The following is a 72,089-nucleotide window of genomic DNA, read 5'->3' on the forward strand; positions in this document are numbered from 1 at the left end:
TGCTGCAAAGCACAAAAGGTAGCACATTGTATTGTCTGAGTGCTAGTAAAATGTATAATGAAAAAGTCGTGTGTAACAAATTGTATCTTGCAAAGAAATGTTTAAAGCAATACCCTGGGCTTCAATGCCCCCAAAATAACGTATCACAGATTCTCACTCTGTCTTAATTTGGTCTGTTAGGTAAAGAGAAAATACATGAGATTAACATAAGATTTGATTTTGTGAGATGTAATCCATGTAATACAGGGGTTTCTAGGTGTAGGTATAATTATTTTGTTTCCTGCTTTGCAGCAGGATTTAATTCTAAAATGTAAATTATCTACTGAAATACATGTACAGTAGAGAAAACTAGTAAACATAAAATAACAAATGCATACCACTGAGGTTTCACTTCCTCCCTCCCCCCAAGATCTGCACATTGTGGGAAACCTTGGCTAGTTTTTAAGAAATTTATATGAATTTTGATCCTGGTTATTACTGGGAACCACAGTTAATTTCATTGTGACATATGTAATTAATTTCTACACTGATGATAAATAAAAGCAGAGTCTCAAGTATGCATTAAAAAAACCTACATCAGTTGTATAATTCTGCCCTAGAAAAAGTCTCTGAGGTTGAAAACAGACTAGTGTCTAACCTCTGCTCTTCAGGCCTGAAAAGCCTGTGCAATTAGAGATAATCTGATAATCAAGTATTTGATTGTGCATACTTTGAGTCTCATGAACTTTGGTAAATAGTATAGGGCAAAGCAAATATGACCATCTTTGCAGAATTTAGGAGCAAATACACTATCCAACAAATGTGTCAAAATAAAATTAGTATTAGTTCAGCAGAAACTGCTAGAAACCACTTTAAATGCAGGGCTATTTGGTCTTCACTTAGCCTGTTTGAGTAGGATAATTTGAAAGAACTGGCTTTGGTCTAGACTTCTCATAGTTTTGTATTTTGGTCCTTGTAACATGGACTAGGACATTCCAGTCCATTTCTGTGGGATATGTAACAGTTAGCAATCCGTACCATCAATTGGCTGCAAGAGGAGATTTGAAAACTGATAGTGGAAGTGTCTGTGAGGCAGATGTATCTTTCAGGATTTTAAGAACTCTTCAGCAGATAACTGGGAAGCATAGGATGCCACTATACTCACTGAAAAGGCCTTCATAGCTTTTAAAAGTCCTATTTAAATCCTGACCTTCTTGGAAGGTCACTTCATATATTAACAAAGTCTCTTGTCTTTTTTCCCTGCTTACTCAATAAGTGGATGAAACACTGAAAAGCCTGTAGGTGATAAAAGTATTCCATGAAACCTTCTCTAACAGAATGTAGCCACAAGGTAAAATTCTTCCAAGAGCAAAAATTGGTCATGCACGATTACTTTCTGACACAAAAAATAGCTAGCTCAGAGTTTATATTGTCATTAAACAAATGGGAACTAACAAAAAGTCCTTTTTTCTTTCTTTGTCCTTATTACTGTAGAATATGTTTTGAAAATGTTTTCAGAGTCAATTTGAAAGCAACTTAACCTTGCTCTCATTCTGTGTAATAATTTGCGGTAATGCAAAGGGGCTATAGAATGGTGCATTTTGGATTTCGTAGGGTTTTATTCCCACTTCGCTAGGCAGGTACAGGATGCATGAAGGCGATGGGAGGTGAGTTACCAAGAGGAGCTCTGCTGCAGTAACACAGAAGGAATGATGTATTGTAGTTCAGTTTACCTTCACTCCTAGGTCTGTCAGTGATGGACCTGATAAACTTGACACAGAGTCTAGACATGGCTTTCCTCCTCTTATTAATAAGAGTAAACTGTTTTCTAATTTACTGTGGACAACATTCTGCTACGTTGCACAACATTAACCATATTGAATAATATCTTCCTCTCACATTAAGTTAGTGAAGCTCATTGCAGAGGGTTATCTGATATGACTGAGGATTTCTGAATTATCTCCTTTTCAGGAAGCCATTTCTGATGGCAGGCAGCTTGCTCTGTTGCTGACCAGAATATACACAAAGTCTTTGGAAACCAAGGCAGCTAATGACAGCCTGTAGTGCCACTGCTTTTCCTGGCACTGTGAGCCATTACATTGTTGTGTGAATAAGTGTATGTGTATTAAAAAAAAGAAAAATGTTGATAAAGGCATTACTCTTTACACACTTTACTCAGGTAATTAGCACAGATTTACTAAGTGGCTTAGTGAGCATTAGTCCCTCCTTTCTGTTACCAGCAGTCAGTTCAGCTTTCCTGTCTACATCACATGGCCCTGATGCTCTCCCTGACTCCATACCAGCTATGTTCCCCCGCCCCTGGACAGTCAATCACTGCTCTCCAGTCAGTCTCTTTGAAGTTACTTACCCCACTCCTGAAAGAAAATCCTAATGAAAATGGAAATAGATACAAACTTCAAAAAATAAAAAGTGTGGGACTCAGTGGTAAAAGGAAATAGATGTAAATGCCGATTTATAAGCACTTAACAATCAGACAGTTAATCAAATTATTTAATTCTACGACTAATCACAATGAGTAACAAATGCAACATTTTCCATTTGTAAAAATGAAAAAATTAGTAAAATCTAGATTCTGATTTGACTCTCATCCTTTGATCTGAGATTAGTAATCCTACACTTCACTAAGTCTCTGAAAATGCCAGATGAGCTCTAAACGGGAAGCAGAGCACTTTAGAGATGAAACAGTTATCAATCCTGCCCTTCTCTGCATTCAGTATTTGAAAAGAGTATTTCATACCTCCCCCAAATAATAAGAGGCAAACATTAAAATAATAATTATTACATTCACTTGATATTAATTTTGGATTTTGTTGTTATAACTTATTTGGCAGAACAAAGAGGTATTTATGGGAGAGAAATTACCTTGCCTTAGGCTGCTGCTCAGTTATGCTGTCACTGATCCCATTGGACATACACAGGCTCAGATAGGAGGCAGGTCAAAGATACAAAGAGTGGGGTAATTTCTTGTTTGAATCCATGATGGGGAGTAAGCTATTTAACTAGCAGGTGTGAAGTTAATTCTTACGCAAGAAAGAAGCAGGGAAAAAGCACTGGCGGGAGTCTCAATTTATACCCTGGTCTGACTGTACTGACTGTTTCACTGTGCACTCAGGATGAAAGCAGCTGGGTGTCAGCCAGCAGCAAGCTCAACTGCAAAGGCTGTGGCAACACTGAAATGCATCACATTCCCTTTGCCTTCTGACTGTGAGATGAACTGTAATCTTGAGAGTAAGACTAGCTATGACACAGTGGTTCAAAGTCAAGTTATAAACCCAGAAGTTCCATTCCCAGCATGACACTAATGGAATATCTCAGTAGTGAGTGGTTGAGAGCTGGTATATGAAAGAGCATAGATACAAGTGATACTTATGTGCTGAAAACTTCAAGAAAAATGACAAATGCACTGTGGATCCATTATGATGATTAGCCATGAGTGGAATGTGCAGGTCAGTTTGGATATCTTTTGCTTGTTGAAAGTACTCATGACATCACAGGGAGGTGGGGGAGAGGTGGGCATGAAGGTGTCCCATATTTCTTTCTTTGTGTTTTCCTTTAAAGTTGAAGCTGCCATAAAATGAGAAGTCATCTGAGAAAGTAAATTGCTTGGGTTAGATCCCATCGCTGGTGTGTTTGTACAGAACATGGTAGTGCTCTGTGCCTAGGACCATGTCCTCAAAGCCACCACTGAACAAGTTAGTTCTTTCTGGGAGGGTGCAGTGCCAGGCATGGGGTTGCCTGTTCAAAGAACTGGAGAAAAAGTTTCTTTAGAATATGTATACTGATTTATTCTGCTGTATTTTGCTTCTCCTTTGGGTAAACATGGATTTTTTTCCTTAAAGGAGGAACCTGGTCACTTCATGGCCATGACTGTTGTTACCTTGTTGCCTAGAGAACTTAGATCTATTCAACTGTGAAATGGCTTGTCTCTGTATTATGCAACCATGGTTAATTCTTTACTTGGTATTACTCACAGATGCTCAGCGTTGAAGCATCACCTCTAGAAAAAGAAGGTAGGAAGTTGAATGTGCCAGGAGAATGTTAACATGCAAAGGAGGAAGGATGAAAAAAAAGATTCATGTATCTTAGGAAAGTGTAAAATAAGAAAACTGAAAAACTGTCTTTGAAAACTGATAAAGTGTCTTTGAATAGTGTGGGATATTTTTGATGAGCAGATCCCAGCTGTTTGTGGAATTTTCCATTATGCAACTGAGCATTTCATGCCAGTAGAGAATTTTTTCCCACTGTCTAGACTCAGTAAATCTAGTTTGTTTATACCTTTATACACATGCTCACACATTATGGAGACAGCAGAAGTGACTCAACAGTTAAAGATGGTTGGCTTAAATGTACAGTTAAAGCAGCACTAAAATCCATTTTCTTCACACTTCAGTGACTGATTTGGTATCCAACCTTGACAATCTAGCTCTTGAGAAGAAACTTTAATTCTAGTTATGTTTTTGGTAAATAATTTAGTGTGTTGCAGAGGAAATCGCCTTCTCCTGTTTGTTCTGTTCACAGGTTGGATTAAAACTTCTAAAATGGTTCTGTTTAATTTCTATTTATGACATTTGTAGCAAAGTGGTCCTTTCCACAGCCAAAGGCAACTGTAGGGTATCATAAAAATGTCAATATTCTGTGCTTCAGAATTTCTTCTGTGTATTGTACTGTTCTGGGAAGCGGTATGTGAGAATGTGTCTGTACAGATGACAGACTGGAAGACTGAGACAGCTGATGTTTCTGTACAGCCTGAGCAACACCTGGGTTTGACCTTGACAACAGATTGAAGAAATAGGCTCTCGAGGTAATGTGGCAGCTGAACAAAGTTTGGTACTGTAAACGTAAAACCAGCCTCACTTGATTCTCTGTATTCTCAAGAAAGCAGGATTTTCCACATTTTTGTAATAAACAGAAATGTACGAGTTCCACCATTTTTTCCTGCTTAACCAGAATAGTCCTGGAAACATGAAATATTGATTCTGCTACAGCCCATCTCCTTCCAGGCATTCGCTAGCTAAAAGAGTATCTTATCCTCCTGCTCTCCTGTTGATATAATACCCATAGTCAGATAATATCTTGAACATAGTCCAGTTCTGACATTTTAAATGTGAACAGATTTAGGTTCTATTTTTCTGAACACTTTATAGTGAACCACACAGAGATTAATCAGTAAGGCAGCTCAAATCTCCAGCTACTTTTATTTTACTTTATTTTAAACCATTTTTTTGGCCAGGACATAGAGAATGTCTGTTAGTGCTTAGAGTGACTGCAAGATGAAAAGTGGGCATTGTTTTGTACAGGCTGATGAAATTTTGCAGAAAAATAGTTAAGTAGCAGAGATTTAAAGAGGTACATGAAGCAAATATATATTGGTATTTCTGTGGAACCTGCAGCTAAAGTAGATTCCACTTTATTGAGAAGAAATGTCTATGTGATTCCTTCTCCACCTCTCTCCTGGATGTCAGCTGGGCATTCATGAGTGCAAAAATGCCAGCGGATGTAACCAGATCTCCAAGTCTTTTATGATTTTCATTCTGTTCTTTATCAAGAACAATAATTTTTTCTTTCAAATTGTTTAAATGTCAGATTATCTTGTCTCAGGTGGGTCTGTAGAAAATAATTTTATTATCTACAATATTTTTGAGCCTTTAGTTCAACAAATGTCCTGCTGTGGGAAGCCCATCTCCTAAACCATTTGCCTTTCTTGAATCACCCAGTTTCACTGTTCTGATATTCTGCAGAGAGCATGGGCTTAAGTATCTTGCTGAATCATAGGCCATGGGTTGTTTTTTAAAAAAAACATTATTTATGGTATTAATTTCCACTGCTTAATCACCAGAGTAACTAAGTGTTTTATTAGTAGCTCTAGAAAAAATAAACCACAAATGCATATGTTAAATAGCAGTAGTGATATCATACTTGATTAGGTGTTGATCTGGTAAATATTAAACTGGGAGGGGAAAAAAAAGTTTTCTCCTGGGAGACTTCCATCCACTTCAACACATCACTTCAACACAAACATACTCCTCGTAATTTTATTTTAGAGCTGAAGTCCTGAGTGACAAAATAAATGGTGTGGTGGAAAAGGTGCAAGTATTGTGACATCTTTCATTATAAATTAGGTATTGAGGTGTTTCAAAACAGGAAATGGACTTTGTAACTTCTGCAAAGTCACAATCTTACTCTTAATGCCTTGGTAGTCTAATTAATGTAAATACACAAGTATGAAGAATTGCTTTGAGGTCATCTTAATTAGAACTTCCATCTTTTAATTGGCAGAGAGATTAATTAAGATATAGCCTCAACCATCCACTAAATCCTATCCCTTGTATTTTATGAAGAATTATTCCATCTCCACTCAAGTCCAGGCCAATAGTAATCCTACCTCACTCTTCCACTCTGCCAGCAATAATGCTGCAAAGAAAAAACTTCCTTGTACATGTATACTAAATCATATGGAAACTCTGGCATCTGAATCCGTGCACTTCCCATGTATGGATAAGCTGTGGAAGAGAAAGCTGTCACCACTATAACCTCTTCCCTTGAAGCCCAGAGGAAAAGAAAGGGCAGAGCCAAGGGAGCACTGCTCCAAACTGGAAGGACCAACACTGAGACCAGCCCTCTCAGAGGAGCAGTGGTCATGTCCAAGCCTTGTCAGGTGCTTTCAGTTCCTTCTGTACTACCAATCATGCAAAGAGCGGTAAGGGTAGTCTGGTGCCAGAGTGATTAAATTTAGTTGAAGGGCTTGTGGAATCAAGAGACTAGTTAGCAGATTTATTGCCTAATCAGATATTTCTTGATTAAACACTTGAACAAGAAGTCAACATTTCCTCCTTTAAATAGGGATTCTGTCTTGTCCATTCAATGTTAGATGAAAAGTCTGTCTGGGGGTGCCGAGTTACAGTTTAACAAATGGTGTCTGTTGTAATCCCGTTTACACAGGAGATGGACCTGGAGCTGTGATCTCACCAGAACTCCACTGCCTTAGAGAGACCTAGAAAAGCAGATGAGTAGAGATTACTACTAGAAGTTACTTTCAGTGTTTTCCTCAGAGAAGAATCTATAAATAGCTGCCCCATTGTTTGGGTCAGTGTAGAGGGGTTTTAGGAGATGGGGCAGGAGGCAGAGGAGTGACTCCTGTGAGAAGTTGCTGAAAGCTCCCCCAGCTCCTCTCCTGAGGAGGAAAGAACAGCAGAGACGATGTGTGACAAACTGACAGTAAACCCCATTCCCTGTTCCCCTGTGCCGCTGGGGGGGGAGGAGGTAGAGAAATTGGGAGCAAAGTAATTTGGGCCCAAGAAGAAGGGAAGGGTCAGGAGAAGGTATTTAAGATCTGGGTTTCCTGCTCTGATTTGATTTGTGCTAAATTAAAATTGATTTTTTTCCCCAAGTTGTGTCTGTTTTGCCCACGATCATAATCGGTGAGTAAACCTTCCCTGTCCTTGTCTTGACCCATGAGCATTTAGTTGGATTTTCTCCTCCTCACCCCCACAGAGGGGAGAGAGGTGAGTGAGCAGACGTGTGGTTGTTACCGTCTGGGCCTAAACCGTGACATCCATGGACTGGTACAATCTGTTGAAAGGCAGCAGTGATATAAGTATGTTCCTCCTGTTTCTCTTTCACCAGAAAGAACCCATTTCTACCACAGCTACATATAAAAATTTAGGTAAGTTAGAAATTAGGACTGGGGGGTGGGGTTGTGTAGCAGATGCAGACTTCTGTATAACAGCTCAGAAACTGAAAGTGTAAAAAGTATTTATTCTAACAAAACTGCCCGTGCCCTGCCATGACCAGAAACACCTCTTTCTAATGTTTCCTTCAGGCATAGATTTAGGTTTCCTTCAAACCAGATAAAACTGTGGAAAATAGGCTGCTTCAGCGTATCAAACCAGGCACATTATTAATAACATTGTATAGCACAGAAATACTGTACAAACAAAACCTCCTCTGTTAATAAAAATATAATTGCCTTCAAAATTATTTCAGTGATCCAGTGAAGCTTCAAGTAGCAATGTACCTTCATTCCTGTACCAAAGTCAAATCAGAATGTGCAGAACCTTTATTAGTTTTTCCATTAAAAATAAAACAAAAAAATATATTTTCTCACACTCTGCTAATCAGAAGAGATAAGGGGTTTCAGTGTGAGAGATATGACCCAAGTGTCTTTTCCAGATTTTTTGTAATGAAATGCTGCTAAATGTTTAGATGTTAACAAATAAAAATAACTGTGAGAAGAAACTGAATGTCCTTGAAAAAAACTCCTGCCAGTTGCAGGAAATGGTCGGTCTGCAAACCACGCATGCATGTAGTGATCAAAAAGGCTGGACCTCCTCAATTCCGCGATTTTGGGACTTACTTTCAACAGGTTTGCAAGTGGTGGCTCAGGGTAGTTCCTGTAATTACTGTTACAACAGCTTTGAGTTAAAACTGAAGATCCTAAGCACCATCAGTGATTAAAGATGCTAGAATCACCTGTCAGCACGTCTTGCCAAAAACTAAGCCACATGGGAGTCACTCTAGACCCATTAATAACAGGGGCAGAGGATATTGTTATTGTGGAAGCAATGTGCTTGTGTACCTACACGTGCATGGGATAGAGGGAGCACACACCTCTGCTACCTCTATTGTAGGGAAGATTTGAGAAAAGCTAGAGGAAGGCAAAAAAACACGATAGGAATTTTCAGCTTGGCAGACCAGTATATAGAGGCAGAAGCTGTGAGCAGAGATGCTGCTTCCTCTTGTTTGATTCCTCCAACATTCAGGGAAATAGGTCTGTGTTCTCTGAAAAAAAATCCTAAGTCTGCTTCAAAGAGCCACTTGCCTTCATCATGTATTTTTTTTCTAGGTAGAACACCACCAAAATCCTGAATGTGTGGTGGAATACCACCACAAAGGAGAAATTGTTGCTTCCAAGTTTTCGAGTCACCTAAGCGGCATTACAGAGGCCAAGGCCTCTGGATGATTCTGGCATCAGGGAACCTCCCACAAGTCCTGTGAAGAAACCAAAGGAGTTGTCCAATGAGGAATATAATCATATTTCCTTTTCTGAAATGAAGTCCTCCCTCCTGGCTGCTCAGAGTAATCCCAGCATTGTTATAACACATTTATTTGCCCTCTGATGAAAGAAAAGTGCCTCTACCAAATCATTTCCACCCAGGAGCATGAAATACAAGCAGGTTGTGGTTGTGACAGTCATGCATTAGAAACCTTCTTATCTACAAGGTTCCGTCTCCTCTGGGCATAAATATCCCCTCTTTGACAGGGTCCTCAAAGCACTAAATCCTATGGGGCTGCAGCAGAACACTACAGCCATGAGCTACAGCCAAGTGCATGACACACACACCAGGCTGAGCTGGGGCAGGGCTGTGGAATCGCTCTGCCACAACCAGCAGTCCTGGAATGATGTAACACATAATAAAACCAAGACAGGTACTGAAGAAAAGTCACTCTTAGGAAATATGTAGAGGACTATTTGGAACTTCTTTATTTCCTTACCAAATGGAAAACATGTTGAAACTAGATGATAAATACATAGCATTTTCAAAAATAATTTTTCTGACTCAAGACAGTTATTGATATGTCTGCTTTTGTATGGATCTATTCTGTAGGCTTTTGTCTATCTTAGAGAAGAACATGGATAAATAAATGACAGGTATGTGACGATGCAGTATAAAATGGGTACCTTCTTATAGATTACTTTCCTTATTATCACATAAATCATAGACTTAGGGTGGATGTGTCATCTCCAGCCCAGTCTTCAGTTAAAAAAATCCTGGATATTACTCTGGTGTTTTGCCTAAGAGAGAAGCAGAGTAAAGCTGGAACTAGCCCAACACTCACAGACTGAGGCTTGCCTTTGCTACCAGGCGGAGACAACTGAACTGACACTTCTGTAGGTACATGCCTGCTCAGTGATGACTTCTGAGCTGTTTGCCAAAGAATTTGGGAAAACAGAGTCAAAATGTCTCTCAGTCCATACCAACCAGGACTAGAAAGGAATTTAGAATAGCTGCTACCCTGCCCCCAGGGACTATAGCAAATAGGTCCACCTGTTGAGGACCATGAAAGAGCTACTTAGCACCTTGTAAGCATACACAGCTGCGCATCTTGATTAGATCATCTGGTTTAAAAGTTGCAATGAAGCAAGGACAGGAACCTGGTCATACTCAGTTTGGTGGGGGGGGGGGGCGGGGGCGTTTAAGCTCTGAACCCGCTCACCTTTTTTTTTTTTTTTCTTTCTCTCTCTCCTTTCCTCTCTCTCTCTGAGTGTATAATGTTGTTTTGAAGAAGAAATTCAGATTCTCCTTCTACTTGGACTGCTTTTCTGATCACAACTGAAGCAAACTCAAAGGTAATTATTTCCAGCTTTAATCACAATAGAGCGTTTATTGGAATGTTCTCTATAATCCTATCTAAGCGTTATAGGAGCTCAGCAATAAATGAGCTTCCAATTAATTAAGTGCAGCTCTCCATATAGACGGGTCACTCCAGAAACTGTTTCTATTTTTCCTTTTCCTGCATCAGAATCAACTGCTACAAAGCAGGCAGAATCTATTCACTGGAGTTTAATACAAAACACCAGGACTGCAGAGTGTTTCACTCATGATGAAATTAATTCTTAGTGAATTAATGTTAAAAAACTAAATAGGAATATTCTTAGCTCCCCTGTTAAAATGTAATTTATTTGGGTACAGGTTTTTGCATTTGTATATTTTTATTTAAGCATTCTGAAATTGGTAATGTAAAATTGGAACTTCCGTCATTTTTAATAGGATTTTTAATAGCATTTCTCTCTAATTGCATTTAAATTACATTTTGGAGAATTAACATTCATTCTTGAGGACGACAATGTTAAATACAGCAACAGTTATTTGTGTGTCAGGAGGGAAAAGAGGATGAGGATTTTTTGCAAATGTTAGTGGGATGAAAGGGTTAGTTTCAAACTATCTAGGTAATTTGAGCCAGAACACTAACCTCGGGAGGACTGCTCTGGGGAAAAAAATAATAAAAAAATCGAAGTGGACACTTTTCTGCTTTACTTGGCTAAATACTCCATGTATTTACAAGGCACGAAACACGAGGCTGCAAGACAATCCAAAGAAAATTGGTCTAAGTGCAGTAATTCTGCTACAGTGTTAAGGAGCAAGGTTAAAGCTTATCAACTACTTCATGAAGATGCCCCTTTGCTGTGCTGAGGTACACACGCTATGGGGGAAGGCATGAAAGAGAAGTGAACCCCTTGGGACGCGGGCTGCAAAGTAGCAAGTGTGCTTTGTGGCCATACCTCAGCTTGCCCAGATATTAGGAAAGGCACTTTATTATCATATTTGTGTGTGAGCGCTAATAGGTAAAAAGAGTGGACTAGGGCAGACGTTCGTGAATAATCTGTGCATAGTGAACAAAGACAATGTCGTGGTTTGGGCCCAACACGACAACGAACCGGCCACGTGGCCGCTCACTCAACTCCCCACACACACGCTCGGGGACTGGAAGGACAAAGGCCAACTAGGAGCTCATGGGTCGAGACAAAGGACAAGGAGGGTTCCCTAACTATTTATGGTCACGGGCAAAACAGACTCAACTTGCGGAAAAACCGTTTAATTTACCACTAACCGAATGCACACAGGACACAGACAAGACAAAGAGCATTGCTTGAATACCTTACCCCATCCCTCCTTTCTTCCCGGGCACTTCGTTCCCGATTTTTCTCCTTCCTTCCCCACAGCGGCACAGGGGGATGGGGATGGTGTTTAGAGTCACCTCACAGGCTGGTGGTTCCTGCTGCTCCTTCCTCCTCAGGGAGAAGGCTTCCTCACAGTCCTCCCCTGCTCCTGGCGCCTTCAAGGAATGTTCCACCACGTTCCTCCATGAGAGCAGTGGGACAGCCTGTTGTCTTGCCGTGGGTTGTAGGGGAGCTTCTGCTCGGGCACCTCCTTCTCCTTCCTCACCAACCTCGGGCTCTCCAGTTCGGCACTGCTCTGTTTCCCTCCTCTCCTTCTCGGCTCTTCTACCTGTCCCTCTGCTCTCAGGTCTAAACATCAGTTCTTTCACATGTTAATCGCAGAGGCTCGTCTATTGTCTCCTTAATGGCTCTGCCTTGCCTAGCTGGTTTGGAGCCGAGAGACGTTTCAGCTTCTTACAGGAGCCACCTCTGGAGCCCCTCCCTCGCTACCAAAACCCCACCAAACCAGCACAGACAAAAAGGATAGATGAAGGGGCAGGGAAATGTTATACCTGAGCTACAAGACTCAGGATACTGCTGATGCCGATTGGTGCCAAACTGAGTGTTAACAGTAACTTGGGGTGAGACTTTGGATTAACATGGGAGGCAAAAGTCCAAGTGCTCACTGAAAGAGATCATGCTGGAGATAAGAAATAAAATTTATATGTGGGAAGAGTTTCCAGAGACTTGTACATCTCCTCAACAAACTTGACACTAGTGAAACACTTGAAGTCCCACCAGCACAGAGCCAGATAGCAAAGGTGCGTTTCAGAATAACACACGTTCCAAGCACATCAAGGAAACAACACTGAATTACCAGGGAAACAAACATAATTATTTTTTTTTGTCTTGGTGCTACAGGCTTTCCTGAGGCAGACAAGTACTGACAAACTGAAAGCCTGTGATTTTTGAGCTAGGGAAAAGGAGGAGGCTGGACAGACAGGCTGGCGATATAGCAGAAGCATACACTTTCTCAGTCTATTCTGCTCTCCCCAATGGCCTGTGAAGCTGGCGGGCTGCAAGAGCTAGGTACTCTTCATCCCTGCCTGAGGGAAGTGTGATGCTGCACACATCTAGCGTGCTGGATAGAACAGCTAAACCTCATGGTCTGATGCACCAACACCTGTGTTTTATCCTCACAATTATATGGGTGTGCATGTGACTTTGAAGCTGCATGGAAAGTCATTGTTAAAACAATTTCATTCTAGACCTGTGTTGGTGCCTGCTTTGATGTGGAAAGCTACAAAGGCTGAGCAGTTCTGCTTAAAAACTTGTCTGTCTTCAAGTCCATTCACAGCAAACCTACCTTCAGCTTAAGTCTCTGCAGCTGGTAGACTTTTCTTCTTTCCAAAAAGTGTCAGCTTCTTGACCTGAAACACTGGGCAGCCCTTGCTTTGAAGCTTATCCCATAAGAATCACTCTTGTCTCTCAAGAGGGCACCAACTTGCTTCACCAAATGTTCTTTATATTTTATTATTTTCTTCCCCTACTTATACTGGGGAGACATAATTTATACTAGAGAACATACTTCAGAACAGCAGTCCATGAAAACAGTGTGGTCAAACTGATCCAGTTTTTTTTTAATCTTGCATCTGACTTAACCGTGGCATCTGATTGCCCTCCTGTCATTTATGTGTAGTCTCTGCTGCTTGTACAGCTGGCTAATACCACTTTTTTAGAGTGGCAGAGTTTGAAGAACAAGCTCTTGGTCAAATTCACAGAGAACAAAACATAGTAGCAAAATTAAGAACTGGATTTAAAATTTAATTCAGGGTTTTATGTATGTTTTCTGTCCGGAGTTTGGTATAAGTGAGTTGTTGACTGCCTGAACTTTTACTAATGTTGGAATAACATAGGAAAAATTACTAGATTGCTTTCTGAGATGAAAACTGAGTTGTTTGTGAGCATGTTCATATTCTTACTACATTGGCTCTCCACAACCATGCCATGTAAAAACAGGAAGGCGTGAATATTTATGTAGAATAGCACTTAGGGAGGCACAGCCAGAGTATTACACAGGCATTTGTATCTACACGAGTTTGGGACATATTTATTCCATAAAAGGCTGATGCTCGAGAGCCACAAGAGGAAATTTAGCCTCAGCAGTTCTTCACTTTCTCATTATCCAGGTGTTTATTCAGTTCAAAACCCACAGTTAGTAGGAATTATTATATTGGTTCCAGAGAAGTTATTAGTCATACACAGCTATTAGTCATACACATAAAATAGAGAGTCTTTTATTAAAACTTGTTAGTGGGCAATTAAGTTTTGGAGAAGTCATTGATTTTTTTATTATTATTTTTTTTTTAATTAAAGGGGCAATTGAAATGGATGGTATTTTTAGAGCTTATGGCTCGGTTGCAATACAGTCATATCAGCCAGGCCATAATGTAGAATGACATTTGGGTTAGAGAAGAGCTGGTACTGTAGTAATTGTTCATCCATATAGATTTTAATTGAATAAGTTCCATTTTAGTGTCTATATTTGCCACAACTATTTCAATTTTAAATGTCTTGTCCAGAAGATTGCAAATGCTGATGATAATAAGGTGTTTAAAGACTAAAGGCACCCAGGGTAGAGAGAAGTGATGGGCTAAGAGAATGACACCAAAGTGACACCAATTAGTCAAAGATTATGAAATAAGAGCTACTTTGTACTGGACATGTGCAAAATAACAAGGATACTTGTTACCTTCTGAGTAACCGGGTTTATAGATTATACAGCTAGATTGCAAGGTCTGATCCGAGCCATAAATCGGAGGGTTTCGCTGAATTGTTTTTTGTTTGAATTACAGCATGTCCTTTAGGGAAAAAAATAAAAATTTATTCTTACATTGTCCTGAAACCCTTAAGACATTCAGGAAAGGCTACTAATAATATGAAATGTGAAAGATATCTCTTTCATCTTTCTCCCCACACTCCTCTTCCACCCCTTAGATACATGGAATAGACATCCTGAGTGTCTGCAATTCTCTCACATGTATCACAGTCAAGCTACCCTAGCTGATAACTTGTATACTAGGGGTAAGCAACATTCAGCTGGAAAGGAAATGTCCTCTGTAACATGATGAAATGATGAAAGCTGTCGATTCTGGATTTTACTAGTCTTGAGTCTCCTGCTTTTAATCCTTTAGAGGGAAAGGCTTCATATATTTGTGAACCCACAGGCCTGTGCTTTTGAAATATAAAGACTGTAGAAGACTTTTCCGCTGCATGAGTTTGGTGTGACTGAAATTCAGTACCATGAATGTCTGGGGAGAGCATGGTTGGGACTAGAGATAAAACTGATGGAAAGGGACCAGCTAGATTAAAACTGTGTGCACAGTTGAGTACTGAAGGTCAGTATACCAACTGCTAGGTGATCTTTCTATTTGGATATTTTATAGACCTGATGCAGTATTGAGGGTGAAAAAGCTGAAATATGTAAGAACAAACAGCATACAGTTTAAGGCCATGCAATAAGTGGCTCTTTCCTAGGTCTTCTTGGTTGTTAGCTCTAGCACTGCCTTGCTTGCTTCTAAACCATTTCAGTGACACTGTGAAGACCAAGAGGAAGGTTTGAATTGTACTGAGATAAAGCTACAGTAATCAAAGTTGTGTTTCATGCTAGAAGCTAACCCTGGGAATGACTAGAAATAACCTTGTATTTAATTCTGCTGTGTGAAATTCACTGTATGTATTTGACAATTATTGTGTTTTGTATTGGCCAAAATGAGAAGGGGGGGAAGTAAAATAAGAGTAAATGGGACTGAAAACAACTGGGCACTGAAAGTAAGTGACAGGCAAAGGTGAGGGTGTCCATGACCCAGATTAAGATGTATGTGCATGTCAGTTTGGCCCATACTATTTCTCTACAATTGTCTTTGCAATTGTCACAGTTCTGTATGTTTCACTGATTAGAATAAAAGGACAAAGCCCCTAAGGTTTGTGATAATGAGTTTTAAAATGTTTCAGGCCTGAAACACTTTTATTTGCAGGGGCACACATCTGCAACACTTTCTTTTTTATTATATTTCACCCAGTGCTATTTGGACATCATAAAATCATTTTATATTTTCAAAATATTTTTTCAGTGATCCAGCTTGAAACTGCAGGATGATGGTCAGATATTTTTTTCCTGTAGCATGTGGCAATTATGATGAATCCAAGTTTATTCTGTGTTCTGTTGATCACCATAGCAACCTGTACTCTCTGTATTTAATAGGAAACAAAAAGTTATTTACTTGACAGGGATGGAGTTCTGGGAAGCATTGGTTTATGAATGCTGGCAAAATATTTTAATGGGACTGTTTTCTTCTCAAGTTGTTGTGTGTACCAGTAATTTGATCTTCACTCGTCATGCAGGCTTCACAAGAAGGAATTGATTGTAGTCAAAATGTATTAATTAGGATTACAGTGATTTTGTACTGTTATCAGTTGTTACATAAAGCTAGAATGTGCCCTATGCAGTCCTGATTGTTTACGGATATGTAAAGGTACCTTGGTAGCTATTGGGCTTGTTTTGTATTCTCAGAAACCAAAGGGATTCCTGAACTGCAAACAAGAGATAGCAATTGCTTATGGTTATTTAATGAAATCTTTGTTGTTTAGTATCAGACCTCTTAATGTCTGTTTTTTTTTTTTTAAAGGCTAAACTATGAGATTTTCCATCAGATTTAATAGTTTCTTTGGTGGTGCAAATTGGTTTATTTTATTTTATGAAATTATTACTTTCAGTGTGGTAATCGTTCTTTCTGACTGGTTACTCTTAACACTGATCACTCTGTTGATCCACCTCATAAAAGTGGCCCCACAAAACAGAGACAGCACAGGGGCAGTAAGTGGTAATCAGATGAATCAGGGACAGATGAAGCTGTGGGAAGCTGAAGAGCTCTTTCTGCACAGCCCCATGCTCCATTAGACTCAGACACCAGATGTGCCCTCTTTACTGACCTTTTCCTTAAGTAAAATTTAGTCTTAGAGGACAAGCTGTAGGGAAACGCCAGCTGGAGTACTGTGTTCAGCTTTAGAGTCCTCAGCACAGGAAGGACATGGTGAGACACTGGCAAAGGATTCCCAGAGGAGTTGTGGATTCCCCATCCCTGGAAGTGTTCAAGGGCAGGTTGGATAGGGCTTGGAGCAACCTGGTCTAGTGGGAGGTGTTCCTGCCCATGCAGGTGGGTTGGACCTAGAGATGATGATGAACTAGGTCCCTTCTAGCCTAAACCATCCTATGATTCTATTATTACTGAATTTCATTATTCTTTATCTATAAAATAGCACCTATTTATGTAATTATCAATTTTTTTATATACCTTTACTACTTAACTAGACCATGATTACAAACACACATTATTGAGGTAGTCTCCAGTCCCTCAAGAATTCATGTATTTTACCTGTCTTTTCTAAACTTTTTATCATGCTGCAGTGAACCATGTTTTACAATAGATACACATTTAAAGCCTGAATTTAACCAGTTCTGTAGGGAATGTTTTATTCAGATGGGTGAATTTCTTCCTAACTCAGGAAAAATTTTTATGTTAACTCTGAAACAATAAAATGTACCAGTAAAATAATGGAAAACACAATTATTAATTCATTTATTGTAAACACTGACTAGTATAATATCCTTACTTTATACACTTAAATACATTAAACATGTAAAGTGTATAATACTCATACACTTAAACATTATCTCCTGTAGAAGCAGATGCAATCAATACCAAACATCAAGCAGTATACTAATTGTACAAAAAAAACCCTTTCATGCTCATGTTATCAGATAGGTTTTTCTAATCTCTATTCTTAGGAATGCAATTTGGAAAATGTGCGTATGTATGTGTAAAACAAATTATTATTATAACTTTAGTTCTGTGTGTGTTGGCACTGCAGGGTTCCAGTTTTGCTGAGGTAACAATTTGGTCATATCAAGAAATGGAAAATCAGATCATCAAAGCACTATTCAGAAGGAATTGCTGAGCAAGTGCATTGTGTTCTTCCTGCTAAGAAATTAAACATAATACCTGGATATTATCTCATAAATACCACACACACAATAATTCTGAGACAGATAAGGAAAGACTGGTAGTGCAAGCAAAAATTAGTTATTAGGAGTTAGGAAATGTTGCCTGTGATAGTTGCATTTTTCTAGCATTGTGAGGTTACTGGGAATGCAGTGGTTTTGCTCTACAAAACAGTTGATCAAAATATTAGTAATGCTTTTTCATTCTCAAACCTGCAGAAGACAGGGGGGTGAGGACAGGGTGCTCAATGGCTTAACTTTGGAGACTGGGTTCAAAACTTTAATTAGCTTTATAGCAAATGGATTCTGCGTCATATCCTCTCTAAATGGTCAAAGATACAGAGATAATAATTTTCAAATTCATGTAAGGTAAGTCTATATAGGCAGGTGCAGAAAGAGACAGGCTTTCACTGGGCACACTGACATGGGCAGCACAAACTAGTTCTGAACAGGAGCCATGTAACATACCTAACCTATTAAGCCCCACTGAGCTGTATGGGTAGTCAGGATCAGCCCAAGTGCTTTAGCCAAGTGCAGGATCACAAGATCCATGCCTAACTCAGAGCACAGACAGGCAAAATTTGCATTTGCCCCTGCAGAGATAGCTGCAAAATAGGTATACAAACATGTACCTATCACACATGTATGGTACATTTAAATAATGTAATATTGGATATACTGGACACAATGGGAAGGTGGGAAACTGCATAAATGCAGAGTATTAGATCATTAATGCCCACAGTTCATGCTTTCACATTCTGGTGATTAATGTATGCTTGTATCCTATTTCCAGAAAAGAAAATAATTATTTCTGAGGTAATAGTGAACAGCTTGTGCAGAATTTACACATATGAATTGTACTTAATTTATGCATTGAAGAATTTGCATAGATATTTCATTTCCTTCATAAAAGTCATTAGTGGGGAAGACTGTGAGAGATACTGCATACAATCCTCCTTTTGTTAATTTATGTAAAGCCACAGAACACAGGTCACACATACCAAAAAGAAGACTTTAGCTCAAGAAAATAAATATAATTGTAGCATGGATTTGCTTGCACAAATACATGCAAGATTTCAAATAAAGCAAGAAGGCAATATTGATTTTGATATAGCCACCCCTAAATACGCAGGCTTTAGAGAGTCAATAGTGTCTTGCTTCAGGTTCTAATCCAACCCAAAAGTCTCAGATGAAGCTACATCCACTTATTATTGATTTGTCTGACATGCTGGGTTGTGGGTTGTTTTTTTTTCCAGAAATGCTTTTCTGCTCTGAAATTTTCACTAGCTCTCCCAAAAGAATGTCTAATACAGTCACAAAGAGCAATTATGTTCCTTACAAGTGAGCTATTGACTATAGTAATAAAAAGGAAAGACAGAAGTCATGTCAGCTTAGCTTCTGACAGGACCTTAAAGTGCTCCTTCATTCAAAAACACTTATCTAATCAACAAGCAATGAGAAATGAGTTGCAAAATATCAGCAACCTTTAATTTTCTATCAGGTATGATAAAAACTTTATAAAGCTGTGCTATTTTTACAGAAAAAAAGACCTCATAACTATCAACAAGACAGTTCTTTGCTATTTTACTGTTATATCTATTCTTTTTGGTTCTGTGGTTGTTTTTTTCTCCCTCCTGCTACCTGACATCCAAACGCCTATAAGTTCAGACATCAGGACCACATAACAGCCAAAAAAATTCACATATGGAGAGCTGAAAGATACTCTTTTTGCCATTTGTAGACAGTAGTTTCACCTGATGTGAATCCTCAGCACCCTCTTCATCTTTTCATGGGGAGGGAGGCAAGATGAAGGAGAACAAAGAGACAGCACAGCTTCTTTAAGAAGTCTTAGAAATTTTGCTTTGATTAAAATTGTAAAGTGAAATTGAAATTCTTTAGGTTTGGTTAAAATAAAACCAAACTACCAAACTGCTAATGAATCATAGAGGAAATAAAAAAAAGAAATAAAGTCATGCATAGAAGAGATTAAACAAACCATAACATTTTCAATAAAAGTAGATTGCAGGAAATAGAGACATAAGTGATTAGTTGAGGTGCAAATTTATGTGTGGGTAGGAGGAAAGGGAAGGGTAACTTTTTCCAGGGAGTAAATCCATGTAGGTCGTTACAGCTCAATACAGCCGTGACCCAGACAAACACTGGAGCGTATGTTTGGTTTTAACCTGTGAGTTGCTCTTGCAAAACCTGAGCTCTGCCCACTTGCTCAGGCTCAGGTTTAAGTGATTTTTATCGTAGCCAGGATCCTCTCTTAAATTACACTGCCCTTCTCCAAAGCCCATAAGCCAGCTAACAGAACATACAACTGGCTTTGGATTGAGCAACTACTCAAAGAATCCTTTTTCTGGACACAGAAAAGTGCACACTCTGCTTTCCATTGTGGCATGTGCTCAGGAATGGAAACGTATTTTTGTGCCTGCAGAGGCTGAAGGAAGCAGAATGATGATGGCAGCCAGAGAGGATGTTATATCAGGACTGACTCTGCAAGCTTTTAATTTCTGGAAAACTGTGTTAATATTTTGTGAGAGGTGGCACAAGATAATCAGATTTAACTTGGCCAAAATTACTATGCATTTAATACCTATTTGTGTGCTTTGGGTGGTGGTGCCTATGCTCTCAGGCTGAGGGGCCACAGTGGAGCAGGCCTGGCTCAGGGCACAGCTGTGCCCCAAGTATGCCTGAGGATGAGGCAGGGCAGCTCCTCCTCTCATGCCAGGAGCACAAGGGAGGATTTTGAAAGCATATCTGTGAAGACATTTTAAGTTGCAATCATTAACTGCTGATAACAAGAAATGGATTCTTTGATTGTTGCCTCTACCCTAAGTTTTGGTGGGATTTCTGGCAAGGGCAGACGAGTGATGCTGGGAGAAGTCTGAGTAAGTGTGTGGTTCTAAACAACTAGTTTGGGCTGATTAGCTTGTGAAAAGACCACAAGCTTAAATTTTATATATTTTTTCCCCATATTCTAATTCCTAGGACTCCATTCTGCTTCCTCTAAGTTCCAAGTTTTCTAGGGCAGAAAGAAATATTACTTTGCCTTTTCAGAAATCAACTAGGTAGAATAGATACACAATACATGTCAGTGTCACCATAATTTTTTTTTTCTTTATTACCATAATATTTATTTTTCTTAACACTGTTTCCTGAGAAATGGGAATAGAAGAATCACAGGTTTCATTGAACAATTAAGTTAATTTCTAGTTCTCAAGGTTTCACAGAAGAGCATTAAAACATCTTGTCACCACAGATATCACTTGGACTTCTTGAATTGTCTTTGCTTCTGTGCTTGCTCTCATAGGATGCAACAATTCACTTATACAAGCAATTTCCAGAGCAGAGGCACCTGTTTATCTAATATACCACGCACTTCTTTTTCTCCTAGGAAGCCATGCACAAGAGCAAAAATCTGTAAGTTTATAAAACCAAAAAGTTCACAAGGTATTTTTTAATTTCTGCATGTTATTAATAAACTACTAGTTAAAAGTTTTCTTTTAAACAATTCCAAAGATGAAATTAAGAACGAGGTATCTTTTTCAGCATCTTTATGTTTCGTTTATTGGCAGACTCTCAGCAAGATGATGTAGCTGAATATTCAGGTTTGCCAATTAACCTACTTAGCAGGTCAGATAGGTAACTAGCATAGATTGTGTCAAATTTCATTATTGCAATAATAATTTCATCAGTCAATGCACTGACTGACGGCCAGAGAACCTGGGGAATTGATTAAACAGGAAAATAAAACTAGTACCTAGACAGACATTATATTTAAGTAGATGAAAGCAGTTTGTCACACAAAATTATAAAGCATGCTACTCACTAGTAGAAACCTGTTAAAAGTCTGGGGTCAGGGTTGGTGTTATTGAGGGTGTGGGTTTTCAATCATAATATCTAGCATGAGTATAAAAAAAAAAGTTGTGTTGCCTTGCTTTTATAAATGAAAAATAGTTTTACATATGAAGAAGTCATGAGTATGTGTGTTATTCTTTAGCATTTAGACAGAGGTGCAATGTAACTGTCTGTAAACAGACCAGAAATTCCCAGACATGTCTGCTTTGTAATCTATGTAGGACAATCCTGGCCTCTGCTTTTCCATATATCCCAGCTTTGTTCAGCTCTTCATGCCTGGCTTTAGAGCAAAGACAAAGGAATGCCAAGTAAGGTCACATAATGGATAAAATTAAATTGCTGAATCTTTCAAGATGGGCAAGAGAGAAGAAAAATTACAATAAATGCAATTGTCACAGTCAGTGGAAAAGCTGTGCTTTCTCTGCACAGTACTGCTCTATATTTACAAGGTGACTGAGTAAATAGGAGGTAGGAAGAGTAGAGTCTGTCTGGCAGAAGAAAAAAATTTTCTGGGCACTAAGAGAAAGAAATATTAGGAGGAACAATGGCATCTTTAAAAATGGGTTTGAGCATGAAATACATGCTTTAAAGAGGCACAAACTTTACTAGAAATTTGATCAGAGTTTTCTCCAGTCTATATTCTGAATATTAAAAAATACCACTAGTAACGAAGGCCAAGTTGGTCCTGAGTGTGTGAGGTGTGAGGAGTCCTGCAGCACAGACAAAAGTATTAGCAAGACTCAGGAAAAAAACCTGCTCTTGTCTTCATGTTCTATATCAATAGTTTACTCTCTACAAGAACAAGAGGGCTATAAAAGAAGCCATCACTCCTCTGAGTAGTGGATCATTCAGTTTAAATATATCTCATAGGTCTTATGGCCAAGACTTACAGCGTACTGAGCACTGCTCCAGGACTTGTAATTTATTCACTCAATAGGAAAACAAGTGAGGATTATACCAGCCCAAGATAGGCCTGTAAAGTGAAACAGCCAGCATGTAAAAATAACCAGCATGTCAGGAATTAATGCTGATCTCTTAACTAGCTTTGTTTTTTTTTTAATAGCGGTGAGTAAGAATACATGCTGAAGTTACTAGATGTGACCTAGACCACTCAGTCATGTTGTCAAATATATTATTTTGAACCATAAATTGTCTTGCTGCTGAAACAGCATATGTTAAGGTAGAAAGGCTGAGCATATCTATTCCAATTCTGGAATTACAGAAACAACAAGCAGCTCTGAAGTGTCTGTTCTAATTGCCTACAGAATATAAATCCTATAGTAGTCACTAACTTCTTAGATTTAAAAAACAAAACAAACTAAAGCAGGATAGCACTGTTCATGGATGCTACCTAGTATTTCAGGAGTGCAGATAACAGAAGTGCTTGCAGAGGAAAAATACTTTCTCCTAATTAGTAGAAAAGCTTAAAATTGATGAGTTAAACTTTCTCATTAGAACTCTCCCTGAAAAAAAAAAAAGGCAAAAAGCTTAAAGATAATGCGCTTTTTTTTTTTTTTTTAACATGAAGCAAGGGCTGAAACCTACTGGATAAAGCCAGTGTAAGAGCCTCTCAGGAGGTGGCAGCTCATGTAGATGAAGTTACTCTTTGCTGGAAGCTTGGAGGTTAGACTCCAGCTGCCAGCAGTTACTAATTTCTGTGGACAGTCAGCCTACAGCTCCCAGTCTGCTTTTCTTGTACCTGTGAACATTTCCAGTGTTTTCAGGAGCAAGCAACAAGATCGATCTCAGATGTATTCTCTGCTGCAACTGTGAGGGACTGTTGTGGAGAATGAACATACACTAACTGCATCTTCATGAGAAGATGAGACCTGCTCTGAGTGATCTTTGAGTGAGGGAAGAAAGCAGGCTCTGACCCTCCCCAGGGTTAGATCAACTCCTCCACAGGGAAGGTACTGCAATGCTTTCCAGGGTGTGCCCACCCTAACTCCAAAATGGAGCTAAACATGCTGCAGCCTGGCCCATTTGCCATGATCCTCCTCAGAGTGCAGGGAGGCGGGGGGGGGGGGGGCGGGAGCAGGGAGTTGCAACCTATTTGGACCTGTATCTGAGCATCCACCTAAATGCCAGGGCTGGGAGAGCAAAGGATGGACTGCATTATTTTTCCTCCATCACAACTGTCTCTTTTTCTGGACAGCAGAAATGGTTTTAAATCGCTGCAAGCTGCAAAGAGCTCAGACTGCTCTATCCCACTCCCTAGGCAAGCATTTTATCCCTAGGTTGTATTTTTTGCAAATAAATACTATATATTATACTCAACACAGAATATAATAATCCCACTTCAAGCCCTGGTGAGAAGAGCAGTGCTGGAAACTTGGTATAGGACACAAATTAGTCTCAAATAACTTTTCATGCAGAAGGTTTCACTGGCTGCCTACATCTGCACTGGGCAATTCTGGCTCAGGAAACGACAAGTCCTTTGGTTTAGGACTGCAGAATATGGATGATTTTTGTTTGCCTCTGTGGCTTTCCCACTGCTCACAGAAGAAGGGCTTTATCTTTCAATAAATGCACAGTTGAACAAAGAGATTGTCAGGGATTCATTGCAAAAGGACAGTTTGCTATTCAAAATAATGCTCAAGGTTTGCAAGTGTAAGAGTCTGCAATAAAATGTAAAACATTTTAAATGTAATGCAACAATTAACCATGGGCTTTCCATAATAATCATAATGTAGTGAATGTATAAATAGAATAAAAGCAACATTGAAGCAAAAAGGTGACCTCTGACACAAAAAATGGCTTGCATTTCATGTTACTTTACTTAACTGCCTGCTCTTTCCCCCACCAAACAGAAGCTTTATTGACAAAATCTGCTCTGGTAATTTAGTCTGTAGACTTAAAGAATGTGCAGCTCTGGGAAAAACTGAATTATGGGTTCTATTTGTGAGATGAGGAATGGCATGTAATAACTTAATGAACTGGAAGTTTATTAGTTGTAAAAGAGAGAACTAATGGAATCCGTTGTCTATCAATCTATTTTTTTTTTAACTTGAAAATGTTCAGGTGGTAAAGTGTCACATCCATTTTGCATTTATTATCTTATTAACGCAAATATGTGCTGGAATCTCAACAAGCTACAAAAAGCCATCTCAAGTTCTAATTTAATGCATATTTTATTAGTCAGTTTTGGAGGCTCTATTCCAAACCCAAGTCATTAGAATTTTTACTCAGATATTTGGCCAGCAAAAAATTCACCTGAACACAGGAGCTACCAACTTATATCATCTAAGGTTACAGCCCTCTGCTCCCTGGACAGCCTGTTTTCATCAACATTGTGGAGTGAAATAAATGAACACACTGTCACAATGACAGCCTCATTTCAATAGTTATTTATTGCTCTGTCAACACATAAATACAAAAGGATAGTAAAATACCTATTTTTAACAAGAAACATACAGAGAAACAAGTCTAATATAAAAGGTAAGAATCAAATGCTTGGCTGTTAAAGAAGTTTTCTCCACTGTGTAAAGCATAGGGATTTACCTCAGCTACGCTTTCTCAGGGGCCTATTTATTTTGTACCATTGGATGCAGTGCCATAAAATATTTTGGATCATGATATGCATGTGTGAATATGCAGAGTAATTATAACAATTAAGTAGTCTAAAATCTGTTAGGGTGCTTCTCCCAGTCTTAGCTCATACTATGTCTTAAGAACACAATGCTACAAATAGAATTTAGCCCTAAATAAATACAGAAAACACATCCACAAGTAACAAAAAAAAATGCCAAAGAGTAGGAAATTCAAAGTTCAAGTCAACGCATATATGGACATGTAAATAGAACAAAGCAGTCAGGTTCTACTCTGTCAGCCTCAGCATTTCATGTGCAGCATAGAACCTTGGGTAATTGTAATTGTAACCCTGAAACAGATTGATCTGTTTGCCTTGATTTTCTATCCCAGAGATAAAAATAAGCAGGGAAAGAAAACCTGCATTAATTTATGCCTCTAGAAGGCTCCTTTGGGTGAGCCTTTATTATTTTATTGTTTGGGTTTTTTTATGTGGCCAGTCTAGCAGCAAATGTCTTATGTATACTAGCTGCTTGGAAGATCAGTAATAGCCATTCCACTTAATCAGGTAATAACATACCATTGACATCAGACCAATTCAGTACTTTTTTTTTTCTTTATCAATTTACATTTCATCTCAGAAGTCCAATACAAGGGGATTTTGAACCATTTGTGCTGAACACAATCGAAGGGCCAGTAATCCAATTATTTGATTTTCTTAGTGAGGAGAAGAGAAGAGAGGGAAAGCCATCTTTCCCTAGCTCTGGTGAGTGAGCTGCAGGCCTGCATTAGGCTTTCAGCTTCCTGTGTAAAACATACCCCAAGGGCAGCAGAAAGCCACTTAAATACAGCTTGGAGGGCATAAGTGGAACATGGCCACAGCACGTTGGCTTTATGCCCAGGAATAAATTCTAACCATTAGCATCAAACGCTCATCCCGAAGATCTCATACTGAAATTAAATGCCATCTATCACATGAATAAACAATAATAAATTAAAGAGGCACAAGTAAATTATAAAAAAAAATTAATAAATTGCAGTATTTTATACTGCAGATAATCTGTTCTGGATTGCTTTTCTGGACTGCATACTTCAGATTATCTTTCAGACCTTTTTTTTTAAGTATTGTATTTTTGCACATGCAAAATGACCCTTGATGCACAAACTGCATTTATTCATGGCCTACTCCACATGTTAATAATATAGTTTTAAATACTGCTTGCTTTTCCCATGCAACTAATTTTGTTCACTCCTGCTAATCAGCAGAATCTGACTTATTTGGTACACAGGTTGAGTCTACGTGAATTATATCTAAAAAAAGAATTCAGACAACAACAATTAAGCATGCAAAAATGTACCTTTAGATACCTCAGGTGGAACTGCTTGTTCTGGTTCAGGCAGAGAAGGATAATTTCAGCAGGCTTCAGAATTTGGATAGCTGTGAAGTTAAAATGAATCAGTCTTTTTAAAGTGCTCACAGGAAAGGCAGACTCTATTCTGCTTTAAAAGGGTTTTTAAAGAGGTATTTTCAGTAAGCAGAATTTAATTGCCCAACTGGAATTTTGCCATGATGCCCTAGGTAACCCTTCACTTTTTGTGAAGAAGAAAAAAAAATATTTAGGGAAACTATTATCTTCTATCTGAACCATACCTATTGCATCCATAAATTCAGCCTTGTGCTAGCATGGGACAGTATTAAGAAGGAGAGCAACAAGAAACATCTCACCTACTGAATATTTGTCTCATTTCCTGAAACCAGTCGACTCTTCCCAGGAAATTCTTTCCCAAAACTTCCTTAGGGTATGAAATAATTAGCTATTAACCGGTGCGATCTTGACCCAAAGAATACAGCACAAAACATGCAAGACTTCTCTGGATTATGAGAAGAGATAAAAGAGAAATTAGTGCTGGTACATACCGAGGCAGCCTGTGGCTCTCTTGATTTTGCTAGTTGACTTGGAGGGTTCTACCTACATTTGTACTAGGGCAAAAGACCTGAGAAAAAAAGCAGGCAGAAAATGGGGGAAAGGGAAAACAGAATGGTGCAGCTTCCTCCCTTTTCAGAACTTTTTTTGCCTGCCTGTTTTTCCTGCATTTAGTGTTGAGCTGTGAAAAAGAAAGGCTGCCAGTTCCATAGCATCATATTGCCTGTGTAGTGGGCAGCCTGTCTCACCTCAGCTTGAAAGAGAAGTTATGAAAAAGGTGTCTGCATGCTAAGAAAAAAAAAAAAGCAAAATCAAGTGATAATTTCCTTTTTTTTCCCCTTGTAAATGTGATCACCTGTAACCTACCAAAACCTCTGCAGGCCCCTGTGGGCTGCGCAGAGCCCTGCGCACTGGCAGCCAGCATGGCAGGCAAAGCTGATGTCGTGCAGGCTCCAAACGCCGGGCAAGGAATGGCTGAGGATGTGTGGAGGCAGTTCCCAGGCCCTGGAAAGATGAAAACAAGTTGTTGGTATGCACCACACTGTGCTGGAGACTGAGCCCACTGCTAATGAGGGCTCAGGTCATGGTTCTGCTGAACACTGTGCTCTTAGTACACCTGTGAAACACACCACCAAAGAGCAACGTGGCTGCAGAGCCATGCGAGTGCTGCACGTTGTTGTACCTGATCTCTGAGCCACCAGTGAGACACCTGCCCCTCCATGTCAAGTGCTTTGCTAGGACTGGAAAGTGCTGTGCAAGTAAAGAAGTCTTTCTGGGGCTGGTAGGCTTCCGTCTTACAGCTCCCCAGAATGTTCTCCTGCAGAAAGCAAGTTTCTGGTTTCTGCAGCCGTACCCTGGTGATCACAGTTTGATGCCCTGAATGTGTAACACATGCAAACAAGATGCACTGGCTGCACATTTTGGGAAAGCATTTCTTTTCATACGGGCAAAAAAGAGGTTGTATGCGTAGGTGTGTGTGTACACACCTGCTTTAAATAAAGCTCCCAAACGTTTCCAAGTTAGATTGCACTCTATTTCAAAAGCCTTTAACTGCTGTACATCCCAAAATATAGGAATTTCTCTGAATACAAAGAAAGGGGTATTTGGAATTTTTTTTCTGACTACTGTAAAAGGAAAAAATATTGTCATAACGGTGGTTCAGAAGGTTACATGATTCGTCAGTTCTCTTACTGAGTGAAGGATGCCTTTGGGATAGAGATAAGTGGTACTCAGCTGTAAGACAATAAATTTTCACTAGTGACAAAAGCCAAGACTGAAGCTTAATGGGGAAAAGTAGTATCCCTAATAATACACTTCCCCATTCCTACCTCTGTTGCAGAAATTTCTCTGCTTTTGTTCCAGCCAGAGAACCTGGCAGGCAGAGCCAGTTTTGCCTCAGTATAGGAACAGCCTTTGCAGGCTTTTAAGGTGACATGCTAATTCCCTCAGGATCTCTGAAAGGATCACGCAGCAATCAGAAAGTCTTGTGGTATGTTTTAGGGACGTGAGAGAATTCTAGAGAATTTCTGGGAGGAATATTTAATATAATGGGAACAGCTAGCAAGGATGCAATTTAGCTGCAGGAGTCTTCTCTCTTCTGCTCTTTATTGCCTATCACTTCAAACAGAAAGGAGGACCCTTATTTTTCTTTAAACTGTATGGCAAACTGTTCAGATTCAGCGAGCGCCTCAGGATCTTGCCTGGCTACACTTTTACACACACCTACACAATAGCAATGCTTTGCTTATTCCATCTTTCAGTAACTTAATTACTTGAATTCTCTCATGCTGCAAATTTATCTTCATTGAGCTAACTTTTGATCTCAGGCATTAACTCTGATCAGTGCTAAAGCAGAGACAGTCTATCCAATTAGCAGGTGGCAGCCTCAGGAGCTCAGGACACAGCACCTCTGTTACTCTGCCTTCCAGGAGCTTCGACCTCAGCAAACACTATTGATGAACCTAGCCATGGTATTTTGGCTGCCTACCTCAGCTCGTCTGCTTGGATGGCATTTTGCCTGTTAGCAAGGTAATATTCTACTTCCAGGAGATGCCAGAAAAGAATTAGTTTAGATCCATAACTTGCTAAGCTCTGTTAAAAAAGCCTTCTTCTGACACTGAGCAGTTACATAAACCGTCTTGACTTTCTCTGTATAAAAGTGACTGATTATCAGAAACTCCCTTGTATGGAATCCAAACAACTTGTTTCCCACATCAGCAAAAACAAGTATATATTTCAAAGGAGATTGTTTCTGTGCTCTTTGGAAGTTGTTCTGATATTGATGACATCAAGGAATCTCTGTTTCACTTGATAGTTAACTTGGGACAATGACCATCTTATTCTGTGTTTTCCCATGTCTAAAGCAAGAGGCATCTGAGCCATAGTCAAGATTCCTGGGCATTACGCTGGTATCAACTGCAGCTGCATTAAATGTCGAATAAGCCCAGCACTTTGTTTTGTTGGCAGTTTCAAAGCCACAGGGGGAATCCATGACTCAGCTCCCTCAAAAGCCACCAGCTAATTGTGAATACACCTACCTCATGCTTTGTACCTCTGGTAATCTGTGTCCACTGATGCCTGTTTGCATTGACATGGCAGAACCCCACAGCTACATGCAAACAAGAATGACAAGATTTGAAAGTGCTGTGTAAGATGGCCGAGACTTTCCACATATTCCTGGATGCCTAAGGATCCAGGCTGTGCTGAAGAACTCTTAGGTGACATCAGGCGTGAAATGCCTAAGTGTGAAGGAAACACTGCAGCAGAACCACACATTGACCCTATCTGCAAGCTCTTTGTAGCTACTTCGTGTTTGATGCTAAGGATCCAAAGCAAAGCTGATGACAACACAGAATGGGGGACAGAAGTCTTACATGCTCAGAAGAGCGTTGCAGTCTGCCTTTTTGGCACACCAAACCTGTGCTTACAAAACATAGGCTAGAATGGAAAAGTGAAATCTCCAGCTTTAGTAGTGGTCAAGATAATTTCTGAAGCCAAGCCTGATTAATTGTACGACTGCATTCATTCAGCATCTCAAGTAGGTCTTTAGCTTTGAAACCTGTGACCTGTGTTCTTAAAATGGCTTCTGCTCACTTGCTTTGGCCCAGTTGGGAATGACCACGTTGTGGCTCTGAAAGCACAGGGGGCTTAGTCATGGCACAAGGCTGGATCACACTGCCACTATGGCCAGAGGAGTAAACCAAAAGTAGCATTTGTATCTCCTGGTTTTCAACAGACCAATAAATATGAAAGAAAGAACAATCCTGTGACTGCCCTTCTGCCATCTGCTGAGATCCTCAGTCTATTCCAAGAAAGTAAGCCAAGTGCAGGACGTGCTAGTTCATAAACACCATGGAGGTATCAGCTCACCTCAGCATCACACCAGGAAATTAGTTTCTGCACTTTTTTTACACTGACATGCCTTCCAGTTCCAGCATTTGATTATTTCTGATAACCTCAGGATCTCCAAACTGGGCACTTAAAATAGAGTTCACCTCAATTTTTTTTCGCACTCCCACAGCAGTCCCTCCTCTGTTCCTCTTCTAGTTTGGCTACTTTTTTTTTTCTTTTTTTTGTAACATGATTGATTAGAAGTCTAACTTGTCAGTCTCTGTTCAGTCCTGATCTTGCCATGCGTTTCACATTCAGTACAACAGATGTAAAACCTAGAGCTGAGATGAGAAGAAAATTATCATAGGAGCAGAAAAAAGATGGATCAAGAAGAAAATCCTGCAATCCATTAAGAACATTGCTCTTTCATGACTGAAGTGTCTTGTACAGCAACACTGAAGGAGCCACAGAGCACTGCTTTAATCTAACATAGAGCAAGGAACTTCATTAGAAAGAGAAGAGCCATATGACTGCTGAAATTACAGTTCCTTTCTCGAACTTGCTCGAGCCACCTCATGCCTGAGCCTTAAATGCTAAGGGTTTAGAGAACTGAATTCACTAAAGAGATGTGGGGGAAAGGGCTGGAAATGAAAGTAACATAAGGAAACTTGGAATGGGGATGACTACAAATGTAACATTCCTCATCTGCAAAATCAATTCAACTACAACTGAGTAAAAGAACAAGAGGGTGTCTCCCATCTCCATTACATTCCAGTATCCGTGCATACTGACATAAGAAGGCTAAGCATGAAAAATAGCTCTGTTTTAAGCCACTTAAAGATGAAAGAAGTTTGGGGATATATGAAAAGAAGTTCTAAGACTGACTGCAGCCAACAGTTTTCCTCAGACCTTGCATGGTCGCCTACAAAGGGACTGGCTCTGCTGGCAGTGATAGACATGCTTTGAGAGCCTTCTCTGGGGGCATAGAAGTGATTTTTTGACTGGCACATAGGCAGGCAACTTAACTGTTGTTCTTATATCAATGCAAGTATACTTTCATGCAGCCAAAGGCAACCTTCCATACAGAGTGGAAAATAAGATTATTTACCTTTCTGAATCTCCAGTAGGATCCACAGCAGGTACGTAATGGAAGCCTGGGAAAAAAAACTTAGTGGCTGAAACTACCACCCCCACCAAAGAATTTCTTAATGGTCATAGTCTAAACTATTCCTTCCTTTGTTTTCTGATCACAATGTAGCAAATGAAAACCAAATCCTCATTTAGTGCCTAAGCAGTGAATAATGTTAGCACTCTGTTAAACACAAATAAAGATTAACTGCATGGCTCATGTTAATATATAGGAAGATCTGATGCGTAAATTTTAACACAATGTACCAGCACTGTTTCCATTTTTCTTTAAAATAAGAACTAGAAGAATCTATCATGAATTTTTTTAATAAACACAAAAGTACATGGCATTTTTCCTATAAAGGAAAAAGTGTGTATGAACACACCAACAGAGATAAAGGTAATTAAAAAGGCTCTTAAAAATAGGAAAAAAGGCAGGGAGAAAACTTCAGTTAATTCTCCTTTTCAGGATCTAATCACCCTTAAAAACTGAGTCTCCAGCCTTTCCCATGCATTTCAATGCAATGGAGAATGTCTCTTGCTACAAACTACAGGTCTGATTTAATTGAGTTTTGATTGAGGATAAAGACAGAAGAGTCAGTCTGTGGTACCCTCTCTTCACACTGAAAAGTGTCCAATTTCACAGGCAAATGCATTCAGCTCAGTCATCCCAATTAAAGTGTCGGCTGTTACTCACATAAGCAAAGACAGCACAAAGAATGCAAAAGAACCAGCCATTACGGGATGTTTACAAAGGCAGCACGGAAATGGATGTTGGCTGGGGACAGCAAAAGACAACACATCATTTAAAAAACAGATGTGCATACATATATGTATGTTTTTACACATACAGAGCTTCCACATAGATGTATCACATAGTAAAATTATATTAAAAGGAGAAAAAAACCCAAACCTTTGGTCTCTTTTTGTCCTTCTCTTGAATCTGTGGTTCAATGAAAGCAAACAGAACTGCAGCTGAGCCTGCAGTATCGGCCTGTTGAAACAGCATCTTCTTACTGCAAGTAAAATGTGTTAAAAATAAATACATTGTCAAAGACAATTTTTTTTCACTGGTGTCTATAACAATTCATCTTGTATGCACAGCACACAGAAACCCTGATCTTAGGCTGATGTCAGCCTGCCATAACCCCTCATGCCTCCAGAGGAATTTCTGTGCTGAAATCAGGATCCAGCCTGATGCTGACCAGGTCATCCCTGCACTGGTGCCAGGCACAGATCTCCTGCTGACATCTCTGGAGGTTCTGCATCAGTGCTAGTGGCACAGTCCATTAAATTCAGGTCAGGTCACCTGAAACTCTCCAGTTTCCTTGTTTCCCAAATGCCTACTGGTTACTATATTTTTATCAGAAAGAATGAGAGAGTGAGAGTTCCCTGCCAAAGGTTATCTCCAAGTTCACACTGTGTGTCCTTATGCTGCCACATCCAATAAATTGCTAATGTCATCTGATCCAAGCAGGATTCCCTAGGCCCAGTTTTGTGGGGCCAGCATGAATTTGTGCAGGCTGCTGCAATATAGAGGACAAGTTGGGCTGGCACCAGAGCTCTTTGAGGCTATGGCCAGCCTTCAAATGTTTGCAGAATCATTTTCTCCAAGTTCAGCTTTCAACTGCTACTGTTGTTTTCAAGAACAAAATGGACACAGGCAATTAGAGTCCGCTCAGCAAGAATAAAGCTCGTCAGAGCAGCGGGCACCTACCCAAAGTCGTCTGTGCTGGCTTGAAATGTCCCAGGAAAGAGAGAGGGATGCTCTGCTTCTCCCAGCCTCCCTTGAAGAGCAGAAATACTGGTGCTGGGGTCCACTGAAGGAACCATCCCAGGGGTTCTGGACTAGGTGGATGTTCAGGCTCACACAGAAGGAGCTTCAAACACCTCTGCCTACCCATGTGGATCGAAGTTACTGGGTGGGCTGCAGTGTAATGCCATAGCCTCCCAGTACTGGAGGAGGAGGAAATTTGTCTCCTTTTAATTGAGAGGAAAATGATTCCCAAAAAGCTAACACAAGACACTGATAAAAGCCTTCTTAAACCCTCAAAGATCCACCTCAATTTCCTATGCAACAGCTGGCATTGCTTTCAAATACAGGAGAATAAACTATTTTATAGCCCATGCTCTTGTACTCCGTGCAGTGATGGACTTTGCACCCTTTTAACCCTTTGCAAAGCCAGGTGACCCGGAGTAGCAGCAGCAGGATACCACCTTGAAGTGTAACTATTTTATAGCTTCTATTTATTTTTCAATATATCAAAATTTATTACAATCAGTAAAGCAGATTGATTAAACCCTGAGCGTAAACACACTGCGATAAAGTTGTTTTGCTGTCATCCAAAGAAAGCATCTATTTGCAAAGTACATGGCAATATCAAAGAGCTCTCTATTGATTAAACTTTGAAACCAAAATTGCACCACTTATCATATGCTGTTTGCAAAAATGCCAATCATTATAATACTCACATAAGCATACTCTGTCTTCCTCCTAAAACTGTTAAATTTATTACTGAGACTCTACCCTGAGCTGCCTACATGTGGATAACACATAACATTTAAAGCCAGAAGGTGCATCGCGCCATCTCAGAAAATAAGGGTCTTGTCAGCATTCCCAGTATAAGCCTCATTTCACCGGAAGGAGAGAGGAAGTGGCAACACTGTTCAACTTTTTAAAATGACACCAGCAAGAAGCTTGACACACAAGCTGTCAATCAGATTGCACCTCTCTTTCACCTCCACTTTCAGTTAAAAAAATAGTGGAATTGTCAGGACATCATTGTAACCTACCAGGCAAGTACTGTCATGCTGCTGGTGCACACAGCATCCCACACAATTATCATTCTAGATCTAAGCCTTCCTATTACAAAAACTTTTAAGGTACGGAACAAAAATGTTATGACCACTTTCTCACAGGTATACTTGAACTCTACAGAAGAAAGAGATAAACAAAACAATAGCTAACAATACAACACTGAGGACTTGGTCCATGACTCATGTTATCAGATGTTCCTGCAGTATCGAAATACTAATAATACCGAGTATAAAAGTTAATGACAAAAAGGGTAAAAAAACAACTGCAAATGTTCTGTGGAGTAGAGGGGGAGAAATCTGTAGGTGCAATTCATCTGCCTTTGAGCTCAATTCTGCTACAGACACAGGGCAAGCTTTGATTTGCAAAATGAGACTTGTTAGCTGTTGAAGCAGTCTGTAAAAGATATTTGTATTAGGAAAAAAAAAGAAATATTATCAAAAGTAAACAAGCAGTTGTCATAAGGAAAGAGAGGCTTCAGAAAGACACAACAGCTCAAAAAAAGAAAGCATTGCAATGTTTATACTTGAGATGATCAGGACCACCCACCAGTTCATAGCCAAATACCTATGAAGAAATTATCTCATCCCTATATAATTTCAAGTGCACCAGCTAGAAATAATAAACGCAAACATTTCTATCTGCAAAAGCAACAACAAGATTTCTAGTCAAAAAGCTCAAATGCTAACCAGTATAGTTAGTTGTTGCAAAGCAAAAATATCCTGAAGCAAATACACGCACAAATAACTGGTTTTGCCAACAGTTTCCAAGGTTCCAAGCCAGAGCTGATTACCAAAATTGACTGAGCTGTCCTTCTCTCCTACCAGCTTCCCTTGCTGCTCAGTCATGAAATGGACATGAAAATCTTCGGCTGGGCAAAGGATTTTATTGCATTAAAGGAAAAAGACTAAGAGATGGTAAACAAAGATGCCTTATAAAGAATGGGCACTTATTAATAAATTATGCACTTTGCAATGGAAAGAAATGGCCAAATGCTCACTTCCTCTTGCCAAAGCTGTTCCACTCCACATGGAAACTAATGGTCTAGAAAGACACCACAGAAGGACCATCATCTCCCACATGAGGTGATTAGGACACATCCACTGACATGCAACAGATTCAGGTGTTCACTGGCATCCCCTGGCATTTAGGCTAGCAGGGAGATGACTAAATATTTTCAACATCCTGGACGAAAATGACTACCAATTTAAACCAGAAGAATTATCATAACTTCTTCCCTTCCTATTGTCCTTTCAGTTACTGTGCCATGTTTGGTGCATCGCTGTTTTGCTTTAAAATGAGTCTATCAAGAGATGGCTCTGAGCATGCCCAGGAAAATTACTTCAAGCCCAAACTGTAATTCTAAAAACTGAGATATCAAGCAATCCTAAGCAGCATCACAATTTGATCGCTGTCAACAGGGGATAAGACTCTGACTATGCCTATTTTCATCCTGAGTGCCTAAATCTCACCATAAAATGTCCTATTAGATACTGGAAATTTGTGTGTGTTTGTGTGTAACTCCCCAGAGTAGAAGTCAGCTGCAATCCTGTCCCCATGAAGTCAAAGAGAGATTTGTCAGTGGCTGAAGTCTAGGTTAGGATTTTATGTAGGTTTGTATGTGCTTTGTGCAATAACAACTCAGTGAGCTACTTCAGATGCCAAATAAATTTTAAGGTTTCCCTGGAGTTTGGAATTCTTTATTCTAAGTGATTCTCCCCAAGATATTAATGCAATCACCATTCTCATAAGTTCTTATTGTCTCATCAATTTCTTTTCATGCCACTTTGAGTTATACATCACGCTTCAAAGCCATTATTTGTAACCAACCATCCTCCAGAAAGAGAATTATTATAGGGTATTTTTCAGGTAAATTATTACTGCTCAGAGATAGCAAAGTTTCTGGCTACAGTGATGTGGCAAAGACTACAGGAAAGCAGGGAATATTTTTCTTTCGTCAAAAAAAATAGGTACTTAATTCTCACAGACCAAACTTTTCTATCCTTGGAAAACCAGAACAAAAACTATTTCTTCCTGAAAGCCACTTTTACTGGGAGGGGGTTGTTCTGACTAATTATATTCCCTTTCCAGAGATAGACTGCTTGCATTTTCAGTGTGATTTCTGCACTGTGTTGCGTGACTAGCCATGAACTAGCTTCACCTCTGACATCAGAAACGACCATCTCAGTCCTGCAACCTCTTATGCACCTACATAACTTTACACATTGAGTCCATGTGGAAACAACACCTTGAAACAGCCCTGCAAATGATGGTGTTTAACTGAAGTGAAAATATTTCCAAACCATGGGGCTATTCCAAGCCATTACTGCTTGATATTGCAGGAGCCTGAAAACAACAAGGCAAATGCTTAAAAAAACATTCCTCTCCCCGCTCCTGACAGGTAGCTGGGTGAGCAGCAAACCCATAAATTTTCACTTTTGAGCCAAACTCTGATGTGGATTTTTCTGATAGATAACAGTGGATGAGTGTGGTGGGTTGACCTTGGCTGGATGTCCACCAAGCTGTTCTATCAGTCCCCTCCTCAGCAGGATGGGCGTGTGGAGAAAATAAGATGGAAAAAAACCCCTGGGTCAAGATAAAGGCATTTTCATAAGGCAAAAGCAAAGGCTTTTAGAAGTAAAGCTAAACCAAAAGATTTATTCTCTACTTCCCATAAGCAGGTGATGTCCAGCCACTTCCCAGGAAGCTGGGCTTCAGTAGGCCTAGTTGTTCCAGAAGACAAACGTCATAACAATGAATGCCCCCTTCCTCCTCTTTTCTCTCACGTTTTATTGCTGAGCAGAAGTCATATGGCATGGAACCTCCCTTTGGTCAGTTTGGGTCAGCTGCCCTGGCTGTGCCCCCTCCCAAGCTCTTGCCCACCCACAGCCTGCTGGTAAGGGCAGGGGAACGTTGGAGAGACAGCCTTGATGCTGCCTGTGATGTGGGAGCCCTGCTCAGCAGTGGCCACAACACTGGGGTGTCATCAGCACCTTTCCAGCTACCAAAGCACAGCACTGTGAGGGCTGCTAAGGGGAAAATTAAATCCATCTCAGCCAGATCCAACCTTTCTTCTGGTTGGAGCAATTTCCAGTCACTTCCTTTTGCTGAAGTAGTGGGAAACCAAAATCTCTAATGGCCACTGCCTTTCATCAAATCTCATTCAAAGTATTTGTGAAGAGAGGGGACCTTGACTGACAGCCAGACATACACACATACTGTGCACATACAGAACGCACAACTACATTTCTTTTAGAAACCAGGTGAAAAACACAAAAGCCAATGACTGCCCGAATTCTTCTTAAATTGGCAGCTATTCACAAACATGTCATGAAATTAACTTAATGGAAGGAACTTTTAAGGACAAATGGAGGCTGAAAATATAGTGAGGGGTTTTTTTTCTACTCATCTCATTTTGTTTTGGAGCAAAACCAGAAATATGGGACCTCTGTGCATTCTGACAACTCAATGACACGGCTCTCATTCTGAATGTGGAATATGAAATGCTCACCGTGAACTGCTCAAAAATAATCCTCAAGCCATGATTATTTATAGAAATTATTTGGTGAGTAATTTCAATTAAACAAATTCAAGGAATCAAGAAAAAGAGGCTAAACTAATAGAATGCATTATTGATGAAGAATAATTCACTTGGAGGAACTTTCTCCCCCACACCACTGCAGAAAGCCAGCTCAAGGTGTAGGGCACTGGAGTCCCAGTTAAGCCCTGTTTTGAGGTTTTAATTGCAGGCTTTCATGATGAATCACTCAGTCCTGGCCCTCTGCCCAGGACTGAATTTCAACCATTGCTGCTGCTCCTCACATATCGCATTAGCACAGTGGGATCTGGATTCTTTCAACTTTACTGCCATAAAAATAATGATATGGAGAGATTTCATTATGTCTCTTTTACTACTAATAAGTAAAGGGAAGAAACCTCTCACATCAACCCACCAGACTTTAAACAGTGAACATCCATGACACCCACAGATCAACTGCATTACGAAAATACGAGCCCCGTTACTAAGGCAAGTCCATTCAGTAAAGCAAGAAAACCCGACAATTTCAAAAGACTCTCTGAATGATAAAAAGCACCCGCATGCACTTGTGCTTGCATCGTGGGACATTTCCAGTCACAAGCATTCACAGGATGTAACCTGTAGATTATGGCTCAGGAAATATGAAAAGCAGCACTTATAAATGGTAGTGGTAAATATTACTATTGACATTCACCCATTTGAAATGGAAGCAATGATAAATTCATTTTTTTAAGGATGGAAGAAAAACGTTTTGTTTTTTTTTTTGTTCTTGATGCTCAGCAACGTCATCTCAGAATATCTATCAACAGGAAGATTCATCTTGCTGTTCCTATCAGAGGAAAAGACCCACTGACATGATGAAACAAAGCACTTCCAAAAACACTTAACCCACTCAATAAGACCTAAGTGCATGCTTTTAAATTGAACATTTGTTCAAAGATCTGATCCAAATCCCACTAAAATGAGTAGGAGTCCTTCCACTGACACCAAAGGGCTCTGGATCAGACATTACTACTTTGCTGAATAGAATGAACAAATCCATAAATATCAACTGTCTTACACCACTTTGTTGAGTCCTACGCTAAAAGGTGTGTGTGTGTACAAAGGGAGGGGAGATTTGTTTTTCTGTGCAAGAAAGAAAAAATTTGGACTAAAGCTAAAATAAAATGCAATCTTAATTCCATAGTGGTAAGTCTGCTAGTATCCCCAGTGCACAGGCTACCTGGGGTGATTTCTGACAGACAGGTTCTCTATCACATTTCCTACTGAAATGAATATTTGTGGTATTATAACTCACAAAATTAGCTTCATATTTTTAAGAAAGTTAGGATTTCACATTAATGACACAAAACATCAGAAATTTAGTTTTACTGCTGTGTTCTGCACCACCAGAGTAAAAATCATGCTGTGTTTTTACAAAGCAGATTACCTAAGATATAGTTAAACAAATCATGGCAAAGTCTCTTTGCAAAAAATTATCTTGTAATTAGATAAATGGTCTCAAAAATGTGTATCCTTGGCCAGGGTCTGAGTCCTTGCAGGAAGCAGCAACTGAGAGAAGAATTAGAGAACATGTCGCTTTTAAGTTGTAGCTCATTAAATTCTTGTATTTATACTGTAGGCAGTCATGAAGTGTCAGTAAACAATATTCTGAAGCAGCCCATGGCTCTCCATATGCTTGACTGTTTGGGGGAAATGGAGCTAAAAATACATCAGGAAACCAATGAAATTCATTAAATGTAACAGTAAAGGGTATTACGGATGGCCAGCAAAAAGCAACTCAGTAGCCACCACAGACTCAAGCCACAGTCACTCGGTGCACCCACAGACTGGTGCATCTACCATCTGTCCTTCCAAAGAGATTCCATCTTAAACACCTCTCTCCTCTGCCTCTCTTGGGCAAGAACTGCACCAGCTCTCAGTTTCTGGGCAGCAGAGATGAGTGGGGATGGACATCAGGGCTATGGAGGGCAGAGCCTGCCAGCTCCTTCCTCCCTGTCTTTCAGGCTCACCTTCCTTCAACTCATCCTTTTCCCATCCCTTGCCAAAGCAAGCAAGTAAAAGCCAGAGCCTCCCTTTCACCCTCTCCTTTACAGCATACTTTCCAGTGCTGCTGGAGGAGATAAAACCTTGGATTACAAGCAGTAATTATTTTGCATAGTGCTCACTGCTAAATCTGGAAACTGTTTATTTCCTTAATAATTACTTTTAAGTGAGGTACAAATATATCCCACTTCTAATACAGGAAAGATACCAAAAATGTATGTACTCATGGAGAGAAAAATGTATTCAGCTACAAACAGGCACACGTACACACACAGGCATACAGAGAAATATCCCCCTTGGAAAGCAAGAATATAGGGTACTTGATGAATAGTAATGGTCATTACCTCAGAACTCTAAAAGCTGACATGGAGTTGGCATTTCATAATATGCAGTTCAGGATCACAGGATGGGGAACACATGAGATCACTAAATACCTAAATTTACAAATTTCCATTGTTCCACCACATCAGGCATCATGTGTTGTTCACAAAAATTAGTATTTGCATCTGTTTTATTCTACATAAATAAATTCCTTCTTACCCACCACCAGCATCTAGGCAACCTTGATAGTTTCTAATGATCAGTAAAACTTAATTCCTTAAATCCAGTTCACATAGATTTTTGCTTAGTTACTTGCTGCATTATTTTTGTTATTTCATGAGACTTAGTGGTTATGTTTGTGCCTTCTTCATGGATATACAGAGAAACAGAAATGGATAAACTGATAGGGAAAGATTCTTCAGTAGTGTTTAGCGTTCATCTGCAGATACAATGACGAGTAAGAAAACGATCTCCACAATTCCAGACTTATTCTGCTCCCTGTTATTTACTCTCACAGAAGGACAACAGCATTATGTGCACTAAGCAGGAAGGGTAACGGTCTGTGCCAGATTTTATGTGCTTATGCTTCATGCCCTGCTCTGGCTTTTTTTTTCACCTGCCAGCAGATGAAGTGGCAGCTTTAGGACCATGCAGAAGCCAAGAGCTGCTCTGGTGTATGCACCAGCATTGGACTAACAGACTATTTGAAGTTGGTTAAGGCTGGTATCAGGCAGGTATTTAGTTCATACTTGCTCTGCAGCAGCCTGGGAGCGCCCCCATGGGAAAAAGGGTATGGGATAATTGAGGGCTCTTAAGGCAGCTGACAAGGATATTACAAGGATAGAAATTACAAACCAAAGGTAGCCAGACGCAGCATTGTAGAGAAAGCACATTTTTTTATCTGTGAGAGATGAAAGCTATTGGAACAATTTACCAAGCATTATGGCAGATTTTCACCATAGCAAATGCTAAAATACACCTGGATATGCTATTGGTTTTTCAGAGTTTGTTTTTCCTTTCCTAGGAAGTATAATATAGTTTAAACAGGAATTAATTCCAATTTAGCAGGTGGCCTAGGTTATACAAGATGGAAAAGCCACAGTGGTTCCATTAAGCCTTATAAACCAGGAATCTGTAAGTTTGTGGATCTTTACTCAGTCTTCATGACTTTGCTTCAAAAAGGACGATGAGGGAAGACAGCAAAGTATTTGGTAAAAAAAAGAAACCTCATGCTGTATCAACCTGCCTCCTGACCTTCCATTCCTGGAGGCTCCCACATAGTCACAGCCTGAGAATGTTCCCGCATTCAATGTGAAAAAAAGGGCAGTAAAACAGGTGGGGGAAAAAAAGCTGTTATTTTATACTCTGTGTTTTTAATTGAAGGGATTATGAAACACTTTGGGCATGCTGAGAAATCATTACTTTGTTCCTAAATAAAAAGCTGTAGCTATATGTTTTTAATCCTTGTTCCTCCTCCTACATCAGTAGTTATTATATGCATGCATTTGCAGTGTAATAGAATCAGTATCATCTCTGTGTCTTATTACTGTTGCAATCCCCTAACAAGCTGTTCCTTCCATCCCACATGAATCTGGTAATTACTGCTGAGGCATGCCATGCCTACACTTCCCCTTCCAAGGCAGCATCAGCAGTTCCCACAAACACATTTCCTACATGCTAGTAAACACAGGCAAGCGGGACTGTGTATGTTGCCCCATGAGCCAATTCCTGGACATGATCCTTGCTCACCAGAAAGCTGCACGTCACTGAAACTAAAGGACACGAAGCAAATGTATGCTGTGAGATGAGAGAAAAATACTTGGGACTTACTTCTGCCTTCAGCTTCTGCTGCAAGTGCTGACAGTGCTGCTCAGGTGAGATGTGCTGCAGGTAGGTTACAGGTGTGTGTGCCCCTGTGCGTGTGTCAGCATGGGCAGGTGTAGGTATTAATATGCTCCCTGCAGAAAACAAACAAACAAACAAAAATTAACCTGAGTCTCCTTTTACCTTCTCTTTTTTTTAGTCCCTAGACTGTGTTAGGAAGATCAGAAAATAAGATTTGCTGTGTTCTGTAACTAGCCCCGTTTTGCTCCGCAAACACCACATTCTAACGTTTAAAGGAGAAAACAAGCAAAAAAAATGTCAGAAAAATAGTCTGGCTGCTGGTGGATTAGTGTTGTAAAACTCTAGATCTGCTACATGCATCTTTCTGGATCGTAGCAATTTTTGCTCCCAAATTCATCTGGATAAAGAAAGTTAAGAAATGGAGCAGCTCTGAGGGCATTTCAGAATTACAACTTTGTTGAAATTCAAGCTCCACCACTCCAAAACCACGCTCCACTGTGGGATACTTCTGCTTCTTCCACAACCGAAGGAAGTTGCAGCTGCTCCATCCTGAGTGCAAACTCCAGCACAATTTCTGCTCAGCAGCACTGCAAAGGCAGCTGTGCTGGTTGATGCAGGGTGCTTGCTACCTTTTCTCCAATCTGAAGCTCCTCCTAAGAATAGACAATAAATTTCTGCTGCTTCTACATGTTGGGCTCTGAAACCTCATGGCTAAAGAGTAACACAAGATGACAGTACCACTTTTGCCAAGTCCAGCACTATTTTGGCAGCAAATCTCTATGTTCTTAAGTGAAGTGTGTCTAGATCCCTTTAAAAATCTGGTAATAATGCACACTGCTACATTAGCACTTTAAACATTCACTGTGGAGTGGGAACCCAAAGTTTTACCTTCCAGACAGAGATCAAGAGCAGCCATCCTTTCCTGTCAAACAGGTCTGTGCCCAGTGCATGGTGCTTAACTAAAGTCACAATATCCCGCATCCAACATCCTGTTTTTTTTAAAGGCAGACAAATGCTGTAACCGTAACATCGCATTTTGGCAGTGGGACTAGTCTAGCCAGTGTGAACGATCCCGTTAGATGTGGTCTTTGCTGCCCAGAGCTCGGGAGAGCCTTCCAGAGCGTGTAGGGATTCGGGCACACGACTGCTGTGACCTGCCAGCCCCGTTTGGCGGAAGGTGTTGAACTTCACTGAACGTGTAGAAAACGCCAACGCGCCGGACAGAGCTGGGCACGGGGAGGAAAGGACAGATGCTGATGCCAGATCCGGGTTTTGCAGCACCCTGCTCCGACAGTCAGACTGTGCGTGTGATGTGCGTGTGATGCGCGTGTGTGTGCGTGGTGTGTGCCCGCGCCCTTGCCGGCTGGCTCGTGCCGAGGAACCTGCTTGACTTGCTCTCGATTTTGAGGGTACGAATTTAGGGACTCGGGGCCAAAAATTCTCCTGACCCAGGTAAATCCGCTTGTTACCTTATTCCATTTCCCGGCTCCGAGTCCCCGCGCAGTCCTGGGCGCGGCTGCAGGTGCTGGCTGAGCGCTCCCGCGATGAGCAGCCGAGCTGGGAGCGAAGCCGCTGCGAGAGCCACCGCGGGAGGGGGGACTGGGAAGTGTGGGGGGGGGGGGGGCTGGGAAAACGTGTCCCCCCCGCCCCCGGCGTGACGTCAGCGCGGCTCCGTGCGGGGCAGCGGCAAAAGCCCCGCGCAGCGCCGCGCCCCGCGCACTGCCGCCCGCGCTCCCGCAGCGGCGCCGCCGTCGCGGCTCCTCGCCCCCGCCCGGCCCAACTTCCCGCCGAGCCGCGGCCGGGACGGGACGGCGGCGCCTCGCCGGGCTCCTCCTGAGGCTTGAGGCGGGCGATGCCTCTCGCCGCCCGGCGCTTGGCTCCCGGGGCGCGGCGGCAGCGCTCGGCGGAGGCTCCTGCCCCTGCTGCCCCCTCGGGCGCCCCGAGAGCAGGTACGAGCCGAGGGGCGCGGGGGAAGGCACGGGGAGCGCGGTTCGGAGGCGCCCTGATGCCGGGAGGCGGGCACGGAGGGTGGGCGATCGTTTGTTCTCCCGCCACCCCAGTTGAAATTCTGCCGGTGAACGGGAGCGGGGCAGCCGCGGGGGCACGGAGCCGCTCTGCTGGCGGGCGCTGCGGCGGGCGGGGGGGGCAGCGCTGGTGGCACCGGTTTTCGGGGAACTTCCCGACGGGGCTTCCCGCGCCGCGGCTCCGCGGGCGCTTTCCGAGAGAAAAAGGAGGAAAGAAGGAGGGAGGATTTCGGAGGAGTTTTGCCAGACTCTACCTTGCCGCCCCTCCCCAGCCTTGCAACCTGCTTTGCCCTCGCAACCTCTGCTCCTGGCCGCTTTCACTGGGGGTTTCTTCTTTCTCTCCTTACCTGTCTCAAAAGGTTTGACTGTAGGTACTGAAGCGGGGATCGACGGCGCATAAAGATGCTGAAGGGTGTTTGGTTGCTCAGTTTGTTAACAGTGGCTGGGATCTCGCGGACAGAGAGTCGCAAACCTGCTAAAGACATTTGCAGCAAGAGCCGCTGCCCTTGTGAGGAGAAGGAGAACGTGTTGAACATTAATTGTGAAAACAAAGGATTTACAACTGTCAGCCTCCTCCTGCCACCACCGTCCAAGATCTACCAGCTGTTTCTCAACGGGAACGCTCTGACCCGCCTGTTCCCCAATGAGTTTGTCAACTATTCCAATGCTGTGACCCTCCACTTGGGCAACAACGACATGCAGGAGATCCGCACAGGGGCCTTTAGCGGCCTCCGCACCCTCAAGAGACTGCACCTTAATAATAACAAGCTGGAAGTGTTGAAGGAGGACATGTTCCTGGGCTTGGAGAGTCTGGAGTACCTGCAGGCTGATTACAATTACATCAGTGCCATTGAGGCAGGGGCCTTCAGCAAGCTAAACAAGCTCAAGGTGCTGATCCTTAATGACAACCTCCTGCTGTCCCTGCCCAGCAACGTCTTCCGCTTCGTGCTCCTCACTCACCTGGACCTGCGGGGGAACCGGCTGAAGATGATGCCTTTTGCTGGTGTGCTGGAGCACATTGGAGGCATCATGGAAATCCAGCTGGAGGAAAACCCTTGGAACTGCACCTGTGACTTGCTGCCACTCAAGGCCTGGCTAGACACCATTACCGTGTTCGTGGGTGAGATAGTCTGTGAAACCCCCTTCAGGCTTCATGGGAAAGATGTGACCCAGCTCACCAGGCAAGATCTCTGCCCTAGGAAAAGCTCCAGTGATTCAAACCAGAGGGAAAAACACCCTGTCCTCTCAGACCCACACACCTCAAGGCTATCGCCCACAGCCAGCTCTGCCATCAATCCCACCCGAGCCCCAAAAGCCAGCCGGCCACCCAAAACCAGGAACCGCCCCACACCCCGCGTCACTGTGTCGAAAGACAGACAAATATTTGGACCTATCATGGTTTACCAGACTAAGTCTCCTGTGCCCATCACCTGCCCAGCTGGCTGCATCTGTACTTTGCAAAGCTCAGACAACGGCTTAAATGTGAACTGCCAAGAGAAAAAGATAAGTAACATCTCTGATCTCCACCCTAGGCCAACCAGTCCAAAGAAACTTTACCTTACTAGTAACTATTTGCAAGTCATTTATAGAACCGATCTTGTAGAATACAGCTCTCTGGATTTGTTACATCTAGGAAATAACAGAATTGCAGTGATACAAGAAGGTGCCTTTACAAACCTCACAAGTTTACGTAGACTTTATCTTAATGGCAACTACCTTGAGATTCTGTACCCATCTATGTTCGACGGGCTGCACAGCCTGCAGTATCTCTACCTAGAGTACAACGTCATTAAGGAGATCCTGCCACACACCTTTGATGATCTGAGTAACCTTCATCTGTTATTCCTCAATAACAACCTGCTCAGATCCTTGCCTGACAGCATCTTTGGTGGCACTTCCCTCACCAGACTCAACCTTAGAAACAACCATTTCTCACATCTGCCTGTGAGAGGAGTCTTGGACCAGCTCTCAGCTCTAATTCAGATAGACCTACAGGAGAACCCTTGGGACTGCACATGTGACATCCTGGGGCTGAGGAACTGGATAGAGCAAGTCACTGACCAGCACAACCAGCAGTCAAACCCCCCTGTAGTTATTAATGAGGTCATATGCGAGTCTCCAACCAAGCACTCTGGAGAGCATCTGAAATTCCTGAGCAAAGAAGCCATCTGCCCAGAGAACCCCAACTTGTCAGATTCTTCTCTCTTCTCCATGAACCAGAACACAGATACACCCCATCTCCTCGGTGTCTCGCCAAGCTCCTACCCAGAGATACACACTGAAGTTCCACTGTCTGTCTTAATTTTAGGCCTGCTGGTGGTGTTTATCTTGTCAGTCTGTTTTGGGGCAGGCCTGTTTGTCTTTGTCCTTAAGCGCCGGAAGGGGGTGCAGAGCATGCCCAGCAGCGCAAACAACTTAGATATAAGTTCATTTCAGCTCCAATACGGGTCTTACAACTCTGAGACCCACGATAAAACTGAAGGACATGTTTATAACTACATTCCCCCTCCCGTTGGACAAATGTGCCAAAACCCAATCTACATGCAAAAGGAAGGGGATCCAGTTGCCTATTACAGGAATCTCCATGAGTTCAGCTATAGCAATCTTGACCACAAAAAGGAAGACCCCACTGGTCTTGCTTTTACGATCAGTGCAGCTGATTTACTGGAAAAGCAATCCTCACCAAGGGAACCAGAGCTTCTGTATCAAAATATTGCAGAAAGGGTCAAGGAACTCCCCACCGGAGGATTAGTTCATTATAACTTTTGCACCTTACCCAAGAGGCAGTTTGCCCCTTCATATGAATCAAGACGCCAAAACCAGGACAGGATAAATAAAACTGTTTTATATGGAACTCCCAGGAAATATTTTGCAGAACAGTCTAAACCCGAGCATCCTTTACTCCAAGGAAAGCTACAAACAGAACCAGACTACCTCGAAGTTCTGGAAAAACAAACTGCAATCAGTCAGCTGTGAGGGGGGTGGTGGGCGACAAAGGAAAATTTTTAAACGAGCTCAGCATCATATTTGATTGAGTCTGAACTCGGTGCTGATGTCATCTGTCGCGTTCCCAACATTTCCAGTTTTTAAAATAAAAAATGAGAGTGAGAGAGAAATGGAACCCTTACAGCATAGCAGGGATATGGTGTTGCTTTTGCAACATTCCCTTTAAGTTATTTCTATATCTCTCTCCTTTTGACCCTTCTGTAGGAACTGTCACTGCAAATGTATGTTTCTGTAATAGATCTTGCATAATTCTTTTTGATTTGGAAGGAAATGAGGAAGGGGTTCTTTGGGTTTTCTGTTGGGGTTTGTTTTTTTTTTTCATTTCAAAGCAGAAACTTAATGTATTATGTAGAAGATCTCCAAAGATCTTTTTTCCTGGACTATGACTTTCTTTTGTAAATAATAATATACAGTTCTGCTGTTTCAATTACCAAGTATAGCCACTGGGCGTCACTTTTTTGTGTTAAAGTGCCTTTGCACTTTAAGTACATTATTACTTAATTGTTGCTCTTAGCTTTGATAAATTGAACCTATTTTAATGTGTTGTATTTTTGAAATTAAAAAAAATACTGTAAAATAGATCTATATGTCAGCTGCATTAAATCAGAAGGCTTGATTTATAGGAAAGCTGCCCTTCTTCAAATGAATCTAGTTCTAGGACTTTACAAACTCAAATGTAAATTATTGGGGTATTTTTCCCTCTAGGTTTGTTTAGAGCTATTCACTGAAATCAACTGATTTAGCTATGGACTAGAGGTTATCAAATGCCTCAGGTGGGAGTAACAGCTCATTAATAAAAGATGTTTAACACAGTGTCACAGTGAACTGAACAATTAATGTCCTTCTTAATACATTGCATTGCAGCTCTAACACAGTAATGTTCAGTGGTTTAAGATTATTTTCATACTTAAGAGAACATTACTCATAATATTTATGCATTAAGTATTTTTATACATTTTATGACAGAGTTTATATTTGTAACTTTTTTGGACTGAAACTAACATGGCCTTTTCTGTCAGACACATATTTCTTTTTATAAGCAGGGACACCAGCAGGGGTCATCCCACACCTCATTACATTTATTAACGTACAGGCAAATGAACCAATGCCAAAGGTAAAATTTGAACCTGTGTCTCTGGAGTCCTCCAAATCAAGGTAGCAGAAATCAGTATGTGCATTACACTAACTTGCAGCAGTCTGAACTATTTTAAGTTTTCAGTCTCTAAAGCAAAAGTAACCTTACAATAATTCTAATCTACTAGAGAAAACTACTAGTAAATTAATTATCTTAAATTTTATAAAATGTTTTCAGTGAAATGAATTCTCAACATTGGTTTTCTTAAGCCCATCAGTGGAGGAAGTGGAACAGGATGCCTAGGGAGGTGGTGGGGGTCCCATCCCTGGAGACATTCAAGATCAGGCCTGATGGGGCTCTCAGCAATCTGTTCTGGTGTGAGATGTCCCTGCTTATTGTAGGGGGGTTGGACTGGATGACCTTTAGAGGTCCCTCCCAACCCAATCCACTCTATGATTCTATGAAACACAGTAAGTAATCTGCTTTCCCATTAACTCGGGCCTGTTTTACTTCAAGCTTTATGTTACCACCTTCACTCTACATTTCCTTCCTGGAGAATACTGAAACCATTTTTTTTAACAAGTACACAGTCAAACCTCATTAAGCCTTATTAGCTTCTAAATAATTTTTAGATGCAAACATTATTGTGTGATTCAAACAAACAGCCCTTATTTACAACAAAAACAGTTTTGTTTTGTCTATTGTAAATCCTTATGCAACTGGGATGGTGATCTGCATATAAAGTAGGCCAGTCTTTTCAATTCCTTATTAAAGCAATTGATGGAGTCTGAAAGAAGCACACTGTTTCCTTTTCATAAATAGGTTACTGCACATAATAATCCTTTATTATCATGTGGAGATTGAAGTGGCCTCTACTGACTGATTTTTAGAGCTTTACTATAGTTAATAATACAGTATCTACAACTTTGAGAAATTTTCAGCAACAGCATTTGATCTATAAATAACTACAATCAATGTTGTTCTAATCAGGACTTTGCCAAAAGGAATTTGCTTTATATTTAAGAGCTAAAGAGGCTTTGCGTTCATATTGCCAGATACCTGAGACATTCAGTAAAGTGTATTCTAATGATTTGTGTGACATCTGAGTACATTAATATGCTAGCATGTCAATTCTTTATGTTTAGAGTCCATAGCATCTCTTGCTGTGCATTAGATCAGGTTTAAAAGTGAAGTACTACAATGAACTACTGAAGAATCAGTCTTCAAAATGGTCTCACTTCAAGAAGGAGGTGAAATGGTATCACATTAGTTCAACTTGGAACATTTGACTGGAATAGCATCCATCTTTGAGTGAGGTACTTATTTGAAAGCTTCCAGTAGTGACTGTCTTAGTACAACTCCTTTCCCTGAGTAATTAAAAGCATTTATTACTGAAACCCTTAGACAAGTATAAGCATTATTTTCAAGTAAAGTTATTAACTCTTTCCAGATATGATTTTAGTATTGCCTGCAAAACAAGTGCTGTATTATATCTGGCACTCTTAACAGCTAGGAAATTGTTATTTATTATTCTCTAGTGAAGCAGGACCAGAACCTTTTTTTTGCTCAGAAAAATGCTCATTTTTCCTACAAAAATGTTTTCTATTCTCTAGTGTTTGCAATCAACAGAAATAGAGAACTGATTATTTTAGTAACTTGATCTTGTTTGTTTTTACTGTTTCAGACTGCTTTGGTAGCACAGCCGCATTTTAAAGACATTGCTATTGCTTTACATTTCCTTAGCTTTCCTAGGGGAATTTAATTAGTGATTGGATTTTATTTTGCATCATCAGTACTAACTTAAAAAACATTGCTGTAGATCTTTTAGGTTTGCTTTTATACCCTTCAGCAGGTATCTATTAAGCAATTCTCACAGTGTGTCTGGGTGAGAGAGAAGGAGACTTTTTTATGTTACACTTAAAGAGATTTGTTTAACAGGCAAAGTGTGTTGGCAGCTGCTGGGTAGAAAGGTCTCTACACTTCTTTAGCTGTGCAGCCCTGGAAGCTGCTGCTTGTTAGGGGAGAGCTGCTTGCCTGAGTAGAGGCTTGATAATGAGTCTTAAAAATTTTTCCTTCATAGTTTGAAAAGCTGAACTGTGAAACAAGGTTAGCAAAGCATTTTTTTTTCCTCAGGAAAATGGGATGCAAATAGTTTTCTTTGTTCATAAGTTTTCTTTTGTGAAAGTGGACATAATGACCTTTACAGAAACAGTGATAGTGCAGACTGAAGCACTGTTAAAACCGTGCAGTTATCTCCAGTGAAAATGAGAGGCAGTACACTTGCAGTGCATGAATACATTTTTGAAGAGATCTTTCTGTGTAAGCATGAAGTAAAGTTTATCCATTATCTTAGAAACTAGATTTCAATAAGTAACTTTGATAGCAAAATGGAGAGAGATGCTAACCTTACACTGCTGGGCCCAGATTGCCCTGTGGTTCTGAGGCAGACCTCTATCTCCTGGGACAAAGCTTTGGCTTTGCTAGCAGCAGAACAAACCCAGAGGGTGACAAGTTAATTGCCTTCCACTTTTCACCCCACAAAACCGATGCTATTTTTTGCAAAGGAGTTTCTACTATCCGTCTGGGTTCTCACGTTTGCTGCAGAGCCACTCCAGTAGCCCACTGGTAGTTCTCCTTTCTGTACTCTTTCTTCCATCAGATTTCATCCTTTCAGTTTCCAGCATTTGTTCAGTTCCTACCTCCTCTCCATTATCTACTTCCCAAACCCTGACCATGTAACCCCCCAACTATTCCCCTCATATCTGTCCCCCTGGGCTTTCCTTTCCTTCCCTAGCTAGCTCTGAAGGACCTATTTCAGCCTTGAAGGGAACTGATGTCCCTGCTCTACTGAGAGCTCAGCCCTTACCTCCTCCCACGACATTGCTGAGTAGCCCTATGTCAAATCAGACACCTGATCCCAGTGGTATTCCTGGGGTCTGCTCTGGAGGAAGGTCTGCAGAGCTGATCCCTCTTCTACTTGTTGAGCAGAGGAGGGAAGTGTTAAAATCAAATTGTCTTAGCTTCCACCTGGCTATTCAAGCAGCATTTTTGAGTAAGAACAAATGCTTGAGCTATCTGAAACTACTGGCATCACATCACACCTTGCTGTCATCTCAATGAGTTGTCTTCAGCATGGGTTAATCTTGTCAAAATTAGCGACTACAATTTAAGACTCAAACTGGTTGTGAAGGGTACCTAACAGCATAAAGCAGGCCATTCAAAGGTGATTTATTCCATCCCAAAATATATTACATGAATTGGGCTACAGATACACAAGCTTTTTTTTTTTTTTTTTCCCTAGTGATTTTGGAGAGAATAGATGATGAGCACTGATTAGATAGCTAAACCCACATAGGTGCAGTCAGCCCAGCCTGATAATTTTCTAGTACACCCACAGCCAAGATGTATGCTCTGGTGAGTGTCTGCCAGTCTCTGCCCCAAGTCATTTCCAATCTGTCCAGGAGAGAAATGTTCTGTGTGGAGTTTATAGCCTGCTTTGGCCAAAGGCACTGGCTTTCTGTAACACCTTTTTGTGCTGACAGAGAACTATACAGTAAGGTTCTTTTTCTTCCCTTCAACTCCTGAGTTTTTAAAATAAAACCCAAACTTTTTAAAGGTAGAATCTGTATTTAGTAGTGTCAAAATAAGGATACCAACAAGTTAAATTGCCTAAACAAATAATATCAATCTTGTATAGGAATACAAATGCCATAATTTTAAACTGCTCATGAGTGAAATGAGATACTGGAAATGTTAATGAATCTTCCTAGGCTGTTACAGGCTAATTGCTGATATAGTTTGTGATTTTTTGTGTTATTGTTTTTGCAGACAATTAATGTCATTTAACAGAGAGAGAAGAAAAAAATAAACCCCCCTATTTCCTGAAGTCCCTCCCCCAACTGTACAACTCCAAACCAACAGATAAATTAACTTACACAGATGCTGTGACATTTCTTGTATTTTTCCCTTTGTTTTTTCAAAGCGTTCTGTAGGGGAAGTACAAAAGTTATTCTTTAGTGAGAGGATCATTAAGTCTGTTTGGATTATTGATCTCATAGCTTTTCTGGGCACTAGGCCAATCATTTTGACTAAGGTTTTTAATCCTAACTAATGAGGGAGGTGGATTAATGAGAAGCTTTTTGTTGTTTTTTGTTATTGGAGGGTTGGTTGTTTTTTGTTGGTTTTTTTTGAAGCAGTAGATTGACATGTTTATGAATACAGATGAATAGATCATTTTGAATGAAATAAATGTTGGAGCTGCAATCGGAGATGCAGTCATTCTAAAGACAGACTCAAGAGTATGAGTGAAGTTTGAAAAACAAGATATCATAAAACTGAATTTCTTCCTGAGATCATAAATGCAGAGGGGCCCCCATCTGAGTACAGCAGCAGTTTTTGTTACATTCTGTTAAATGAAATTAGAGGCCAGAGGCAGCTCCATTATCTTTTGGGATGTTAAGGTATCTGAAGTGTTCAGAATTTGCTTCTCGTCTCTGATTGTTACCCTATTTGTGCATCTGGTAATGCACTGTGATTGAAACAGTAGTCAAGGCAAAGTCTGAAAGAAGAGAGCTAGTTGCAGTATTTCTGAATATTTTTAATCTCTATTTTTAAAAATACAATGAATTAACCATTTGTGTAATTAATGCCATACTTTTTAAATTTCTAAGGTCCTTTGTAAAAAGTAACTTTTCAGCAAACTGTTCACATCAATATATGTGGCTAGAGACAAAACATCATTGCTGATCATAGCAAGGAAGGTAGCACTAGCATTTAGAAACTGAGATAGTGTAAATCCATATTTACAGCATAACAGAAATTACACCAATATTACAAAGTGTCTGCTTTACAATGTCAGGATTCTTTATATGACAGAACAAGTATAGATTTGTGTCTTAGCAACACAGACTCCTATCTTCTTTTCTCCCCCTGTACAGGCATTGCTCCCCAGAGCCAAAAGTGTTTGGCACCAATTATCTCTGAGTGGGAGGCAGTACAGCCATTTTAAGAACGCTGTATGCACTGGAAAAGGCACAGCTAATGTATATAGACCTGTTGCAGTTACATCCTCTTGAGATAAGACCTATTTCCATACAAAAGCCTGGAAAAAAAATCCCTTGAGATCACTGATAATATGACAGATTCTATTTTAAGATATCTTGATTTTTTGTTCTGAGAGCCAGAGGAACTGGAGGTGAGGCAGTTTTTTCCCATGCTATAAATTTTTTCCTTCTCCCCAGGGATTTGTTACCAAGTTGGTACATGCCAGTATCTTAGCTGGACAGCTACAATGAACAGAAATTTTTGAGAGAACTGTGAAAATGTAATGACTACATAAATCCTTTTCTAATTGCAAAAGAACAACCTAATACCGAAGCAAAGCTGCCACAGAGGCTTTTAAAGGTTTCAGGGTACAGTCAAATCTGAGTGATTCAGGTGCAGATCAGAGTACCTTTGTTAGCCTGATCCTTGCCAGGCTCCAGTGGAGTCCCCTGGGGTTGGCACCGATGACAAGAATCTCATGAAATCAAAGAATCATAGAATGAATCATAGAATGTTTTGGGTTGGAAAGGACCTTAAAAGATGAGCTAGATCAAACCTTCCTGCCACGGGCAGTCAAATAGGGACAGCCACTGGACACACCAAAGTGTGAGTGGCAGAGGAGAGGGGAAAATAGTTATGTCCTCTTACCATCACTTAAATGCCATTTGGGGGTTTTCCAGACTGAATACTCATTCACATAAATCTGAAGTCAACATACTCCAAGTTCATACCTGAGTCACTTAAGTATCAGATTTTCAGTGATTGAGTACTCCATGATGTGACCTCTTGGCCTAAAGTATGGCCAAAATCCTAACTGCTGTCACATATCCTGCTCCCCAGAGGGTGACTTTTGCTTAGAATATCAAGTTATGTATCTCTTAATATCTCTGCTGAATTTTAATTCTTTATTATTCCTGACTGCATTCTTGCTACGGAGGGCAAAAGGAATACATTCAGCTAAGTCTTTGTTTTTCCTTTATCTTCTTTTACAAGTAGCCAAGTTCCCTAAGTACCAGGGCAGCTGAAACTTGAAGAGCTCAGAAGAGTTTCACAAATTCAGTGATCCAGTCAAGTGAGCAAAGCTTTACCAAAGCTTTACTGCTCCCATCTCATCTGCCATGTTCTGCCAATCTGTTGCTTCTATTTAGATGTATTCCAACTTGAAACACATGCACACTAGTAAAGATCTGTGGAAAAACTTAAAATATTCAGCTTACATGCTTACTTAAAACAGAAAAAAGAGGAAGGGTTAGAAGGTGGGACAAGCCTTTCCAATTTTCTGGACTTTTTTAAGGAGGTTTCAGAGGGGCTTATACTGACTATTAGAGAATCAAAAGGAGATCGAACAACACTGTTGCAGGAGGGGGGGTTTGCCTTTTTATGCAAGATAGTGGGGAAAAAAAAGGAGGGGGGGAGGCAGCACATTATAATTGTTTTAACTGCCAAGATGCTAAAAGGAGCCTACCAGAATGTTAAGGACTGCAGCACTCATCATTCAGAGAGCTTATACTAATGCCTATTTTTTGTGGAACTTCTAAAGGGAGATGGTACACAGACTGCCACACAGACAGGGAATTGTCTTGGACAGTTGGGAAATCCCAGCCTTAAAGTTAGATGAGATTTACTGCAATTGAGACATAAGCATGGCTCACGTGAAAAGACAATGATAGTGTGGAAAATGCTTAATGCTACAGTTCACACCTCAATTAGTGGTGTCGTTTTTAGCTTGCGTTTTTTAAAACCATATTTACCATCTCATCTAACTCATAAGCTCCTTACCAGAACTGTGTGGATCATTCTAATTTATTAATGTGGCCTTCTTTTCCTTAATGCAGTATTTACTAATTTGTTTGCTGGTGGCTTATGTTCTCCATGGCTTCTCATTGTTCTCCAGATAATGTGTGGGAATAATTCCTAGCTGTAGACTGCTAATGAAGAATTCATAGTGAAGTCCTGAAATTGAACTACCAAGGACTTTGCTCATACTATTACATTTATTTATTCGCTTTAGATAGGGTAGCAGTGGGCCTAGTTAAGAGCTCATTTGCTGGGAATTGAGAAATTAGTGTTCTCTTTTTAGTTCTGCCAGTGACCTTGCACAAAGCATACCTATGTCCCCATGCTTTAATTTCTGCATCATTAAATGGGGAGGATAATACTTTCTGCCTTAGTCTAGTGAGATTTACTGATAAGAAATGTTAAGTATAATTGTTTTTCAAAGCCAGTGCTTATGGCTTCATAGCTTCATCCAAATACAGCAATAGTCTATGGGCTCTTTCCCTGGCACATGTTGTCTTGATCTAAGAATGTTGTGTGTATATTTCAGATTTAGTTTGGTTTTCTGTTTTTATAGATACAATTAAGACCACGAAGATTACCTAGTACAGGTAAAAAATACTATCTCCTTGTAAAAAGAGATGACGTATGTGGAATGAAATGGAAGGAAAAAACCTACAGTTTGGCTTTAAACTGTTGAAAATGCACAGCATCCCATCTCCTACAATTTCCCTCTCTGGCTGAGGCGAATTACCTTGTCTGTTTCTGCCCTGTAGAATCCTTTCAGAAATAGTTCTTACCAGTTGTTTTTTATTCACCTTTTTTCTGCATGAAGTCAGTTTGGCTATTGCAGACAGCTTTTATGCTAGCAAGTGAACCTAAACAGGCTCTGAGTGGCAGACAGATACTGAAATAAGAACCTGGCACTCTGGAGAGAGAGAAAAAAAATCATTCAACTGCTATTTTCTAGCTCTTTGCACTCTGTAACCTCTCCTTTTTTCTACTCCATAGTTACTGTAATAAATCTCTTGCCTACTGAATGCAGAGTGTGGGCATGTTTTTCCATAATAAAGTCCAACTACATACTGTAAAATCCAACTATTTGTGTTGGAAAGTGCACCATTTTCCTTAGTCTTTCAGAATGTCTGTAGGCAAGTCATGCCTAGGAATCTGAGGATGCTTCCATGCAACACAGAGATGATTTGTAGATGTAGGACCACATGCTGCAATAATCTATGGCATCACATCCAGTCAATGGTGGCCAAATTTCACCTCCACTTTTAAAATGGCTTTCGATTAACTGACTAAAATTAATTGTCTGGCTAGGCATGTTATTCTGGTTTAGGTTTAGATTTTGTGCCCACCTAAATTTCGAGACTTCCAAGACTGATGCTCTCTGTTTCCTTGCTGATTCATAAAATGGGACATGTGAACAACTCCTAGTTTCTAGACTGTAAATGACATGGGGGGATTTTGGCTGGATGTGGTAAGTGCTCTGATCCCATGCACAATTTATACTTCTGGATAATTGCCAGTTTATAGGCTATTCAAACAGATCATATAAACATTCTAGCAGTGCAGTGCAAACCATCTGTCCTGCACCAGGAGAAGTACATCAAAAGCAGTAGTTCAAATACTCCTTCAAAAGACTTGTTCTCTTTAAGGTCTGGGAAAAAATCTAGATCAAGAAATATAAACATTCAATGATTCAATGATGTGTTCAGGTTAGACTTTAAATGTTAGCTTTTCTATCCTAAGAATAACAGGTTATTATTTAGGAAAGGGTATCCAGATCCTCAGCTGCTGTAAATAGTGTTTAGCTCCATAAACAGCCATTTGATGGTTTATATTAGCTGAGGATGCAGCCGCTTTGTTTTGTAGACCTCTTAACCTAAGCAATCAACTTTTATACCAATAATGGATCATGTTTAAAAAGAGATCTTTGAAAGCTCACGGCCTAGCTCATTTTGGGATGCAAATGAGTAGTTTGTGCAAAAAAACTCGATGGTTGATATTTGGTACTTTACAAAACGTTTTAATCCTCAAGTCTTTCAGTTAGTAATACAAAGTAGTGAGAGACGAAGGCATATTTTTATGTTCTCCATGTGGGACTACTTACTTATTCTGAAAGATCAAAGCTACATAACAACTCTTGCATACCCATTCTGCCACCCTTAGAGTTGGGCTGCTAGTCTGTAATCAATGGCAACTGCACTATAGCAGTAAATGTACTTTCAAAGAAAACTAGCTGTAGAGTCTTGGGACGTACACAAAGTCACATTTAGAAAGTCATATTTTCCCAAGGATGGCCACAGCTGTTTCTTCTTCTTTGTGGGCAATACATTGTCTTCGTCTAAAACACATAACCTTATTGTCATGCAAATATTTATGCCACATTAGAATCAGGTTTGCTCTTTTCACAATAGATAAGCTTCCTGTATTATTACAGATAATGAAAATCCAATTTCTGAAAATGCTCTGTTATTGTTTCTTTTTTCCTTTGCTTTTTACTAGTGAAGAACTTGTAATTATGTGGTCTTATTCAGACTTTCCAGAGGAAGAACTGAAGTCATATTTCCCACACATTGGGATTCTGATCATGGAAATTCACTTCTTTCTCTTCTTTCTATTGCCTTTAAATAAAGGAATGTACTAGGGAAAAAGACTCAGCTCAGTCTGGAACGATACAAGTGCAAGTCAGGAATAATTGAAAACAGTTTTGATCACCCTTTAAAATCCTAGATTAAGCGGTTTTGCTACCACTCAAAGAAATTCACTGGAACCTTTTGATTTATTGCACAATAGATAGAAAGCTTCTTTTCTTCTTCTTCAGGCTCTTACCCTGCCAATGGATATTTGTTCTGTAAGTAGCACTGACATGAAAAGTCTGAAGTTGTCCACTTTCCCTCCCTTTGACCAACATTCCCTTGGTAAACAGAGTACCATGAGGAGAGCGACGTTAATCCTTTAAGTTTAACTTTGTGAAAAAGCCACACTGAAAGCTGTGAAAGCTTTGAGAAAAAATAACAAAACTTTGCAAACCTTGCCAGCATTTTTCCAGAACACCTACCATTGTATGACATTCCAATTTAATAATACCTATAACAGTTTCCTCCAAATTAATAAAATACAAATGTGGAAATAACAAGGGCTACAGCCTCTGCTGAAGTAACTCCTCTTAGCAACATGGATTGCAATGTTGATTGCAATGCTAGTTCTCTGATCTGTTGGATTTTGCTTATTTATTATTTGAATTGATAAATTGATTTTTGCTGCCTCTGGGCTCAGCAGTAAGGCTGTGTAAGAGCCAGACTGCTTCTGCAAAGGGAAAGTAAGGGACAGAAGTGGAACTGCAACAGAGACGCAAAAGCACAGCCCCAAAAGAGAACACTAAGGCCACCAAGGAGAGCACTGCCCTCCTAGGAGGGAACCCCTCACTCACATGTAGAGACAGGCTCCTCCAGCACAACATGCCATCCCACATTCTGCTGTCAGGCTTTGGTGGGCTATGGCATCACCAAGCCACTGGGCACCTGGCTTTTTTCTTCCTCAGGGTCCATCTGTAGAGCATACACCTTCAGCCAGTTGCACCGGGTTGATGTCTACCTGTCCAAAGCCATCTAAGTTCTCTTAAACTTGGCTAATATGGTAAGAAATCCAATGGGCTGGTAGAAATCCCAGGGCTAAGGAATTCAGTCTGGAGCACTCTGTCTTTCAGCTAACTGGAGAAGTATGAACAGCTGTCCCACATCAGCAAACACGGTTCTTGAGAGAGTCCTGGGAGTCTGACCCAACCCTCCTAATCTCATTGCACTGAATAAGCTGCCACTATTCTTAAAGAAAACATAAAATAAGTAAGATGTCTCAGCAAGGGCACAGGAGAAGATACATATTAAAATGTTTGTATAAGAGGAAGCACTTGGTGCTCAAGATCAAACAGGAATCCAGTGGTGCAGCCGTTAGGATTCAAACTGGCATCCAAGAGTACAGTCCCTTGCAAGTACTGTTGCTGCTTTGTGACAACTGGTACTGCTGCCACCACAAAAGCACAAATCAGAGATCTCCCACAGTTTCAGAAGGGTTTTTTCTTTCATCATTTCTCATGCTGAGTTCTTCTCCCAAATTTCCCCCCTGAAAAGAGTCACTGTGCATAGGGTACAGATAAAAATGGGAGGCAAAAATCTGGCATTGCCTTCCTTTTCAGGGACCTGCCTAGCCAACCAATAAGGCTCCCACTTTGCCACTGAAATTGCAGATACTGGGAGGAAGAAAGGGGTGAAGTTCCACTGGATGATCAGAATTCTGAATGCAGTCCACAACCTCTTTGAAGGAAAACATAGTGCCAATAACATGTTAGTAGTTAAGTATTGTTTCCCATGGGACAGCAAACACTGGGGACAACTACTTCAAATAATTTAGCTCTCCTCCTCTGTTAATACTCCATCAAATGACACTGTATTCCACTGGGTTTTATATCCTCTATGATGAACAATATCATGTTCATAAATCAACATGTGTTTAAAGGGGGGAGCGGGCAGTAGAAAAGATGGGAAACGCCACCAAATCAGCACTGCATTTCTCAACTGAGATAAATAATCACCTGTCCCACATATATGAACAGGACCATCCTAAACAGTAGACTTAGGGAAATGGGACTCCTTGATGAGCTCAAAACTGAAAGAACAGATGATCCCTGTTTTCTTTGTTAACTGACCCTGGCTCCGAGTGCTTTCAGATGACAGAAAGAACACTGGACCCTCTGCCCTTGGAATAAAGTAGGTCAAACAGCACCACCAATTTTTAAGCAAAGCTGCTCCCTTGGAATCAGTGCTTGACTTGTTCTTAAAAATCATGCACTGATCTACTCTTTTAATGTAGAGAAATTAGGATCTCTACACCAAACTGCACACTGCTGTACTCTCTAGTCCAGCACAGCAAGAGAGAGAGTATCTCGAGTGATAACAGAACAGGGTCCTTTGACAGATGAACTGTAAGCATTATGGCCTCCACAGATGGTTCTCTATAATAAATGTTGCTAATTTTGCTGTTTGATTTTGTCATTCATGTGGGATTCATGTCATTTAACAATAGCTACCTAAGCATGAAGTGCCTTGTCTACTTTAATCATCAGTGTTCTTTTTATAGCTAACAGAAGAAATCAGCCCCACTACAAGTTGATTCATCTCACCCACTTCAGCAAATTGTCATTGTCTGCACTCTATTTTTGCCTTTGTGAGTTAGTAAGACTAGTCTTCTCCCCAAGTTAAATTAAGAGCTAAAGTCTTACTGAACAGAAAATGAATGAGACCTCCAAAGCAGTTTTTACTTTCAAGTCACATCCATAGGGATCTTCAAGCTTCTTGTAGAAACAAATGATTGTCCATGCTTTAAAGGCAAGGTGAAACTCTTGCCAACAGAAAAAAAGAATCAAGGGAAAGAAGAAAGAAATGTACTCTTCTATAAATTCATGTTTATGAGAAGGGCATACAGTTAGGAGTATGCAGCCCCCTACACCTCTGTCCTTCATGCCCACAGGCACAAATTCTCAGTGCTCCCTGAGCCTTAAATCTCTTCCACCCACCTCCCTTCTTGAAGATACTCATATCTGATAATGCTGTACCAAATTTTCTGTGCCTATGCCCAGATTCCTCCTGTGAAAACCATCTTTTCACCAACACTTAGCTATTTCTGGAATCCCACACAGATACCTAAAAAAAGGGTCCTCATCTTGCTCCTTACCTACTTCCACACAATAGGTCTTTTTCAGCCATGTGACTTGAGATCTGTAGTCCTTTTAAAACACAGTTGCCCTAACCACAATTGAGGTTTTGTAGCAAGATAAATCCTTCAGTGGCACCACATGTCACAACAGAAGAAACATTACATCATCTCCAGCTTCTAAAGGCTACATTTGGATATATTTACACAAAGAGAAAGATCCAGCAATCTTAAAAGTAGCAAAGCTATTCAACTACATTTAAGAAAAGTACAGGAGAGAGAGAAAGTAATTTGAAAGATGCCTCAGAGCTACTACCATGAGGGGACTGGAAGTGGTTTTGTACTGTACAGTGAACAAGCAAGAGATTCCACCAAGTGCTGTGAATCTTCACATTGGTCACTCTGAGACAGTGCCAGTCATACACAGTTGCTAGCAAAGATTTAAAATTATTCTGCTTTGCCAACCATGGCTTTATGGTCTGCTGTCTACCATAACAGTTGCTGCTTATAGAGAGTGACCTCACTTTGCTATTACTCACTGAGAAAAATCTCTCCATCTTTTTGACATGTGCTTTTGCAAATGAAAAAGCTTGGGAGGAAAAGGTAGCATTTTTGAAGGCTTTCTGGCGTCCAAGTGTTGTGCTGAACCATAAATTACCTCTTGAACAGCCAGTCATAAAAGACATACAAAGTATTTTCAAGCAGCTAATGCTCATTTCACTTCTTAAGCTCTGTGAAATTCTAGAAGATGCCTAAATGTCCACTTGACTCTGGTAGAGCAAGCACAAAGAACTTTTATTACGCAGGCAAGTCATAGAATCACAGAATGGTTAAGGTTGGAAGGGACCTTAAAGATCATCAGGATCCAACCTCCCTGCTATGAGCTGGGACACCTCACACTGGACCAGGCTGCACAAGCTTCATCCAACCTGGCTTTGAAGACCTCCAGGGAGGGGGATCAACAACCTCACCAGGCAACCTATTCCAGCACCTTACTACCCCCAGTGTGAAGAATTTCTTCCTGATTTCTAACCTAAATCTCTCTTTCAGTTTAAAACCATTACCCCTTGTCCTGTCACTGCCCTCTCTGGTGAAAAGAGCACCCCCTGCCCCCAGTTTTCCTGTAGCCCCTTCAGGTACTGGAAGGCTGCTATAAGGTCTCTCTGGAGCCTTCTCTTCTCCAGGCTGAACAGCCCCAGCTCTCTCATCCTGTCTTTATAGCAGAGCTGCTCCAGCCCTTTGATCATTTTCGTGGCCCTTCTCTGCACTCTCTCCAACAGCTCCATGTCCTTCCTGTGCTGAGGGCTCCAGAGCTGCACACAACACTCCAGGTGGAGTCTCACCAGAGCAGAGCAGAGGGGCAGAATCCTCTCCCTCACCCTGCAGGCCACACTTTTGCTGCAGCCCAGGATGTGGTTGGCCCTCTGAGCTCCAGCACACACTGGCTGCTCACATCCAGCTTCTCATCTACTACCACCCCTAAGTCCTTCTCCTCAGGACTGCTCTCTAGCCATTCCCCTCCAGTCTGTATTTGTGCCCGGGGTTGTGCTGACCCAGGTGCAGGACCTTGCACTTGGCCTTGATTTGGTGACTTATCTTTGTTCAGTTGCTGGTATTTTGTCACCAATCACATTTGTCCAGATAAACAGTGTTTCAGGCAATTAAGGAACACTCAGTTTGGGAAGGACACATGATACTCATGATCCCCTAAGGCCTCTGTACCAGCTCCCAGGGTGAAACCCAAGTCTGAGTAGCTGCTGCAGCCTTTAAAAGATGCTCACATAAGGAAAAGGGTGCCTCTGCAGCATGTCCCATTTATACTGTACAACTTCTAGTCATCCTTTTGCAGAAGTCAAGGAAAGATACATGATCAAGTAGCTGGAGATGTCTAGACCCCACTCCTCAAACAAGCTTGTCTCTATCCACCTCTTGTGAGCCATACTGACAAAACGTGTAATACAACACATAAAACAAAGACTTTGCTGACTGGACTCTTTAACATCTTACTCAGAGATTCAACAGCATTAATCTTTGTTTGGAAAGCCTGGATATTACTTTCTGTAGCAAGCAAATAATCATTCTTTTTTATTACTTGTTCTCTGTAATAACAAAGATGCATATTTTACTCTTTCTGTTTTGAAGGAGACAGAAAGACAATACAGTCTGTACTCTTGCTTTATGAGAGCCCTTCTTATACAAATCCACACTTCTCTCCTTCATAAAACAAATAAACCAGCAATAACTACCTCTCTAACTCATTTATGTTGGCTCCACTAAAATAACATATTCAGATATCAACAGATCAAATAGGGCACTTCATCCATGCAATAATTGCATAATTGTGGGCATATCTGGAAGAACTGTAAGGAAGATAAGGATTTCCCCATAGGAAATCCATACATCAGTAGAATGTAAATTTGGTAAATGCACAAAACTGCATGTAATTCATTTCCTTCTATAGCAAGAATCTGAAACTGAGAAATCAAATAACTTAAAACAGTTCTTTGAAAGTCATACTACTTAGAGAATTACTCCCTTTGCAAAGACAGGGTGTGTATTTTTTTCACAATTCATTAGATTCCATCAGCTAGTCTTTAGAGTTCTGAGACTCCCAGGTAGAAAGAGCTATTGAAGTGTAAAATATGTATTGTTATTGTTGCTCCTTGCTATTTGATACCCTTCACTTTCCACTCTAAGGCATGCTAAATATTAAAAGAAAATTCAGGCTGTAAGGACAACTCTAAAAATATCAGCCCATTATCTACTTTTTTCTTTCTTTCTTATTGAGAAAGGATGAAATACACCCATCAAAGATATTATAAGCCAGCTGCACCTTTTTGACGCAGTCCTGTATCACTGAAGTCCATGTAAATTCAGTAGGAGCAGGATTAAAGAATTTACTGGAACAGCAGTGGTGTATTATAGGAAGCTTTCATATAATTGAAAATCCTCCCAGCAGCAAAGTGATTTGTAAGGAGGCACTGAGTTTGTAGCTGAAAAGAGAATTTTAAACCACGCAGCATGTGCCAAGCCACTACTTTCTGGTCCTGCGTCTTTCCCATGGAAGAAGATTGCTCAGCACTGCTGTATTTCACAACCTGGGAATAACTCTGCCTTACCTCTCCTTGCTACAAACAGCTTTCACAGGGAGATCACATCACACCTGCAAAAACTAGCAATCTTAATTAGTGTCCTAGATATGACCTTCCTCTGCTGCTCAACAGATCTCTGCTGCTGAAAGTTTTTGCTGTTCAGCTCAGGAACCTGAAGACCGTCAAGCTTACAATTACTTTTTAAGAAGATCCTTAAACCTTAGAGCTATATGAAGAGAATACACACAATTTTCAGGAGATACATGCACATTTTCTACTTTTCCAAAGAAAAAATACACTTAATAAGAGCCTAAATTAACAGCAATATAATAAGTGGAAATTTTGCTATTGAAGACTGCAGGATGGGCATTATCCCCACCACACATCACTCCCAGAGATTTCCACAGGACTTTAATACACATATTACACAGACTGGAAGGAGAGCCCTCAGTGCCTCTGAGCTTCTGCCCTCTTTCAAGCAGAGGAATCACTCTTTCTCTCTTCTGTTAGGGACTTGCAGTTGAACAAGAGCTATACCTATATAAAACAAGTGACTACCACTTTAATAATCTCTTGCTTATATCCATTGATTATCCCGTAAAACAATCAACATAAAATCTTTTATTGCAAAGAAAACTGCTAACGTGACATAGAGCTGCTTCTGTACTAACAGAGATTGTGCTGCACAATGTAGCTTGAATAATTTCCCTCCAAAACAGAAGTCATAACCATCCCATTTTATGCCATGGCCAAACATTTGCCTTTTGGTGGTTATAGCACCAAATTAATATCTTGTGCCTGTACTTGTGGGAAAATACACGAAGCCTTTTTGTCACCAACTGATTTTATTGTGGTAAAATAGATGTATCAAATTTGCCATTCAGCAAGTCCATTCAACTATTTCCCATTTATTTAGACTTTTTTTAAAAGCCTTTACTCTCCTTTCAAGATTTCCATTAGATTAGGAAGTTTAAAAAGTACTGATGAGCCAATTAAACAAAATTTGTATTAAACAAAATGGTAAGTAAAACAATATTAATAGACCTCTCAGATAATTAACTCTGATCTCAATGTATTTTTTTATTATTTTTTTAGTAGTACTCACAGAATGAAACTGTCTGAACACTGAGAAACAGTTAATTCTGCCATTTATAATTTTTCTATTCAGGGTAAAACTACCTAATACACAAATACACACATTTCAAGCAAATATGACAGAATGAGGGCATTCTGGTTTTGATACTCTACGTATATTTGGAACTGTGTAAATTTAGTAGGACTTTTGCAGTTGCTTGAAATACATACTGTCAATAGCACCCTCCAAATAAGAGAAGAAAGAGCAGGAATCACTTGTTACTTAAAGATAAAACTGGGGGGAGAGATCCTCTGGAAACTGGATGTAGCATCCAGAATCCCACCCAGCTGCAGCTGACCCCAGTCCTGGCCTTGCCTTCCCCTACTTGTGCCTGCCTGGGGCCTCATACAGAGCAGTGGCTTCTATAGCTGCACAACTGGACACACACTCTGACATTCTCTGTGAACTCCTTGCATGTGATGAGATCAGTGACACTTAGAGCCAGTCTCCTGCCTCCTGGAAGCAATATGAAAGTTTCTGCTCATCTACTCTGCCAAGGCCTTATCCAGCTTTCCTGAGCCCCTGCACACTGATTTGAATGGACTTTGGACCTGGCTGCTGTCTATGAACCTCTTTGCTCAAAAGAGACTGGAAATGGAGAGCTGAGTTGCTGTGCCTGAGAAAAGACTCTCTAATGTCACATCTCATACCTACCACAGGACTAAACAGGATGCTGCATGTGTCAGGATCAGGAATGGATGTAAGAGCTACAACCCTCTGTCCTATGATGGGTTACAGAGGTTATTTTGTGCTGATTTGAGTATTTTTATCTGTTTCTCAATAGGCTAAGTTTGAACCTCATTAGTTCTTTTAATTAAGAACTTGATTATGATGATTTATTTGATAAGGCCTATTCTATGTCCTTAAAAGGGCAACAGTTATTTAATTAATCTGTCCAGACAACAGGTTGACAGGAATTTTCAGGGTGATCAGAGTGGCAGCAGTGTTGGGTTGTCTTAGTCCAAAGACAGAAGAAGCAAAGTAATCCAGGCAATACAGCTGGGGTGACCAGACCATCTTTCCTGGCACCTCCAGGTTTTTCTAAGACAAAAATTTTTTCTGTTTTTTCCATATATATTAACCAGGTAAAGATGATGTTGTTTTTTCTTACAAAGCTTGAATCTTTCTAGGCACACAGAAGGAGACTAACTTCTCATTAATATACAGGCTTATAATGAAGAAAGGTAACTATGACTTTGATTATACTTATCACATCAACAGCTGTTCTCCAGAGAAGTAATTTTTGTGCAACAAAAGTACAGTGTTTCCAGAATAAAAAGAGAATCAGACTTGCAGGTTGTTTTTAAAGCTTATTTTAAGAAACAAGCAGACCTGATCAAATGTCAAGAACCAATTTGTTCATGTGAAATTTGCTACTGGTAGACTCTAAAAGTCCATGAGAGCTTAGTTTCTATTTCACAAGTCCTGATCATATCAGTTAGCTTCATGCTGTTAGATTAACTTGCACACTGAACTTTCCAGAGGCAGAGGGAAGAAAAAGATAAGAGAGAAAAAAGTGAAGAGAAGCCTAAAAGAAAGTCAAAGGGAATAAAAAGAAGTTGGAGATGCGATACAAGAGCTGAAAAGAATACAGAATTGCTAGGATTAAAAAAAACAGAGGAGGGAGATATGCCAGTAGATGAAAGGGGAAAACAAACGTTCCTGATTAGCAAGAAAAGAAAATGAGACTTTACTGAGACTGACAGAAGGAAGGCAAAGCACTGAGTATTTCATTGTCTCTGGCTGAGCTTTATTTTGCGCTCACAGCTAAGTAGTGATTATTTCCATTCCATCTAAATGTTTCACAGTATCCTTCACTCATTCATGGGGGTTGTGATCTTTCTGCTTCTGCATAGTCCTGTTAAAAATAGTGTTACAAATGTAGCAGGGTCTATTATCTGTTCTGTTGTATTTACTTTCTTTATGAAATTAATAAAACCATTGTCACAAGGTCAAAGGGAAATTCTATGTTCAAGCTAGCTTGAATCTGATAATTAATGCTAAAATTATCAAGATCCCTATGGAGCTACACTAATTTACACCAGCGGGGAATTTGGACTGTTGGTTCAAGTACAGCCTAAAGCAGATACCTAATAAAGCTATTAAAATAAAAGTGACATCATTCCATTGCAGTGAGCATATTGTACTGTTCTAATGCAAATGGAGTGCAGTTATATTAAACAGGTCCTATTTTACTTTGCACTTATTATTAACTTCAGTATACTTTTTTTTTTTCTACACTGGATTCCAAAAACCTTTCTATCTTTCAGTTCAGAGCACACAGCAGCCCCTGGGCTCCAGCACACACTGGTGGCTCATGTTGAGCTTCTCATCTCCCCCCAGCTTGTATTTGTGCCTGGGGTTGTGCTGACCCAGGTGCAGGACTTTGGACTTGGCCTTGTTGAACTTCATGAGGTTGGCGTTGGCCCACTTCTCCAGCCTGTCAGGGTCCCTCTGGATGGCATCCCTTCCCTCTAGGGTGTCAGCTACTTCACACAGCTTGGTATCGTCAGCAAAATTGCTGAGGATACACTCAATCCCACTGTCCATGTCTCCAACAAAGATATTGAACAGCACTAGTCCCAGTACTGACCCCTGAGGAACACCACGCATCACTTTCCTCCACTGGTACACTGAACCATAGAGCACAACTCTCTGGGTGTGGCCATCCAGCCACTTACTTATTCACCAAGTGATCCATCTGTGAAATCCATGTCTTGTCAGTTTGCAGACCAGGATGGCGTGTGGTACAGACAGTGTCAAATGCTTTGCACAAATGCAGGTAGATGACATCAGTTGCTCTGCCATTATCCACCATCTGTTGGTGGATAGCCTTGGTGGTAGCCTGACCAAATTGGTCAGGAATGATTTGCCCTTAGTGAAGCTATCTTGGCTGTCATCAATCACCTTATTTTCCATGTACCTTAAACTCTTAAACTATGGTTACAAGTAATAAAAAGAAAACCTGTTCTTCAGATAAGAGCTTTAATAATTTAGGTTCCTTTTAGCAATCACAAGCTGAAGCTAGAAGAGTATAACCGAGTATCCTTCACAGAAAATTAGTACTCCAGCACTTCTTCACCATTTCTCTCATTCCTAGAAGTCCATCCATTTGACTTGTAGGGGGGAGACTCAACTCATCTGCACTTCATACCATACACATTTTGAGGCACTGCCAGCATTGCAGAAAATAATCAAGTGGCTGTTCCTCATCATTAGAGCTTCTGAGATTACTTGTCTAACCTTCCTACAAGGAGAGGACAACATACATCATGCAAATGAGAAGAGGGAATCAAACATGAGAGTAGTAATGAAAACTTTTTTTAATTGAGTTTAAAATCTGGTGAGAGGTCTGAACACTTTCACAATAATTCAAAACTCTGGCCTCTCACTAGGAAAGTATAGAGACTTCCTACAGCTTATATGTGCAGCTCCCACAGATGAGATTGCATTTGGAACAGGTAGAATGTTATAGTAAAATATGAATCAATCCATGCTTGACAATCCAGGAAATCAAATGGATTTAATGTACAGAGATATCAACAATTTAAAGTTAAGAAGCCTCCTCACATCCTGAAGTTCAGAGCCATGCTAAAGAAGGAGCCACCTGGGACTTAACAGGCCACTCACAAAGGTACTATGCAGTTATTGATGGGGGCACCACCAGGCCTTCCTAGAATGACAGGTAATTTACAGCGGAACATGAATTTTTTAGAGACTTTTAAAAATGACCCTTCATAGTGTGCAGTTAAAAATGTCCTCATTCTTCCCTGACCTCCATGTCGTTGTAACTTCGGTTCATACACAGTCTGAGGAAAATGCACAATGGTAGTGTTTGCAGACAAAAGAATCCATACATAGTCTATAATCTTCCTTAATTTGTACTAAGAGGATAATTCACATAAGCTTTATGTAAGATGACAAAGCAGACTTAAGGCACATTTGTAAAGTGAAAAGTCGTTGATGGGTTAAACTCTACAAAGACTGCTAGTAACCCCACTGGTGTATACCTGGTGCTGTTGAGGTGTAAGATTCACTTCTGTCTGCAAAATTCAGAGTGATGGATGAGAACAAGGCAAACTCAAACCACCTGTAAGTAAATTAAGCCATCCTTCAGAGGCAAGTGGCCATTCCCAGTGTATTCTTTTCCCCATTCACAATGAGTTGTTTGCCACTATCCATTATCAAGTATCAATTGCTTTTAAGGCTGACAATTTTAAATTGTTCTGCCTACCTGCTAGAAACAACCAGCTACAGAATTGCTTTCAAACCAGTGCTACTGACTTTTACTGACTTGTAAATACAGAGAACAAGTGAATAAAACGGCATTTTTTGCCCTGAACTGCCCTGAAAGATGTATCCCACTGTCGTGGTTTAGGCCCAACCAGCAACTTAGCACCATATGGCTGCTCACCCACTTTCATCCCCCCGGGGGAACTGGAGGGGAGAATGAGAAGAAAAAGGTGGGCTGAAGTAATGACTGTTGAATAGAGCAACACAAGGAGAGAAGAAAAAAATAACAATGCTACTAATAAAATAACATATTAAGTGAGTGATGCCCAATGCAATTGGTCCCCACCTGGAACCCAATGCCCAGCCCCCTCCTGAGCCATGATCCATGTCCAGCTGAATCCAGGACACCCACTTAAATGTTGCCATTCTTCTGTGACCAGGTCCTTTGGACAAACAGATTATAGAGAACTCTTATAAAAAGCAAACCACCATTAACTGTCATCATATGTTAAAATGTGTTTCTATCTATTTATGGCAAATTAATGACTGCATTATTCAGGTTTTTTTTTTCCCTGTATGCTAACTGGCATGTTAAAAAAATAAATTAGTTAAAAAGAAGCACTTAAGCTGTGACTAGTTCAGCAAACCTGAACCATGCTCACTGCTAGTTAATATCAGCTGCCCTACCATTTCAAACTGGGGAACTCAGAAGGGACTTTCCTATCCCCCCTGGATGGCACAATTATAGACTGAATCCTCATATTAAGCAGAATAGAAGCGATTCATAGAGGAGAAAGACACTGGTAAGCATGAAGACTCTGGATCTCTACACTATCTGCTTCACAATAATAAGCATCAGAGGTTGAATATATAAAAAGACCTTCTTGATCAGAAGAAAGATCACCATTTCCTTGCATCCTTTCCCTCAAATGGCCAAGAACAGATGTCTAAAGGGCTACACAAACAAGTCAACAGTGCTGTGATACTCCCTCAGAGTATTTTCTCAGCCTCCAAGAATTTGTATCTCAGAATTTTCTTAAGCCACAAATACTGAGAGGTGCTGGCTTCCAGAACTAAGTCTGATAAGAATGCAAGGCAAACACCCCCCACTATTTAACAGAGGGTCATTAACATAAATGCAATGGCAGTGAAGTTTGTTACTGAGTCAGTTATAGAAAATAGAAGCAAAAATAACTGACTCCAATAGGCTGTGCCAGAGTGCTCCAGGCAGTTATATCAACCGAAACATTGAGGTCAACAGGGATGAGCGAAGGGAATCACAGACTAACAAGCAATGTCATTCAAGCACAACAGAAAAATCAATGTCAATGCTGCAAAATTGGCATAAATCAGGTTGGAAAGAGCAGCTAAATATGTTGGGGAAACTGATACTGGGCAGAAAATGATGTTTACACTAAAGAAATATTAATAACAACTCACCTTATCTACTAATTACAATGTCCAAAGTGTATAAATGAACATGTATTAAAAAAACTACTGCAAAAGGCCAAATGTGCAGCTTCATAACCTTTGCTCATGTGAACAAGACCTGTCAATCACCATGCCTTCAGCTCTGTCCCTGAATTGATGTGTGTATTTTTTGGGAAAAGACCTTATTGCTGAAGTTTTCCTTTTCACACCTTAAGATTTTCTCTATTAACTAGACCATGAGAAACAAACAAAAATGTCAGAGAGAAGAATTCATCAAGAACACTGCCAGTTTTCAGAGCTTCCAATTTCACACCAGCTTTAAGGAACACCATTTCTATTATCATTATGGTATCCAGAAACTAGGATCAGCTCCTCCCAGGTGCTGTCAGCTGGACTCCACTGTCTGAACATTTGCACCTGTGAGTTGTAGCAGCTTTTCTCTCCTGTGCTTACACAGGGATGCTTTTCCAGGGAATGGCTTTATTTGCATTTTCTTTCTAAGTGAAAGGTTTAAATTTCCTCTCTGCACTGTTGTAAAATATCTAAGCAGCTGGAGAATTCAAGTTTTAGTATGATTCTATTTACAAACCAAATTTGAAAAAAAAACACACAACAACATTACAGGCTGTTTGGATTGTTGACTCAAACAGATTGTTGTTATTTGCATATAATCCCATTTCAAATTTTTATTTTACACAGGGAAGTAGTATAGCCAAAAGGGGAGTAAAAGCTAAAAAACCTCCTACTCCATCCCACTGACCGGAATTTATCTCCTCACCCTTTCTACTCAAGTTTGCACTTTGGCTTACATGTAAGTACAAGCATTTCAAGGGCTGTCAGGTGTTACTGTGTTGAATGCAGCTGTAATACCCAGCTCCTCTGGTCTCCACTTCCTTGCTTTTCATATTCTGGAGCCATCTGGTTTATGCATAAAGTGTATCAGATTGCTTCTTCTTTGGAGGAGTTCCTTTCTATTGCACAGTCCTACATGGCTGTGTATTATCAACATTATAGCATTACAAATTGCTAAAGAAATCTTGTTGCTTGAAAAAAAAAAGTTCTACTGCAATACACAAAGTGTGTTTGCTGCTGTGAACAGATTTGATAGGCAGGGCATAGGGAATAGTTACAAGTGAAGATTCCAGCAGTGGGCAAGAGCCATAACTGAGCTTTAACTAGTTCATTTTAATATCATTAAGAGAGAATCATCCACAGTGGGACAAATAATTTGAATGTTAAGGAAATGGGTTATTAATATAAAAAGCTTAATGGTAAAGCATAGTCTTTGTTCTACACTTAGGAAAACAATTTCAGAACAGCATTTCCATAAGGCATGTAACAAAAGGAACAAGAAATTTTATTTTTGGCTTAGATTTGCTTTGAAAGCTCAGTATTTTCATCATAATAGATCTTTTTTTTGATGCTTTTTGTGCTGGTTTAACCCCTTTAAAATAAAATCTCTGTTAGTTTTTGTAATGGCTTAGCTCTGTTTTATT

General features: G+C 40.4%; 1 protein-coding gene and 1 long non-coding RNA gene across 4 annotated transcripts; one reads left to right on the plus strand and one right to left on the minus strand.

Moving 5' to 3' along the window:
* Positions 1-20,202: 20,202 nt before the first annotated feature.
* Positions 20,203-42,169, minus strand: LOC127389707 (uncharacterized). 2 transcript variants are annotated; one of them, XR_007890699.1, is made up of 4 exons: positions 42,046-42,169; positions 32,409-32,511; positions 26,471-26,550; positions 20,203-21,144 (listed from the first exon to the last, which is right to left on the minus strand). It is a non-coding gene; the product is annotated as an uncharacterized LOC127389707 (long non-coding RNA). The 2 variants fall into 2 exon arrangements; XR_007890700.1 differs by lacking the exons at positions 20,203-21,144; positions 26,471-26,550 and adding an exon at positions 27,271-27,541.
* Positions 42,170-43,495: 1,326 nt separating this feature from the next.
* Positions 43,496-47,902, plus strand: SLITRK2 (SLIT and NTRK like family member 2). 2 transcript variants are annotated; one of them, XM_051630468.1, is made up of 2 exons: positions 43,496-43,512; positions 44,444-47,902. In XM_051630468.1, the coding sequence occupies exon 2, from the start codon at positions 44,487-44,489 to the stop codon at positions 47,058-47,060; it is 2,574 nt and encodes an 857-aa protein (XP_051486428.1). In that variant the 5' UTR covers positions 43,496-43,512; positions 44,444-44,486; the 3' UTR covers positions 47,061-47,902. The 2 variants fall into 2 exon arrangements, with proteins under 2 accessions (XP_051486428.1, XP_051486427.1); XM_051630467.1 differs by lacking the exon at positions 43,496-43,512 and adding an exon at positions 43,966-44,009.
* Positions 47,903-72,089: the final 24,187 nt, after the last annotated feature.

The sequence above is a fragment of the Apus apus genome, chromosome 12 (genome assembly GCF_020740795.1).
Source record: "Apus apus isolate bApuApu2 chromosome 12, bApuApu2.pri.cur, whole genome shotgun sequence".
NCBI lineage: Eukaryota > Metazoa > Chordata > Aves > Apodiformes > Apodidae > Apus > Apus apus.

Coding starts and splice junctions, on each gene's coding strand:
- SLITRK2 (XM_051630468.1), top strand. CDS start 44,487: ATGCTGAAGGGTGTTTGGTTGCTCAGTTTGTTAACAGTGGCTGGGATC.